General features: G+C 44.0%; 2 protein-coding genes across 2 annotated transcripts; one reads left to right on the top strand and one right to left on the bottom strand.

The window, feature by feature from the left end:
* Nucleotides 1-33,014: 33,014 nt before the first annotated feature.
* Nucleotides 33,015-62,461, bottom strand: LOC110523447 (dimethylglycine dehydrogenase, mitochondrial). The gene is made up of 17 exons (XM_021602137.3): nt 61,561-62,461; nt 60,850-61,018; nt 59,708-59,806; nt 58,020-58,184; nt 57,208-57,412; nt 43,096-43,190; nt 42,806-42,959; nt 42,514-42,712; nt 42,160-42,329; nt 40,765-40,918; nt 38,327-38,492; nt 37,739-37,869; nt 35,675-35,892; nt 35,434-35,591; nt 35,312-35,371; nt 34,950-35,084; nt 33,015-34,587 (listed from the first exon to the last, which is right to left on the bottom strand). The coding sequence occupies exons 1-17, from the start codon at nt 61,680-61,682 to the stop codon at nt 34,381-34,383; spliced, it is 2,607 nt and encodes an 868-aa protein (XP_021457812.3). The 5' UTR covers nt 61,683-62,461; the 3' UTR covers nt 33,015-34,380.
* Nucleotides 62,462-65,640: 3,179 nt separating this feature from the next.
* On the top strand, nt 65,641-70,899 carry LOC110523446 (betaine-homocysteine methyltransferase). Its single transcript, XM_021602136.3, has 8 exons — nt 65,641-66,239; nt 66,767-66,899; nt 68,033-68,145; nt 68,441-68,632; nt 68,792-68,939; nt 69,203-69,385; nt 69,512-69,740; nt 69,938-70,899. Exons 1-8 carry the CDS (start codon nt 66,216-66,218, stop codon nt 70,116-70,118), a joined length of 1,203 nt encoding a protein of 400 aa, XP_021457811.2. The 5' UTR covers nt 65,641-66,215; the 3' UTR covers nt 70,119-70,899.
* Nucleotides 70,900-72,089: the final 1,190 nt, after the last annotated feature.

Here is a 72,089-nt window from a genome sequence, read left to right as displayed (position 1 = left end):
TGGCAGCTATTAGTCTACTATAGCGGAAGTCAACTTGATTGCTGTCTCTTCTCTTTCCCTCCCCCCTCCCTACTCGTAATCACCATGTCACTAGCTCACAGTTCGTCCCCTCCCTGCCTGCTAGAGCGGCACCTCTCTCCCTCCTCTCGCACTTTATCAGCTTCTGGGTACAATCGGAATGGGGCTCTATATTAAAATAAAATAGTTATGCATATCGGGTCTGGTTGGGAAAGTCCCAGGTCAATTTTGGAACGGGTCCAACATTTTGAGTGAAGACCTACAATTTAGAGGTCATACTGAAATCTTAGTTAAACATAATTTACTTATATGAATGTTTGTATTGTCCCATTCTAGTACTTATTGTCTGGTGTGTTTCAGTTTGAATGGAGAGAGCTGGTGCCCATTCATAGCAGATATCTCAGTATAGAGTTGTGCATGTGTCCCATTGGAAAACAGGAATAGGGAGAAACAACAGCTTTTGTGTATACGTTGACATTGTGTTTAGGTTACACTGCAGGGGATCAGGCTGAATGGACTGCTGTGACTGAGGAAGGGGACAGCTGGTGCCAGGAACTCTCTGACTTATAATTGTGCTTCTTGGTAAATTGAATGAGATTTGAATGAAAATGAGAAACAGTTATTGGTACTTCCTAAGTGCATTCAACCAAGGAGGTTTGCAGAAAACTATCATTACCAGAGTGCAATGTTTGACAGGTTTTTATATATTTTTTTATAGCTTGGAGTAGTTTCTTTCGAAAAAACATATTTTGATGAAAAAAAGTAGTGCTTTTGATGTGACTTTTGATGCAGAACACACATACATCAAGGACATTCTTGACACAGTTCCCGTGACAGCAGAGAGATAAGGGAAGTGGGCTGTCTCTAGCTCTGTTTGTTTACCGTAGAGCAGAGCTTTGTGTCTTTATTATGACTATACACACACACACACACACACACACACACACACACACACACACACACACAAGCGCGCGCATGTGCACACACACACACACACACACCAGGAGGGCATGGGCGACCTAACACTAAGCACGTACCTCCTCCTAAAGGCTGACTGTGTGTGTGTGTGTGTGTGTGTGTGTGTGCGCGCGCGTGTGTGTGTGCGCGCGCGTGTGTGCGTGCGTGCGTGCATGCGTGCGTTTAAACTAGTTGATGGATCTGTAGGATAATGTTTTCTGAGGGTTGGGTGTGATGAGCACTTGTATTTCCACTGGCCTGCGAGCGAGCGAGGCTCAAGGTCCAACACATTCCTGACTGCATTGGTCAGTAAAGGATCTCTGATATGTTTTCATAGGCAGGCAGGCTGCACAGACACACACACACATAAAGACACAATCTTGTTTGGAGTTCCTCTACCAGACAGACTTCACTATGTGAGAGAGACAGAGAACTTCCCCAGGCCAGTGGATTCCATCCGTGTGGACATTCCAGAATGGAATCAAGGGGTTGCGGGAGAGGTCTGACACTGGCGAGGACGACAAGGGGCATCAGGGCTGAAGAGGGCCACTGTCATATCCATCTGTCTGTCTGTCTATCTATCTATCTATCTATCTATCTATCTATCTATCTATCTATCTATCTATCTATCTATCTATCTATCTATCTATCTATCTATCTATCTATCTATCTATCTATCTATCTATCTATCTATCAGGGCTGAAGAGGGCCACTGTCATATCCATCTGTCTGTCTGTCTGTCTGTCTGTCTGTCTATCTATCTATCTATCTATCTATCTATCTATCTATCTATCTATCTATCTATCTGGGCTGAGGAGGGCCACTGTCATATTCATCTATTTGGGCCTTCGAGGCTGAGGAGGGCCACTGTCATATCTATCTATCAGGACATCAGGGCTGAGGAGGGCCACTGTCATATCTATCAAGGGCATCAGGGCTGAGGAAGGCCACTGTCATATTTATCTATCAGGGGCATCAGGGCTGAGGAAGGCCACTGTCATATTTATCTATTTGGGGCATCGGGGCATCGGGCCACTGTCATATCTGTCTATCAGGACATCAGGGCTAAGGAGGGCCACTGTCATATCTATCAGGGGCATCAGGGCTGAGGAGGGCCACTGCCATATCTATCAGGGGCATCAGGGCTGAGGAGGGCCACTGTCATATTTATGTATTAGGGGCATAGTGGCTGAGGAGGGCCACTGTCATATTTATCTATCAGTGGCATTGGGCTGAGGAGGGCCACTGTCATATCTATCTATTTGATAAGTTATATGAATGAAAATAACAATGTTTCAAAATGTGACATTTTGGAGAGATTTTTGGACACTAAGGGACGCCTAGGCCTTGTTATGGATAAATGTCTATAAAGACAGATTGGTATAAGATATCTGCTCCATTTTTGTGGCACATGTTGACAAGATGTTGGGGAATCACTAGAATATTTATTTTATTTTATTTATTTTTTATTTCACCTTTATTTAACCAGGTAATCTAGTTGAGAACAAGTTCTCATTTGCAACTGCGACCTGGCCAAGATAAAGCATAGCAGTGTGAACAGACAACAACACAGAGAGTTACACATGGAGTAAACAATAAACAAGTCAATAACATAGTAGAAAAAAAATAATCTATATACATTGTGTGCAAAAGGCATGAGGAAGTAGGCAATAAATAGGCCATAGGAGTGAATAATTACAATTTAGCAGATTAACACTGGAGTGATAAATGATCAGATGAACAGTCCCTAGCTATTAGCTACAGCATGTCAACTCTGCAGTCCCTAGCTATTAGCTACAGTATGTCAACTCTGCAGTCCCTAGTTATTAGCTACAGTATGTCAACTCTGCAGTCCCTAGTTATTAGCTACAGTATGTCAACTCTGCAGTCCCTAGCTATTAGCTACAGCATGTCAACTCTGCAGTCCCTAGCTATTAGCTACAGTATGTCAACTCTGCATTCCCTAGTTATTAGCTACAGTATGTCAACTCTGCAGTCCCTAGCTATTAGCTACAGTATGTCAACTCTGCAGTCCCTAGCTATTAGCTACAGTATGTCAACTCTGCAGTCCCTAGCTATTAGCTACAGTATGTCAACTCTGCACTCCCTAGCTATTAGCTACAGTATGTCCACTCTGCACTACCTAGCTATTAGCTACAGTACGGTGGTTTGTATTTAGAGGAACCGTGAATATGACCTGTGACCTCTGTGAGAGCAGCAGACCGCTCCGCATGCAGTACATTTTTCACCCTCATTCTGCCAGTCGTTCTCAGTAATTAGTGTCGGTCATGAAAAGCAGGCACACACTTTGACACTCTACCCCTTCACACACACACACACACACACACACACACACACACACACACACACACACACACACACACACACACACACACACACACACACACACACACACACACACACACACACACACACACACACACACACACACAGGCACACCACCAAACCATAATTCCCCACAGGAAATGGCAGGAGAGAGCTACAGTTAAAAGGCTCTTAATAAATGAAGTGAGAAAGAGATGAATGGGAGAGAGGGGGGATGAAGGAGGGGAGGGAATAAGCCATGAGTAAACAGCACAGTTGTGAGTGAGAGATAGATGTATATTACTGACTGTGTGAGAGAAGGGGGTTGTTAGTGTTGTGGTTAGTGAGATCACAGGCCTGCTGCTGATGTGTCAAAGGTGACACCAGAGAGAGAGAGAGAGAGAGAGAGAGAGAGACCATATTGGAGGAATGGGAATGTGGAGGAGGGAAGCGGGAGGACTATATTCTAAACTAAGGCCTATATTCAATCAGTTCCCCTTTAACCGACATCCACATAACGTCTGTTTCAGTGTTGTAGGTGGTGGAACTGCATTAGAGCTGTCAGATCCACAAGCGGATCCTGGCATTATACCTAAAGAGAACATTGCCAGTGGCTGCACAGAGTATCACTCAGAGAAACCCATGCAGCCTTATTTACAAGTTCGAACACTGGAATGTGAGATGCAATCTACAATTTCTCGTTCTGAACTTCTAACGTGAGTGTGACAGGTGTGGCTTCATGACAATGATCAACAGCAGCTGCTCACCGGTTTGTCAGCTCTAACACAATTACAGTACTGTCATGCCCTGACCTTAGTTATCTTTGTTTTCTTTAATACTTTGTTTAGGTCAGGGTGTGACAAGGGTGGTTGGTTTAGTTTTTGTATTGTCTAGGTGTTTTTGTCCTGTCTAGGGTTTTTGTATATCTATGGGGATTCTTGTATGTCTAGGTATATGTAGGTCTATGGTGGCCTGAATTGGTTCCCAATCAGAGGCAGCTGTTTATCGTTGTCTCTGATTGGGGATCCTATTTAGGTTGCCATTTTCCATTTTGGTTTTGTGGGTTATTGTCTATGTGTAGTTGCATGTCAGCACTCGTGTTTATAGCGTCACGTTAGTTTATTTAAGTGTTCTTTGTGTAAATAATGAAGAATGTATTCTTATCACGCTGCGCCTTGGTCTCATAGTTATGAGGAACGTGACAAGTACACTCAATCAATGAATCAAATGTATTTATATAGCTCTTCTTACATCAGCTGATGTCACAAAGTGCTGTACAGAAACCCAGCCTAAAACCCCAAACAGCAAGCAATGCATGTTTAGAAGCACGGTAGCTAGGAGAAACTCCCTAGAAAGGCCAGAACCTAGGAAGAAACCTAGAGAGGAACCAAGCTATGAGGGGGTGGCCAGTCCCCAGGTGGAGGTTATAACAGAACATGGCCAAGATATTCAAATGTTCATAAATGACCAGCAGGGTCAAATGATAATAATCACAGTGGTTGTCGAGGGTGCAACAGGTCAGCACCTCAGGAGTAAATGTCAGTTGGCTTTTCAAAGCCGATCATTCAGAGTATCTCTACCGCTCCTGCTGTCTCTAGAGAGTTTATAACAGCAGGTCTGGGACAGGTAGCACGTCCAGTGAACAGGTCACTGGCAGAACAGTTGAAATTGGAGTAGCAGCACAGCCAAGTGGACTGGGGACAGCAAGGTGTCATCAGGGCAGGAAGTCCTGAGGCATGGTCCTAGGAAAGAAAGAAAGAGAGAAAAAGAGAGAAAAAGAGAGAGAGAATTAGAGAGAGCATACTTAAATTCACACAGGACACCGGATAAGAGGAGAAATACTCCAGATATAACAGACTGACCCTAGACCCCCGATACATAAACTACTGCAGCATAAATACTGGAGGCTGAGACAGGAGGGGTCAGGAGACACTGTGGCCCCATCCGACGATACCCCCAGACAGGGCCAAACAGGCAGGATATAACCCCACCCACTTTGCTAAAGCACAGCCCCCACACCACTAGAGGGATATCTTCAACCACCAACTTACCATCCTGAGACAAGGCCAAGTATAGCCCACAAAGATCTCCGCCACGGCAGAACCCAAGGGGGGGTGCCTTCCCAGACAGGAAGATCACTTCAGTGACTCAACCCACTCAAGTGACGCACCCCTCCTAGGGACGGCATGGAAGAGCACCAGTAAGCCAGTGACTCAGCCCCTGTAATAGGGTTAGAGGCAGAGAATCCCAGTGGAGAGAGGGGAACCGGCCAGGCAGAGACAGCAAGGGTGGTTTGTTGCTCCAGTGCCTTTCCGTTCACCTTCACACACCTGGGCCAGACTACACTCAATCATAGGACCTACTGAAGAGATGAGTCTTCAGTAAATACTTAAAGGTTGAGACGAGTCTGTTTCTCTCACATGGGTAGGCAGACCATTCCATAAAAATTGAGCTCTATAGGAGAAAGCCCTGCCTCCAGTTGTTTGCTTAGAAATTCTAGGGACAGTAAGGAGGCCTGTGTCTTGTGACCGTAACGTACGTGTAGGTATGTACGGCAGAACCAAATCGGAAATATAGGTAGGTTAGCAGTAAAACCTTGAAATCAGCCCTTGCCTTAACAGGAAGCCAGTGTAGGGAGGCTAGCACTGGAGTAATATAATCAAATTATTTTCTAGTCAGGATTCTAGCAGCTGTGTTTAGCACCAACTGAAGTTTATTTAGTGCTTTATCCGGGTAGCCGGAAAGTAGAGCATTGCAGTAGTCTAACCTAGAAGTGACAAAAGCATAGATTAATTTTTCTGCATAATTTTTGGACAGAAAGTTTCAGATTTTTGCAATGTTATGTAGATGGAAAAAAAGCTGTCCTTGAAACAGTCTTGATATGTTCGTCAAAAGAGAGATCAGGGTCCAGAGTAACGCCGAGGTCCTTCACAGTTTTATTTGAGATGACTGTAAACCATCATGATTAATTGTCCCATTCAACAGAAGATCTTTGTTTCTTGGGACCTAGAACAAGCATCTCTGTTTTGTCCGAGTTTAAAAGTAGAACATTTGCAGTCATCCCCTTCCTTATGTCTGAAACACAGGCTTCCAGGGAGGGCAATTTTGGGGCTTCACAATGTTTCATCAAAATATACAGCTGTGTGTCCTCCACATAGCAGTGAAAGTTAACATTATGTTTCCGAATGACATCACCAAGAGGTAAAATATAGTCCTAAAATGGAACCTTGAGGAACACCGAAATTTACAGTTGATTTGTCAGAGGACAAACCATACACAGAGACAAACTGATATCTTTCCGACAGATAAAACCTAAACCAGGACAGAACTTGTCCATGTAGACCAACTTGGGTTTCCAATCTCTCCAAAAGAATGTGGTGATCGATGGTATCAAAAGCAGCACTAAGGTCTAGGAGCACTTAGACAGATGCAGAGGCTCGGTCTGACGCCATTAAAAGGTAATCTACCACCTTCACAAGTGCAGTCTCAGTGCTATGATGGGGTCTAAAACCAGACTGAAGCGTTTCGTATACATTGTTTGTCTTCAGGAAGGCAGTGAGTTCCAGCGCAACAAACATTTTTGAGAGGAATGGGAGATTTGATATAGGCTGATAGTTTTTTATATTTTCTGGGTCAAGGTTTGGCTTTTTCAACAGAGGCTTTATTACTGCCACTTTTAGTGAGTTTGGTACACATTCGGTGGATAGAGAGCCGTTCACACCACCAACCTATGCGGTTGTCAGCTATCGTTGGTTAACGCTTGATCTGATCTAGGCTTAAATCATTTTTGGGCCACACAAAAGTACCTCTCACCCCTCTGACGCACATAATATATATTTGAGAATGTCTTTCTTCTAATAACTCTTTGACAAAGGATGTATTGACATGATTAAAATCGTTACCGTGTAACTAGTATTTTGTTATTTCTAAAAGTAACTAACGTTGCGGTTTGTTTTTCTCCTGCTGTCAGCCATCTCAAATGACTGGCCAAGGGTTAAAGTTCATGTGACCCACATTAGTGACCAGGTCATCATCCCTCTGCAGGGGGCATTTCCTGTAATTACCCAGCATGCTGCTTGCCGGAGGGGGGGTCAGAAAGCAGAAGTCATTTTAAGCATTATAAAGAGGAAATGTGTTTCTTAGAGATGGAAATGGTCACTGGGGGAATGTTTTTACTTCTGTTTGTTATTCTGCACTAACAAGTGTACTACATTAGTATGATATCATGTTTAGGGATTCAAATGTTCACATATCACTGGCTCGCTGAACCAAAAGGTCATGAGACCAATCTCTTAAGACACCTAAAAGCATACAGAGTTAGAACTTTAAGTGAATCCAAAAATCACATGCACGCATGCATGCAGACACATACTATACACGGCCTCTCTCTGATAATGAGATAGACAGTGTGTGCGATTGGGGTGTGGGTATTATGTCTCTGGCCATGATAACAGGGAGAGCAGCAGGGCCTGGGACATTCCTCATGTTTCTAACCTCTGACCACTAAAATACTCCTAACCCATTTAGCACCTATTCAGAAACTCTTAAAACAACCGCAGCAGGAGTAAGTGACCTTAATCACATAGGTGTTATAACATGGTAAGTAAAGTTATGAAACTAACTCTACTATACAGTATATTTACTGTATTCAAACCTACTTACAGGTAACACATATTCAAGAAGTAGCCGAAGTCAAACATTTAGAGATAAGTGGAAACCAAACCCACAACCCTGCTGTTTCTGCTACAATCCATGTGAGTCATGAAGCTGATCCTATGGGCTGCTCTTTCTGTTAACATCCCTGTTTGACACACACTCAGGAGGGGACTAGAGCTTCAGAATGCAGAATAAATTAAGTTTAACCTGATGCAGAAGGAGGAAATCAGCAACAGGTATAGCCAGCTCTGTTTACACAACTGCTCTAACTCAACTTACCTAACACAGTGGTTGAGGGATAATAAACAATGATGTCACAGTCATTCTGTAAACTAACGATGTGTTACAAACCATTTATTCACCCTTTTCATGTGTTTTATTGCATGCATAATGGCATAGTAGAAGCTTTCTTTCAACTGGCATAGAACAATATCACATAGAATCTACAATATTAAATAATGATCTGTTTGGGCTGCCCATGAAGTACCTGGAAAAAAGGCTGCAGGTAGTGGCCCAGTCTGCTGAGGAGGTTGTCTACTACGTGTTGGTCAGACACCTCACCCCTCTCCTCTGGGTCTGCCTCCACATCAAAAAGCATCACTAGCTTCAGAGGATTATCAGAACCAGCCTTAAAACTGTTGGTTCCAGAACTGTTCTCCAAGCCAGGATGGGGGAACCATCGGTCACAGCCTGGAGGGCAGAGAAATATGAAATGTAGCAGGGACATGTGTGTTTTTGTGTGCACATGGCTGTGAGCATACCCTCATGCTATAGCGCTTCATGCTGCAGATCCAAAGTAATAAAAACCCAGTCACACTTCACTTTCTCTACAGACTTAACAGACACAGCAGTTAGGATGTGTAACAACTGACAGAGACAGAGAAACTTAAGTTACCTGGGTAGCGAGCCAGCAGCTTTCACTGCATGGTGCAGAAGGCAGCGTGGATAGACATTGTCAAGCTTGAGTTAGACCAGGAACAGGGGCTGGAGCATCAGACACAAACCACCCCTGGAAACACCTGCCTTGAACTGGGAGGAGAGAGGAGGAAGGGGAGAGGAGGAAGGGGAGAGGAGGAAGGGGAGAGGAGGGAGGAGGGAGAAAGAAACAACATTAGAAGCGAAATAGGAGATAAATGATAATGGAGACCAATCAAAATTTACCAAATAAAATAGAGAAAGTGGAAATTGCTGATAAATGTAGTATTGGTCGACTGCTGGACACAAAACGTTCTCTGTAGAGAGACTAAAGTGAAGTAAAGAGTGCCAGACACTGAGCCCTGCAGCATACCTGAGAATCACAGACGAGGGCTAGGCAGCCAATACAGAGAGAGGTGTGAAAATAAACAGAGCAATGAGAAAGAGCTCTTTCTTCCCGCAGGCCAAATGATGAAGCAGCAGGAATGGAGAAGGGTTTTGTATTTGAACGTTGGTTAAAATGTGGAATTCAAGGTGTAGGATTTCTCTGGACTTGCACAATTTCTGGGGTCGGACTCGGAAGAATTCACCCTTCGATGCCAAGGTCAGCTACTGGTTAGAGCAGAGTGGAGCGACACGAAGTCTGACTGCCAGCTTTGCTCACTTAAACCAAAAGGACATCTTGTTTTAATTCAAATGACAAAAGACATGTTGTAATGTTTGCCTGTTAAGAGGATTCAGACCAGAGAGTATTTTTATGACACAGATAACGGATTTACTGCTACTCAAGTTAATGTCTAAAGGTTTTTACAGCCCTCTGACTTATCAGATTCACAACATCAGCGGTAGGCCTACTTCACCCACTGAGGCAAATCCACATTAGGCCAGTAGCTAGCTCTGTTGCTGCTTTAACCAGAGGCAGACGTTTCACTTCAGGGAAGGTCAAAGTAGCTCAGGCCAGTACTTCTTTACCTCTATAGGAAGATGTCTGCCTAAGGAAAAATACCCATTAGGCTGGTAGTCAGACCTTTAGCTGCTTCTGGGATGGTGTAGTAGCCTTGAGGGCATCCCAGGGTTCAGGCAGAGGTTGACCCCAGCAATGTGCTACTAATTAGACTTAGATTGAAAGTAATTACAGGTCGGTTTTAAGCTGCCGAAAACAACCCTTCCCACATTCATTGTGTAACTAACACAGGCCCTTGTTCTCCTCTCTTTGACATACATGGAGCACATAGACTAATGTCTTGTTTCGTGACTCTCTCTCTCTGCTGTAGCATGACAGAGACATTAAAACACTTCCCATTCCAGACCACATGACTAGCGTTGCAACATTAGACTCTATTGATCCGCTTATGAATGATGTGTGGGTTTTCCTCATAAGCTAATTGTTATCACATGCATTTGGTTATACAACTGCTGAATCCCCCACCCAGATTCTTAAGTGTGCTATATTGCAGATTTGATTGGATCCAGCCATGAGGAAGTTAAGTGAATGTGAAAGGGTTTGGGGTGAGTTTTATGCTTTTGTGCCAGACTGCCAGTGCTTCACAGGCAGACAGAGGCCCGTAATGCCCCAAATCAACCCCTATTCTATACCCTAAAGGATCGGATGGGTTTAAGCAATATCGTGGAAACTGCATCTAGCCTATCCTAGTCTATCACCATGTTAGAAGTGAAGGTTGGTGAGAAAGGGTCATAGGTAATGGGCTTGGGGTTGTATAAAAGAAGAGATGAAAATGCATGATTGGCCTGAATCATGTATAAGAGAACATCTAAAACACTGAGAACAGAGAAGCTTGTTCTAGACTTTTCTGTTCCCTCCTCCTCCTCTCCTCAAAGCTAGGTGCCTCAGCCGTCTTCCCCCCACTCTCTGTTCTCCCCTCACACTCTGTTCTCCCCTCACACTCTGTTCTCCCCTCACACTCTGTTCTCCCCTCACACTCTGTTCTCCCCTCACACACTGCTTCATTCTTATTTTCCCTTTCTCTGCAGGAACGACAGACGACAACTGCAGCTGACGGCCAGGGCCTCTACATCTGGATCCAACTGCACAGCGGGACCAGTACCAACTGGGACAGGGGGAAAGAGGGAGGAAAGGGGGAGTGGAGAGGAGGGAGGAGGAATAGGTAAAGAGATAAGGAGAGCAAGGGGAGAGGGAGAAGAGAGAGAAGGAGGGAAGAGAGTGGGAGGAGGAGAGGGGGTGAGGGAGAGAGATGGTGAGAGTAAGAGGGGAAGAGAAAATTGAGGTAGGGGTGAGATAGAAGGAGGCAGGGGAGAGAGAGAAGGAGGTAGGGGGAGAGAGGAGGGGTGAGAATGAGAGATGAGAGGGGAAAGAGGAGAGCAGTGGGAGAAAGAGGGCGTAAGGCAAGTGGGGGAGAGTGGTCGAGAAGGAGGCGGGGGAATCAAGGGGATTGAACTGCAAAGTCTCTCTCTCTCTCTCTGCCTAGATGTTTAGAGAACCCCCTCACTCTCTCTGCCCAACTTAAAGACGGACTATCTCTGTCAGATAGAGAGACAAAGGGGAGAGAGGGATTGAAAGAAGTAAGGGAGAGAGAAGGATTGAAAGAAAGACACAGGACTGAATCTTGCCAGATAAAGAAAGACTGGGAAAAGAAGTTTGGACAGAGGAAAAAGTGGGAGAAAGAGGAAGAAACTCTCTATCAGATAGAGAAAGAGAGAGGAAAGGTAGAGTAGAAGAAGTGAGGAGAGAGAGAAGGGGGGTGGGAGATTGACAGAGGTATGAGAGACTGAAAAAGGAAGACAAAATCCCTTGTCAGATAGAGAAAGAAAAGGGGAGAGGGGGATTGAAAGAGAAGTGGAATGAAAGATAATAAATAAATCCCTAGAATGTGATGAAGAAAGCAGAGTGGGGTCTCCTGCTAGAGACAACCCCGGAAGAATGGTGCTGGTCACTATGGTTACAGTTACAAGGGTTCCAACTTGATGAATGAATACATAAAGACATGAATGTATGGGACACAGGAGTTCTTATGGTATGAGAAGTTCACTCCTTCAAGAAGTTTTCCAGTGTTGAGGCCCACATGAAGCTGGCTCGCTCCGCTCACTCGAAAGCTCCTAGAGAATGAGAAGGAAAGATTCAACAACATGGAGAGAAACGAAGAGGACCAAGGCACTCTTGGTATAAATAAAATGCCTTTATTTTTTAATGGCATGTTCAATGGAACAAATATTTAAAAATTGACAAGTTTCTCCAGCATGGCCTTTGTCAGTGAGTAACAACATGGATAGGTTTGAATCTCTGATGAAGGACCAACCAGATCTCATGTTTATTTTGCCACATGAGTTTTGATCAACTGTTTCATGATGGCTACTAACTCTCACTAGTTACTTCACATCTACTACCTGTCTGCTGACTTGACTTCTCTGAACAAGTCACAGTCTGAAGTGTTGCAGCGTAAAGGCTTTCTTCTCTATCATAAACTCCATCATTTATTTTAGGGTCAGTCAGTGAGGAAGCCCAAACTCCACAAAGTCAACTAGCTTATGTTATGTCAGTATGGCTGCTCCCTCCCAGGAACATCAGTGCTGTAATTTTTAGACTCAAGATTGGTATAAACCAATCATGTACCAATTACATGAGGCCTTGCCTGGCTGGCTGGCTAGGACTCCCTGGGCCAAGGTAAGCAGTACTGGCTTTGAACCGGTTGCCTTTCAACAGATCTCTGTTCTGAAAACAATAAAAGCCTATTAATAACAATCAGGGGTTTGAAAGTTGGCTGGTTTCCTGTAGAACCACAAAGAACCAATGATCTGAGCCAATACATCTCCATGGAAACACCAGAAAAGGGTTCAACTCCAATGATGTCATACATACACATACGTCACAGTCATATTAGGATGTTTCTGGTTAACTCACACTCTCTTGCGAAGGCAAATTTCCTTAGTTGACCATTTGATAAAGTTGGCCCATCAGATCAAAAAGATGATGTACATGTGGCATTAAGCCAAGGCATCCCCCTTGTTGAGTAACTTAGTGGAGAAGAAGAGAGTATGATCTCTCACTCCACCTTTGTTCAACACACGGTCAGACACGCTGACCTCTGACCAGGGGCCCCCACACCCCTCTGAATGGGAAGTGGTTTGCTCCACCAAATATTAAGTGGTTTAGACGAGAATGAGAGGGCTCCACTGTGTCTCACAGCAGGGGGGGTCGGGGGGGGGGGGGGGGCTCTGGTAGTCACAAGACCCATTTCCTGGAATCGCCCCCCGAATTTCCTTCTCTTTGAGGTCTTATCGTCCTGGTAACAAAGAGCTTATTGAAAGACAGGAGACAGATCGCTCAGGGGGGAGGGAGGAAGGAGGAAAGGAGGAGAGGAAGGAGAGGATGAGGAAGGGGAGAGGAGGAGGGGGAAAGGAGAAAGGAGGGGGAGGCTGTCAAACACAAGGAAATATTTTCCCTCATCTGAGATGTGAGAAACTCCTGGGGTGTCTGTCCAGAGCAGAGTAGGACAGACACATAAACAACTCAGGAATGATGACATACATATCTGATAGCGTTCCACACGTTACAAGCCATCCAGCGGCTTTGTACAATTGGTCGACCCCTCTGCCAGGCCCAACCGTGTCAGAGATGTGTATGACCTGGCAGGTTGTTTTAACAGCAGGCTGGTCACAAAGCTGATGCCCCTAACCCCTCCCTCCCACAGTGACCACTTCCTGCCTCTCAGAGGCCAGTTAGAACCCCCCGACAGAGTCTAACCATCGTTATCTAGAGAGAAAGAGCGCACGAGAGAAAGGTACTGTAAAGTGTATTGAGGTGTTAACCTAAATGCATTTAAAATGAAGTTGGATTTGATTCTGATTCCATATCACTGATCAGAGGGTAAGAAAGAATCCCTCTCCCCTGATGAGAGCCAGGAAGCCATTTTGACACTGAAGACAGGTGAGGGGAACAGATTATGGATATGTCATTTCTAAAGAACTGGAGAGCCCAACCAAAGATACCTTCCAACTCCTCTACAAAAAAGCACTGTCTGTTCTTTCCCTTTCCACTGACTGGCACACAAATGATAAATACATTCAAATGATACATCAATTCAAATAATACAGCAATTCAAATTATACAGAATTTCTAATAATATATCAAATTCACCATGAGAGTACAGCATGATTGGCAAGCACTACTAACCAACATGACTGGATCTATGAGGTCTGAGGTGATTCATTCATCGAGGTGTAACAGTGACTCCAAGTGAATTGATCCCATTAACAATACAACGGTTAGACCTCTGAAGCACAGAAATAGAAGAACTCTCTCAGAAGAAGGGAAACAGTAGAGAGGTGGAGATGAAACAACACGCCTACTGTCTCTCAAAAAGAGGAAGGCTGGCCGTAAGCTTTTAGTTATGGTGGGTTGTTTGACCAATGGCTCTTGGGGTTAATGGAGTTGGTCCATTCACAAGAGGTTGGTTAAAACTCACCTGCAGTGGGTGGGTGGAAGAAGCAGAGTGAGGCGGGTGGAAAGGACAGGACAGGCAGAGCAGTGACCATATGGTAGAAGGATAGTCCATGTCTCTGATCATCTACGCTTATAGCGATATTGTGTTTCCATAAGTGGATGAATTGGTCTAATTTGGCATGCATGGTAAAGCCTCAACCCTTAGTTACCACATCCAATTCAAATGAGCTTGAAAAAAGTGAGTAACAACAACATTTATATTGCTTTGTGGGACTACAGCGCCAGTGATAAAATGCAAAAATAGAGAAACGTTCTAATTGACCGAGGCGTCAAAGCAGACAACCTGCCCTCCCGGCTGGGTCATTATAATTCAAAACAATGCATTCTGAAATAAATCACACACATCTCGCACGCTCGCCTTTGATGAGTTTAGGCCATAATTTCTAGCTTTGCAGAAACAGGACAAAGTGTACATTTTTGTCGCCTTCTTTGTCTTTTCATTTGTCTATGCTTCTCAAACAGACAGAAGGAGTCAGACAGTGACAGACAGAGACCCTACCCAGAGACTAGTCCAGTATAAACAGACCAGTCGTCCTGTGCTCCTTCTCAGCTAGGGAGACATGGAGAAGGAGAGGGGGAGGGAGGAGGAGAAGAAGAAGAAGAAAAGTGCCATGGGAGTTCAGGAAGTAGTCTATGCAGCTTCCAGGCTGTTCCTGAAAAGGCGCTCCTGTAAGCTCCTCTGCTCACTAATTCATTTTCAATCTGCTTTTGCTCCTTCTCTATGCCAGCTCTCTCTCTCTTTCTTTCTCTCTCCCCAGCTCTCACTCAGACACTCTCTCCTATCCTTTCTCTCTCTCTCTCTCTCCCCAGCTCTCTCCCCCATTTGGTCTCTCTCGCTTACAGTAAGGCCCCAGTGCGCTAATTAGCTAACAGAGGGTTTCATCGCTAAGGAATCTCAGAGTGCTCCTCCAAATCTTCTAAACTGTATTTGTTTGAACAGGGCTGGACTAAGACATACTGTGTGAAGCTGAAACTTACAATGAGAGAAAAAGGAAGATCCTTAAGGAAGATCCTTAAGATTTAGTTAAAAAACAAAATCCTTAAGATTCATTCATAGCTGGTGTGTATTCCAGACTAGAGAGAAAAAACATAAATGTAAGGCTTTATCACGTTGACTTTGTCATTGCATTTGAAAGCTTTGAGGGAACAGACAAAGACATAGTCACTCACAATCTGTTTAATGGTAAGGGTTAAGTTTAATGGTAATGAGTTTAATGGTAAGGGTTAAGATGAGAACCAGTGAAGCAGGCCACCTACCTCAGCCCACCACAAGCATAAACCTCTCCACTTTACTCTCACAGAATTGTTCCTGACTTGTAATTAGCCTGTAAAACCCTGCTAGTCCTAAAAATAACGTTATCCTCCTCAACCTTCAAAGCTGCTTTTACCTAGAAGCTTCGGATGCAAACCATTAACAGGCCCGGATGTCAAGGTTTAGAGGGAACCAACCACCATCTCTAGTGTACTGCACATTCAAATGGCAACATGTAATCAATGGGTGACATAAGCATCCATTGATTGTTATATATCAACCAAAACCTAGGGCTGGGAATAGTGGTATGTATTGACAACTGTTCCTCCTGCACCATTGAGAGCATCTTGACTGGCTGCATCACCGCCTGGTATGGCAACTGTTGGCATCCGACTGCAAGGCGCTACAGAAGGTAGTGTGTATGGCCCAGTACATCACCGGGGCTGAGCTCCCTGCCATCCAGGACCTCTAAAACAGACGGTGTCAGAGGAAGACCCTAAGAATTGTCAAGAATCCAGCCACCCAAATCATAGACTGTTATCTCTGCTATAACACGGCAAGTGTTACCGATGCCCCAAGCCTGGAAGCAGCAGGACTCTGAACAGCTTCTACCCCCAAGCCATAAGACTGCTAAATAGTTAATGAAATAGTTAAAGGAGAAATCAACCCAAAACCACTCATTCCTGTAATTTACAGTGTTAAATAAGACTAATATGTGAGAACCACATTATTTGTGAACAAATGTTTCATTTTGGTGATATAATAAGGTTGGTAGCTACATGGAAAATTGTTGTGGAAATCTGTTGCAGCTCAAGCTGACTACAAAATACACAATGCTAACCGAGGGGGGGGGGGGGGGGGGGGGGGGCGAGACCAAGTCAAGACCGAGACCAGAAAAATTTGAGTCCAATTCAAGACCATGATTGTAATTTTGTCAAATCACCACCATAAGAGTTCAAATTGTCCAGTATTTCTGTTGTGAAGGACCGTTTTATGTTTGTGATTTTCTAATAACCAATTTGTTTGAGTTCATTCAAGTGACTGATTGATTGTGCCAAGCAGGAATAAGCAATTTGGCAGTACGCCCAGAATATTGCTTTGAGAACCGAAAAGGGGTATCTCAGTTTCAAGGTCTCAGCTTAGGAAGGGAAAGCCTTGTTAGGTATTGGTCAGTCACATGCATGAACCAAACGTTAATGATGAATTCATGATGAATTAATGATGAATAATGAATAATGTAAATCATGCAAATATAACTTGTCTGTGTAAGCAGTATATAAGAGAACTAACGGGATTGCCCCGGTGACACATTTTATGAAGCGTGAGGGAAATTCCTTTCTGACCAAAAGATGACGAGACCAGACCCTTACTGCCCTGGATACACATCATCCGCAAACTATTGAGGGACACAGCAACTGGATTTCAGCAAGTGTATTTAAATTAAATTAAATTAATTTGTATAAAAATAAAATGTTTTAATAAAAGCAATGAAATGAAACATAAAAAGGTACCACTAGTCTTAAGTTATGTTATTCTATGTGTATGTGGCAAGACTATAGAGTCTATAGAGACTATAGCTTCTATGGCTACTACTGAGACTATTGACATTGAGGGAATATAGACACGTGAGACTATAGATACTGTAGATACTATAGAAGAACGGCAGAAAATACCTTAAATCAAATCAAATTTTATTTATCACATGTGCCAAATACAACAAGTGTAGACCTTACCATGAAATGCTTAAATAAACAAAAGTTTTGAAAAAATCTGTCAAATAGTATGTTTCTTTATTTCTATGTTTTGGCCGGATATGGTTCTCAATCAGGGACAGCTGTCTATCGTTGTCTCTGATTGGGAATCATACTTAGGTAGCCCTTTTTCCCTCCTTTCAGTGTGGGTAGTTATCTTTGTTAGTGGCACTATAGCCCTGTTAAGCTTCAAGGTTGTTTTGTTATTTCTTGTTTTGTTGGCGACATTTTATATAAATAAAAGAAAATGTACGCTCACCACGCTGCCCCTTGGTCTCTTTCCAACGACGGCCGTGACAGAACTACCCACCACCAAAGGACCAAACAGCATGGCCAGGAGGAGCAGGGATCCTGGGCCCGGGAGAAGAGAGAATGGAGACATCTTGGACATGGGAGGAGATTATGCCAGGGGACAAAACCCTGCCATGGAAACAGGCGGTGCATTCTTGGTGATTCTTGGACAAGGACCGCTCTCCTTGAAGGAGTGTGGGAGTATGGGAGTCTATTGGAGCTAGCTCAAAAACCCAACATTAGCACAAATTACATCAAGAAGAAGTGCAACATTACAAATATTTTCCAAGATGTGAGATAATTAACTTGTTATCTGTAGTATCGTATAGTTTTGGAATCGTGCCATTACTTACTTTAGAGGAAAATAGATACGTTTCTCGACATATACACTGACTTTGAGAAGGGATTGCTTGATGATCAGCTTAGCAACAGCGTACTGCAGCATGACAACGTGAACGCGATTGGTCGACAGTCGACGTTCCTTATTTCACTGGATTCCAATCTCCTTTCTATAATATCTTTGGCAACTGCACCATGCAATGCACCCTGGACTAAAGTGGCAGACAAATAGGAAAAATGTGCTAGACCATCCGTTAAATTAGACATTTCTCGAGGTAGGAATATTGCAAAATGATGAACAATGGCTCATTCGAGTTATGACATCAGCCAGTGTTGAAATCTGACATGTATGACAGATGTTTTCACAATTTAAATGTATTCCTATTAACTTCCAGTGTAGTGAGAGCGACTTTATCACGGTGCTACGTCATATTGGCCGGATTTCTGCCTGCGTGAACGGCAATAACTCAGATACACATGAAAACTGAAATTACCCGGGGAATCGATAGAACATCACTCAGAGATGCACAAGAACAATATAACTTTAAAAATGGGTGAACCTTTCCTTTAACCAAATAGCTACAAGACACGGACTAGCTGCACTGAACCTTTCTTGACTCATAACATCCTTACGCTGGTGCTACGGTTTATCTGTCGCTTTATTCTTAGTTATATTTACATATCTACCTCAATTACCTTGTACCCCTGCACATCGACTGTATATAGCTAAGTTATCATTACTCGTGGTGTATTTATTGTTTATTTTACTATTACATGTTTTACTTTTCTATTATTTCTCAATTTTTCCTTTCTGCATTGTTGGGAAGGGCCTGTAAGTAAGCATAATGTTGTTTACGAAGCATGTGACCAGTACAATTTGATTTCATTTGATTATTATGTTAAAGGAGACCTCCACACTGGTAAATTAGAACCATTTTGAATTTATAATGATCTGCCTTTAACAGTAGGCCTACACACCTTACAGACTTTTTCTTTAAATACATGTTCAGGAACTTTAGGGGCTACGAATTTGCCTCGCTTTGGGCTGGATGTGTCAATGTGTAGTTCATACATGCCAAATCTATGAGCAGAATTACTATTTTACCTCAATTAGCCACGAAATCCCTAGTTTGAAAGCGACTGTTTACTGGAAGCTGTGCAGCACCATTTCCCCTATATTTTCCCCAAAGTGGTCCAGTCCCTTAGCAATTTGAGTACCAGCCAATGAGCTTCAGCCCCTTGCCATTTGAGTGACAGCTAGCAAGATGCACACACAGCAGAGCGAGAGAGAGCAATGAGGTGGTGCACATACAGTATGTGACATAGTATGTCATGTTCGGGGACCACTTTTGGCTTGTGAGCGCTACATTCAGGACTACTGGCTTAAAGTATAGTCTTACGGACTATTCCTTTTATCGGTAAGCCTACTAGAGCACATCTTACAGACTGTTCCTTTAACGGTAAGCCTACCACAGCACATCTTACAGACTGTTCCTTTAACGGTAAGCCTACCACAGCACATCTTACAGACTGTTCCTTTAACGGTAAGCCTACCACAGCACATCTTACAGACTGTTCCTTTAACGGTAAGCCTACCACAGCACATCTTACAGACTGTTCCTTTAATGGTAAGCCTACCACAGCACATCTTACAGAGCGTTCCTTTAACGGTAAGCCTACCACAGCACATCTTACAGAGCGTTCCTTTAACAGTAAGCCTACCACAGCACATCTTACAGACCGTTCCTTTAACAGTAAGCGCACACAACTACAGTCAGCCTCACAGCACGTCTTAACTTCCCATGCCCACAATTGTCTGTGGCTGCTGAGAACCTTTCAACTCAGGTCTTTTTCCGTTTCCTAATAGCTCCCATCTGTGTGATAATGATCTCTATACCAACAGGTGTAAAACTCATTCCACAGAGGGCCAAGTGTTTGCAGGTTTTGGCTCCTCCATTGTCCTTGATTGATGAATTAAGGTTACTAACTAGTAAGGAACTCCCCACACCTGGTTGTCACTGGCTTAATTGAAAGGAAAAAACTAAAACCTGCAGACATTAGGCCCTCTATGAAATTAATTTGACACCACTACTCTATACAGAGAGGAGAGGTGTGGGGCTGACAGAGGACTAACTAGGGTCAGATACAAGGACCTGCTGACCTCTAGTGGATACTCTGTGTGTTACTGAAACTGTTTACAACTCTATTCCTTCAACTTGGTATGTATATCAACTTGGTTTGTATATCTTAATGAAACTGTGTTTCTGATGAGAATCTGATGTTACTCAGACTTGTAGCCAGGCATAGCCACATCCTGATGAATACACAACAGATGAGATGGTAGTGATGTAAACATTTCTGCAAGAATAATTTTCATCACTGATGATCAAGTGATGTTTCTTATTCCCAGCCACAAAGTCATAATTATGGCAAAACCTAGCCCAAAGGCCAGCAGATGGCGACATTGAGTCGTTTCATCTTACCGTCCAAACGCATTGAATTCAGCCAGCAATACATTTGTATCCCCCGTGGACCGGTTCGTACTTAAAACATTCTCCATTCAGGCTGCAAAGGCGACGATTTTCTCCTTAAATTGATTTAATGGTAAGAAGGCAGAGAAAATTGGGAAAATATGCATACTTTCTTTATGGAAGACCATTTTCCACCACCATGCTAGAGTTGCTAATACTGCTTCCTGATGTTGCGCCCTTCGTTCAGCCGGGGGTAGACTCTAAACATCCGACTGTTGAATGTGAGACACAATGTCCAAGACTAGTTTCCTCGGCGTTAACCACTCTAGCGTGTGGGTGGAAAATGGTGTTTCATAAAGAAAGTATTAATATTTTCACTGTTTTATATATCGATATATTATATATATTTAATAATAACGCCTTGTGTTCCTTTAACGGTAAGCCTACCACAACCCCCACATTACCAGGCAAATCGTTTTTTTCTATATTTACAATTTAGGTCAGCTATGCTAGCCTATGGAGGCCCTTGGGAAACCCAAGTACCAAACCATCCAATGATGGATGGAGACATGTTGACTGGGTGGGGTAGGGGGTATGGGATTAAAGGTTGGGGGTGGAGGCCCACTTCTTTTTTTGTTTCCTTTTCCTTTTATACTGAATTTATTATCACTTAAACTGTAAGAAAAACATCAAGTTTATCTTTTCAGTGGCAGCCTACATGGGTACACGTTTTATAAAATTATCATTTGAAATGGATATGCCTAAATCAGATCAAGAACAGATATTTATTGGTTTAACACACGTCAGTGTATTGTCTATAGTAAGGCTAATCAAACCTGGACCTCAATGTCTACTAAATACAACACTGCTTCAAGGCAAGCAACACTGAACCATGCATGAGAGCATAAGCTGTTCTGGACGACTGTGTGATCTCGCTCTCCGTGGCCGATGTGAGTAAGACCTTTTAAACAGGTTAACATTCACAAGGCCGCGGGGCCAGACGGATTACCAGGACACATACTCAGAGAAAGCACTGACCGGCGAGCAAATGTCTTTACTGACGTTTTCAACCTCATCCTGACCCAGTCTGTAATACCTACATGTTTCAAGCAGACCAGCATAGTCCCTGTGCCCAAGAATGCTGAGGTAACCTGTCTAAATGACTATTGCCCCGTAGCACTCACATCTGTATCCATGAAATGCTTAAAAGGCTGGTCATGCCTCACATCAACACCATCATCCCAGACACGCTGGACCCACTCACATACCGCCCCAACAGATCCACAGATGACACAATCTCTATTGCACTCCACACTGCCCTCTCCCACCTGGAGAAAAGGAACACCTACAGTGTATTCGGAAACTATTCAGACCCCTTCACTTTTTCCACATTTTGTTACGTTACAGCCTTATTCTAAAACAAATTAAACATTTTCCTCATCAATCTACACACAATTCCCCATAATGACAAAGCGAAACCAGCTTTTTTGAAAGTATTAAAAATAAAAAACAGAAATACATTATTTACATAAGTATTTAGACTCTTTGCTATGAGACTTGAAATTGAGCTCAGGTGCATCCTGTTTCCATTGATCATCCTTGAGATGTTTTTACAACTTTATTGGAGTCCCCCTGTGGTAAATTCAATTGATTGGACATAATTTTGGAAAGGCACACACCTATCTATATAAGGTCCCACAGTTGACAGTGCATGTCAGAGCAAAAACAAAGCCATGAGATCTAAGGAATTGTCCGTAGAGCTCAGAGACAGGATTGCATCGAGGCACTGATCTGGGGAAGGGTACCAAAAATTGTCTGGAGCATTGAAGGTCCCGAAGAACACAGTGGCCTCCATCATTCTAAAATAGAAGAAGTTTGGAAACACAAAGACTCTTCCTAGTGCTGGCCGCCCAGCCAAACTGAACAATCGAGGAGAAGGGCCTTGGTCAGGGAGATGACCAAGAACCCGATGAACTCCAGATTTCCTCTGTGGAGATGGGAGAACATTCCAGAAGGACAACCATCTCTGCAGCCCTTTATGGTAGAGTGACCAAACAAAGGCCCTTCCCCAGTAAAAGGCACATGACAGCCCACTGGGAGTTAGCCAAAAGACACCTAATGGACTCTCAGACCATGAGAAACAAGATTCTCTGGTCTGATGAAACCAAGATTGAATTATTTGGCCTGAATGCCAAGTGTCACGTCCGGAGAAAACCAGACACCGCTCATCACCTGGCAAATACCATCCCTAATGTGAAGCATGGTAGTGGCAGTTAAATGCTGTGGGGATGTTTTTCAGTTGCAGATTTTGGGAGACTGGTCAGTATCGAGGGAGAGATGATCGGAGCAAAGTACAGAGAGATCTTTGATGAAAACCTTCTCCAGAGCACTCAGATCCTCATACTGGTGTGAAGTGTGAGAGAACATGTAGGTATTTACCTGATTTGTTTGATATTAATAAACTCAGCAAAAGAAATAAACGTCTTCTCATTGTCAACTGCGTTTATTTTCAGCAAACTTAACGTGTAAATATTTGTATGAATATGATTCAACAACTGAGACATAAACTGAACAAGTTCCACAGACATGTGACTAACAGAAATTGAATAATATGTCCCTGAACAAAGGGGGGGGGGGGGGGTTCAAAATCAAAAGTAACAGTCAGTATCTGGTGTGGCCACCAGCTGCATTAAATACTGCAGTGCATCTCCTCCTCATGGACTGCACCAGATTTGCCAGTTCTTGCGATGAGATGTTTCCCCACTCAGAATGCTGTTCATTGACATACGCTTCTGCTACTGTTTATTATCTATCCTGATGCCTAGTAACTTTATCCCTACCTACAGTACCAGTCAAAAGTTTGGACACATCTACTCATTCCAGGGTTTTTCTTTATTTCTAATATTTTCTACATTGTGGAATAATAACAATGCATCAAAACTATGAAATAACACATATAGAATAATGTAGTAACCAAAAAACTGTTAAACAAATCCAAATATATTTTATCTTCGACATTTATCTTCGACACACAAGTTGCCACCCTTTGCCTTGAAGACAGCTTTGCACATTCTTGTCATTATTTCAACCAGCTTCATGAGGTAGTCACCTGTAATTCATTTCAATAAACAGGTGTGCCTTGTTAAAAGTTAATTGGTGGAATATCTTTCCTTCTTAATGCGTTTGAGCCAATCAGTTGTGTTGTGACAAGGTACGGGTGGTATACCGAAGATAGCCCTATTTGGTAAAAGACCAAGTCCATACTTTGCCAAGAACAGCTCAAATAAGCAAAGAGAAATGACAGTCCATCCTTACTTTAAGACATGAAGGTCAGTCAATGCAGAACATTTCAAGAACTTCAACATTTTCTTGAAAGGCAGTTGCAAAAACCATCAAGCGCTATGATTAAACTGGCTCTCATGAGGACCGCCAAAGGAAAGGAAGTCCCAGAGTTACCTCTGCTGCAGAGGATAAGTTCATTAGAGTTATAAGCCTCAGAAATTGCAGCCCATATAAATGCTTCACAGACTTCAAGTAACAGACACATCTCATCATCAACTGTTCAGAGGAGACTACGTGAATCAGGCAGTCATGGTAGAATTGCTGTAAAGAAACTACTACTATAGGACACCAATAATAAGAAGAGACTTGCTTGGGCCAAGTAACACTAGCAATGAACATGAGAAGTATAGAAATCTGTCCTTTGGTCTGATGAGTCCAAATTTGAGATTTTTGGTTCCAACCTCCGTGTCTTTGTGAGAAACAGAGTAGGTGAACAGATGATCTCCGCATGTGTGGTTTCCACCATGAAGCATGGAGGAGGTGTGATGGTGCTTTGCTGGTGACACTGTCAGTGATTCATTTAGACTTCAAGACACACTTAACCAGCATGGCTACCACAGCATTCTACAGCGATACGCCATCCCATCTGTTTTGCGCTTAGTGGGACTATCATTTGTTTTACAACATGACAATGACCCAACACACCTCCAGGCTGTGTAAGGGCTATTTGACCAAGAAGGAGAGTGATGGAGTGCTGCATCAGATGACCTGACGTACACAATCACCTGACCTAAACCAAATGGTGATGGATTGGGATGAGTTGGACTGCAGAGTGAAGTAAAAGCATCCAACAAGGGCTCAGCGTATGTGGGAACTCCTTCAAGACTGTTGGAAAAGCATTCCAGGTGAAGCAGGTTGAGAGAATGCCAAGCATGTGCAAAGCTGTCATCAAGGCAAAGGGTGGCTACTTTGAAGAATATAAAAGGTTTTTATTTGTTTAACACATTTTCTGTAACTACATGATTCCATATGTGTTATTTCATAATTTGTATGTCTTTATTATTCTACAATGTAGAAAATAGTGAAAATAAAGAAAAAACGATGAATGGGTAGGTGTGTCCAAACTTTTGACTGGTACTCTATATGTACATACCTTGTATGTACTTGGTACTAGTACCCTGTGTATATAGCTAAGTTATTGTTATTTTTCTATTATTTCTCTTTTTTTCTCTCTGCTTTGTTGGTAAGGGCCTGTAAGTAAGCGTTTACTGTTAGTCTACACCTGTTGTTTGCGAAACGTGACAAATAAAATTTGATTTGAAATGGTTTGTCTGGTTTTTATCTTTCCCCTTTAATCAGGGACTGATTCAGACCCTGTCAGTGGATTCTCTGGCCAATCAATACCCTGCTTGTTGTCACGTTCTGACCTTTATTTCCGTTGTTTTGTCATTATTTAGTATGGTCAGGGCGTGAGTTGGGGTGGGCAGTCTGTTTGTTTTTTTCTATAATTTGGGGATTTGTATGTTTCGGCCTAGTATGCTTCTCAATCAGAGGCAGGTGTCATTAGTTGTCTCTGATTGAGAATCATACTTAGGTAGCCTGGGTTGCACTGTTTGTTTGTGGGTGATTGTCTATGTTAGTTGCTTGTGTTCAGCACAGGTCTCATTTATAGCTTCACGGTCGTTATTTGTTTATTGTTTTTGTATAGTTTGTATTCAGTGTTCAGTGCTTTCTTTTATTAAATATTCATCATGAACACATACCACGCTGCATTTTGGTCCTCCGATCCTTCTCGCCTCTCCTCTTCAGATGAAGAGGAGGACGTCCGTAACACTTGTTCTTTCAGGGTCTAGACCTGGTTACTGTTAAGCACTTTGTGACGTTTTTGTAAAAATTCATTGGAAGGGAGTGACACCCATAGAAATAAAGTTATATTTCTATGCGGACACCTGCCCACAACAACCGGACAACAACAAGGTCACCAGAATGACACAGTCACCTTTGATCCAGATTAAAATGGCTGCAGCAGGGATGTAGTGGAGCGGAAGCACACCTAAACAAGGACTACACCACTGGTTTATTCAATGAAAAGTGTTAACACACCTGGCTGTTACACCAACTTAGCATTGTTACCCATAGTGTTTATGTTACTCTCTCTGTTATCTCAACCAGCTACAGTGTTTAGCCACCGTTATGTTTTTAGCTTGTAACCTTAACATTGAGTTTGTTCAAATGTATAAACACTGCCATCTTCTGGCTGTCTTGATAAATATCCCCAAGGTAAATCTTTGATATCCAGGAAGTAAGTAGCCTTGTCGTTTTTGAAAATTTGTAGGGTTTTTGAATGGTATTCAATGGGCAAAAATGTAGTGTAATAGTCTTCAGCAAAGACACTTTATAAAAGGCATCTGGCAGAAGTAAATTAATCCACAAACATTTGACATATCTTAAATGTCTGCATTTTCCCAAATGTTGTTATATCGTCAAGCCCATTCAAAAGATTATGGGACAGGACCCGGAAGCATGCCGTAGGACGACGTCACTTGCACATCGTGTTGGCTGGGACTGGGAATGGCTATGGACCTATCATTTGCATGACAAGACAACAGATTCATTCACATCACTTATTACAAACGGGCGTACAATAAACAAATACACTACTCTTCAATCCTTACTGTAGAAGGGTCATTCCAAGGAATTAGTATATTTGGAATCCCTTTGATATTTTAAGTAGAAATTAAAAGGCTGTTATATTAAAATGTTTTAATTGTGGCAGGATTTTATGTAATCAACCCGGGATATGGTGTATTTTGTTGGTCCCGGGGTCATCCTGATAACATTTTAAGCCGACAGCCGACCTCTCCTCTCAGGTGGGGATGAAGACCAGGACAAATTTCATTCCTTGACCGGAATGTAACAAACCTCAGCATGGCCCTCTTCCTCATCACTGGATTGTAACAACAACCTCAGCATGGCCCTCTTCCTCATCACTGGATTGTAACAACAACCTCAGCATGGCCCTCTTCCTCATCACTGGATTGTAACAACAACCTCAGCAGGGCCCTCTTCCTCATCACTGGATTGTAACAACAACCTCAGCATAGCCCTCTTCCTCATCACTGGATTGTAACAACAACCTCAGCATGGCCCTCTTCCTCATCACTGGATTGTAACAACAACCTCAGCATAGCCCTCTTCCTCATCACTGGATTGTTCCACATCGGTTGTCTCTTGGTCTGGATCATATTCTGTGTTGTCTTCAACTTCTGACACTTCCTCCTCTAATGCATCTTCACTGTCAGTTTCCTGGCCTCTCTCCTCCTCACCAGTGTCATGATCAAAGATATGATCAAGAGCCTCTCATACAGTATTTCATTTGGTCATTGTGCTGCCACAGAATGAATTGTGAGCAAGACCTCAAAAAAGCTTTATATACCAGAGATGCGAGAAAAGTTCTACGCATTAATAAAACAATGTTGCGTATGTTTGTGAGAAAGCCAACAGGTGTGATTCCCGTGGGGGAAATATTCAATTGGGGAAAGGTTCCCGTGGGGGTTGCCATGGAAGCCAAGAAGGGGATTGAGGTGTGTGTAACAGTTTAACTTTCGTCTGTTCCCTCAACCCGACCCGGGCTCGAACCAGGGATCCTCTGCACACACCGAAAACAGTCACCCACGAAGCATCATTACTCATCGTGCCACAAAAGCCACAGCTCTTGCAGAGCAAGGGGAACAACTACTTCAGGTCTCAGAGCAAGTGATGTCACCCAATTGAAACGCTATTAGCACGCACCACCGCTAGCCATTTCACATCGGTTACACTCACCCCCCTTTTGACCTCATCCTTTTCTGCAGCAACCAGTGATCCGGGTCAACAGCATCAATGTAACAGTTTAACTTTCGTCTGTCCCCTCAACCCGACCCGGGCTCGAACCAGGGACCCTCTGCAACCACCGACAACAGTCACCCACAAAACATCGTTACCCATCGCACCACAAAAGCCATGGCCCTTGCAGAGCAAGGGGAACAACTACTTCAGGTCTCAGAGTGAATGACCCGATTGAAACGCTATTAGCGCGCACCACCTCTAACTAGCTAACCATTTCACATCGGTTACATGTGCACGCTCAAACACACATGCATGTGGGGGTCTGGGAGAGGAAGTGTGTCCATCTGATGAATGGGCATGTGCCTCCAAAGATTTTCTATGGGGTTGAGATCTGGAAACTGGCTAGGCCACTCCAGGACCTTGAAATGCTTCTTACGAAGCCACTCCTTCATTGCCCGGGCGGTGTGTTTGGGATCATTGTCATGCTGAAAGACCCAACCACGTTTCATCTTCAATGCCCTTGCTGATGGAAGGAGGTTTTCACTCAAAATCTCACGATACATGGCCCCATTCATTCTTTCCTTTACACGGATCAGTCGTCCTGGTCCCTTTGCAGAAAAACAGCCCCAAAGCATGATGTTTCCACCCCCATGCTTCACAGTAGGTATGGTGTTCTTTGGATGCAACTCAGCATTCGTTGTCCTCCAAACACGACGAGTTGAGTTTTTACCAAAAAGTTATATTTTGGTTTCATCTGACCATATGACATTCTCCCAATCTTCTTCTGGATCATCCAAATGCTCTCTAGCAAACTTCAGACGGGCCTGGACATGTACTGGCTTAAGCAGGGGGACACGTCTGGCACTGCAGGATTTGAGTCCCTGGCGGCGTAGTGTGTTACTGATGGTAGGCTTTGTTACTTTGGTCCCAGCTCTCTGCAGGTCATTCACTAGGTCCCCCCGTGTGGTTCTGGGAATTTTGCTCACCGTTCTTGTGATAACTTTGACCCCACGGGGTGAGATCTTGCGTGGAGCCCCAGATCGAGGGAGATTATCAGTGGTCTTGTATGTCTTCCATTTCCTAATAATTTCTCCCACAATTGATTTCTTCAAACCAAGCTGCTTACCTATTGCAGATTCAGTCTTCCCAGCCTGGTGCAGGTCTACAATTTTGTTTCTGGTGTCCTTTGACAGCTCTTTGGTCTTGGCCATAGTGGAGTTTGGAGTGTGACTGTTTGAGGTTGTGGACAGGTGTCTTTTATACTGATAACAAGTTCAAACAGGTGCCATTAATACAGGTAACGAGTGGAGGACAGAGGAGCCTCTTAAAGAAGAAGTTACAGGTCTGTGAGAGCCAGAAATCTTGCTTGTTTGTAGGTGACCAAATACTTATTTTCCACCATAATTTGCAAATAAATTCATAAAAAATCCTACAATGTGATTTTCTGGATTTTTTTTTTCATTTTGTCTGTCATAGTTGAAGTGAACCTATGATGAAAATTACAGTCCTCTCTCATATTTTTAAGTGGGAGAACTTGCACAATTGGTGGCTGACTAAATACTTTTTTGCCCCACTGTATGTATGTATGTGTGTGTGTGTTTGTGTGTGTGTGTGTGTGTATGTATGTATGTACGTGTACATATGCAGTGTGTGTGTATGTACAGTGCCTTGCGAAAGTATTCGGCCCCCTTGAACTTTGCGACCTTTTGCCACATTTCAGGCTTCAAACATAAAGATATAAAACTGTATTTTCTTGTGAAGAATCAACAACAAGTGGGACACAATCATGAAGTGGAACGACATTTATTGGATATTTCAAACTTTTTTAACAATTCAAAAACTGAAAAATTGGGCGTGCAAAATTATTCAGCCCCTTTACTTTCAGTGCAGCAAACTCTCTCCAGAAGTTCAGTGAGGATCTCTGAATGATCCAATGTTGACCTAAATGACTAATGGTGATAAATACAATCCACCTGTGTGTAATCAAGTCTCCGTATAAATGCACCTGCACTGTGATAGTCTCAGAGGTCCGTTAAAAGCGCAGAGAGCATCATGAAGAACAAGGAACACACCAGGCAGGTCCGAGATACTGTTGTGAAGAAGTTTAAAGCCGGATTTGGATACAAAAAAAGATTTCCCAAGCTTTAAACATCCCAAGGAGCACTGTGCAAGCGATAATATTGAAATGGAAGGAGTATCAGACCACTGCAAATCTACCAAGCCCTGGCCGTCCCTCTAAACTTTCAGCTCATACAAGGAGAAGACTGATCAGAGATGCAGCCAAGAGGCCCATGATCACTCTGGATGAACTGCAGAGATCTACAGCTGAGGTGGGAGACTCTGTCCATAGGACAACAATCAGTCGTATATTGCACAAATCTGGCCTTTATGGAAGAGTGGCAAGAAGAAAGCCATTTCTTAAAGATATCCATAAAAAGTGTCGTTCAAAGTTTGCCACAAGCCACCTGGGAGACACACCAAACATGTGGAAGAAGGTGCTCTGGTCAGATGAAACCAAAATTGAACTTTTTGGCAACAATGCAAAACGTTATGTTTGGCGTAAAAGCAACACAGCTCATCACCCTGAACACGCCATACCCACTGTCAAACATGGTGGTGGCAGCATCATGGTTTGGGCCTGCTTTTCTTCAGCAGGGACAGGGAAGATGGTTACAATTGATGGGAAGATGGATGGAGCCAAATACAGGACCATTCTGGAAGAAAACCTGATGGAGTCTGCAAAAGACCTGAGACTGAGACGGAGATTTGTCTTCCAACAAGACAATGATCCAAAACATAAAGCAAAATCTACAATGGAATGGTTCAAAAATAAACATATCCAGGTGTTAGAATGGCCAAGTCAAAGTCCAGACCTGAATCCAATGGAGAATCTGTGGAAAGAACTGAAAACTGCTGTTCACAAATGCTCTCCATCCAACCTCACTGAGCTCGAGCTGTTTTGCAAGGAGGAATGGGAAAAAATGTCAGTCTCTCGATGTGCAAAACTGATAGAGACATACCCCAAGCGACTTAAAGCTGTAATCGCAGCAAAAGGTGGCGCTACAAAGTATTAACTTAAGGGGGCTGAATAATTTTGCACGCCCAATTTTTCAGTTTTTGATTTGTTAAAAAAGTTTGAAATATCCAATAAATGTCGTTCCACTTCATGATTGTGTCCCACTTGTTGTTGATTCTTCACAAAAAAATACAGTTTTATATCTTTATGTTTGAAGCCTGAAATATGGCAAAAGGTCGCAAAGTTGAAGGGGGCCGAATACTTTTGCAAGGCACTGTATGTACAGTTGAAGTCGGAAGTTTACATACATCTTAGCCAAATACATTTAAACTCAGTTTTTCACAATTCCTGACATTTAATCCTAGTAAAAATTCTCTGTCTTAGGTCAGTTAGGATCACCACTGTATTTTAAGAACGTGAAATATCAGAATAATAGTAGAGAGAATTATTTATTTCAGATTTTATTTATTTCATCACATTCCCTATGGGTCATAAGTTTACATACACTCAATTAGTATTTGGTAGCATTGCTTTTAACTTGTTTAACTTGGGTCAAACGTTTTGGGTAGCCTTCCACAAGCTTCCCACAATAAGTTGGGTGAATTTTGGCCCATTCCTCCTGACAGAGCTGGTGTAACTGAGTCAGGTTTGTAGGCCTCCTTGCTCGCACAAGCTTTTTCAGTTCTGACCACAGATTTTCTATGGGATTGAAGTCACGGCTTTGTGATGGCCACTCCAAAACCTTGACTTTGTTGTCCTTAAGTAATTTTTCCTCAACTTTGGAAGTATGCTTGGGGTCAATGTCCATTTGGAAGACCAAATTTGTGAAGTGCACCATTTTGTGAAGTGCACCCGTCCCTCCTGCAGCAAAGCACCCCAACAACATGATGCTGCCACCCCCCGGCTTCACGGTTGGGATTGTGTTCTTTGGCTTGCAAGCCTCCCCCTTTTTCCTCCAAACATAACAATGGTCATTATGGCCAAACAGTTCAATTTTTGTTTCATCAGAACAGAGGATTTCTCCAAAAAGTACCATCTTTGTCCCCTTGTGCAGTTGCAAACCGTAGTCAGGCTTTTTTATGGCGGTTTTGGAGCAGTGGCTTCTTCCTTGCTGAGCAGCCTTCAGGTTATGTCGATATAGGACTCATTCTACATTGGATATAGATACTTTTGTACCTGTTTCATCCAGCATCTTCACAAGGTCCTTTGCTGTTGTTCTGGGATTGATTTGTACTTTTCGCACCAAAGTACGTTCATCTCTAGGAGATAGAATGAGTCTCATTCCTGAGCGGTATGACGGCTGCGTGGTCCCAAGGTGTTGATACTTGCGTACTGTTGTTTGTACAGATGAATGTGGTACCTTCAGGATTTTGGAAATTGCTCCAAAGGATGAACCAGACTTGTGGAGGTCTACAATTTTATTCTGAGGTCTTGGCTGACTTCTTTATATTTTCCCATGATGTCAAGCAAAGAGACATTGAGTTTGAAGGTATGCCTTGAAATACATCCACAGGTACACCTCCAATTGACTCAAATTATGTCCTTTAGCCTATCAGAAGCTGGACAAAAGGAACACCTAACACAGGGGCCCGTGCTCAGTCCCCTCTTGTACTCCAGGCACAACTCCAACACCATCATCGAGTTTGCCAAATTACACAATAGTGGTAGGCCCGATCACCAACAACGACAAGACAGCCTATAGGGAGGAGTTCAGAGACCTGGCCGTTTGGTGCCAGGACAAAAACCTCTCCCTCGAAGTGATCAAGACAAATGAGATGATTGTGGACTACAGGAAAAGGAGGACCGAGCATGCCCCCATTCTCATCGACGGGGCTGTAGTGGAGCACGTTGAGAGCTTCAAGTTCCTTTGTCACCAACAAACTAACATAGTCCAAGCACACCAAGACAGTCGTGTAGCTACCTCATACCCCTGCACATTGACTCAGTACTGGTACTCCCTGTAGCCATGCTATTTTTACTTATTGTTATTCACTGTGAATTTATTCCTTGTCACTATTTCTATTTAGTTTTTTTATCTAACTGAATTGTTGGAAAAGTAAGCATTTCACTGTTAGTCTACACCTGTCATTTACAAAGCGTTTACAAAAATGTATTTATGTAGTAGTAACAGAGTTCTGTGTTGTGTTCCATACCAGGGTTCTGATCAAGAAAAACTTATTCATTACAAATTACCTTATTTTTGCTTTTTATAAAAAATAATTGTATGATGCAATACAATCATTCCATTCTTGTGAATCTTCTATTGTTGGTTGCTCCTTGATATTGTGTTGTTGTGTAGTGGTACAGTGGAGTGACACTTGTCATACTCAAAGTTCAAATAGCCAATATGATTGATGTTGCGCCATTCAGCGAGAGGGATTAATTCTAGTGTTTGAAATACCTAGAATCATTACAAAAACACACAACACAGGACCAAGCTTGGCATTGGATTTAATTAACCAATGTTTAAATGTACAGACAATGACAAAATAATTGAAAAGATAAAGACATTGTGCTCTAAAAAAAAACAGTTATCTTAGCTTGTCCTGCCTTGTGCATAATTGATTATTATCCGCAATTATACCCGCCCTGCTTTCAAGACTAAAGTTTGTGCAAAGCATTATCATAGTTAATTGTCTCTTCCACATAATGTAGAGACTACAGTAGGAAGTAAATCAGCATCTATTTGGCCCATTCTTCTTGTGATGGTAGAAGTGTTATTGTAGCTACACTAAGACTCTGCTTTTCAACCCCATAATAACCCTTAATATCTGGAATTTAAAAAGCCATTCAAACAGATAACACTGCAATACTGAGACATTAAATGCCATCTAAGAGTAATGATTGGCTCTGTTGCTAAGCAGTTAAGGTATAGGTACTTAATGACCACATTCTAAGGGTTGGATGGATTCAAGACTTAAGCCAAAGGTATCATGACTTTAAAGGCTCAGTATTTTATATACATTTCCACACTACGAGGTTAGAACAAAACTGTGAAAATGATAATGCCCTTTTAGCTGTTTGAAAAGACCACCTGAAATTTCAGCCTCTTTTGGTGGGATGGAGTTTTGGCCTGCCTGTTGAAATCACCAGGCAGTAAATTAGTTAATAGACCAATAAGAAAGAGTTCCAAACCTCTCTGCCAATAACAGTTAGTATAAGACCACTCCCATAGAGTCCTAACAAAATTCTTGCTTGAGAAATTGCACATTTTTCCCCTTCTTTTTCTTAGGGGTGATTTTTTTTAAAACAATCACAGTTGGATACTTAATTGTTACCAAGAAATGATTTGAATTCGAGATAAAAATGGCTGCATTGGACCTGTAATACTCTGAATACTGAGACTATACAAGTCTAGGTCTATGTTCCAATATGTCCATAGGTCCACATTGGAACCTAGAGTTAAGCTCTTATATGCACATTCTAGGTTGCTCTAGCTGATTCTTCCTCACCAGATGACCAAACAGGAAAGTCTTTTTTTATTTGACTTCACAGTCAGTCTGTCTCAAATGATACCCTATATAGTACACTACAAACAGTGCACAAAATAGGAAATAGGGTGTCATTTGAGTACCATTCATCACATTTCAGCCTTTTTCATAAGTAACTGTCAGCCAGCATAGTTCACTTCACAGTGTAGTTGCTTGGTTGGTGTCAGCTCTACCGTTTGCGGACCTTGGTCGAACCTGGGTTGAAAATAGCACCAGGAGCATACTGTAAATATTTGAAAGAAAACATCCTATTTTCGACCCAGGTCTGGTACCCTAGTTCTAAGCTGGTTCTCTGCCTGTCCCCAGTGTCTATGCCTTGCTCTTCTTCTGCAGCCGGGTCCTGGTTGGTTCTGTGAGGACCAGTGGCTCCTGGACCACCATGGCAGGGTACTTCCTCCCCAACATCTCCACTTCCACCTTCTGCCCTACAGAACACAGCTCCACTGGCAGGTAGGCAAACGCCAGGCTCTGCTGGGTGGTGTAGCTGTAGGCCCCAGATGTAGTGTTACCAACCACCTAGGAGAGATAGAGAAGGTTGCAGGAATACAAACGGTGGGTGGAAGTGTAAGCCTCTAATGTTGTGTTGCCTCTATACTCCCCCCCCCCCCCCCCCCCCACACACACACACACACACCTTAACCCCAAACCCTTAAGCCTAAAATAGCATTTTAACAAATTCATTTAACAAAAACACAGAACTCTGTTACTACTACAAAATCAAATAAATGTTATTTGTCAAATGCTTTGTAAACAACAAGTGTAGACTAACAGTTAAATTGTTTCTTACCTTGTCAGAACATTCTGGTGACTTGTCAGGACACTGTGGTCTTGATAAGGTAGGAAAACAATGTACACACACACACACACACACAGCTCACCTTGCCATTGAGCCAGATAGTCTCGTTGCCCTCGGGGTCAACATCATCCGTTTCCATGGTGATGTATGACAGCTTCCTCTTCAGACCTTTAGCTTTTATCTCCTGCAGCGCTGCCTTACCGATGAAGTCAGCATGCTGGAGACAGACAGGGAGAGATTTGAGAGTGTTGGTATGTGTCCTTTATTTATAAGTAGAATAAATAACCCCAAAAGGAATACAGGACTGTAGGAGAAAATGTTAAGTAGACGTAGTAGGCCACAATTTCATAACATCTAAAAATAAGCTACACGTTTGAATATGACACCAATATTTGAACACAGTGGTTGACTGGTGAAACAGCAGTAGCTAGTAACAATGTCTACCTTGTTGAGTTTGATGAAGTAGTCCAGACCAGCTTCCAGGGGGTTGGTGTCACAGTTCATCTGATGAGACAAAAACATCAGTCCAACAGCCACAAACAACTTAAAAAGGTGTGTGTACGTACCTCTGCACCCCAGCCTCTGAAGCCTTTCTCCAGTCGTAGTGATGACATGGCGTAGGTACCAAAGTTGTCGATGCCCTCGTCCTCTCCTGCTGCCATGATAGCCTGGTACACAGCTGCCATGTCCTTGTGAGGAATGTACAGCTCCCAGCCCAACTCACCTGAACCACAGTCCGTTAGTTGAGCTGTACATGCACTCACATGCCACACATACTCTTAAAAATGTTTAAGCCCACAAACACACCTGTGTAAGAGATCCTGATAGCTCTGAGGTTGATGCCACCCAGTTGAATGGGTTTGCAGTGGAGGAACTTAAAGCTTGCATCGCTCATGTCCTCCTGAGTGAGTTTCTGTAGAACATCTCTAGCCTTTGGTCCAGCCACACCCAACACCCCAATTTCCTCTGTCACGTTGGAAATATCTACATCATAAGCCCCCTCTGCTACCTCCTTCTCCATCCACCTGGGGTTAGGGAGGGATCCATGGGGTTATATTTACAACTTCAAGGAACTCAAAAGGAAACGAAACACTGGCACAATGTTGATTCAACTAATAAAAGTCTTCAATATGAACTTTGATTAGTTGAATCATGTATATTAGTGCAGGGCTGGAGCAAAACCCTGCACACACATGGCCCTTGGAGGTCACCACTAGGGGGTGATATACAACACCAGCAGACTGTGTTGTATAAGGCAAGGGCTGATTTCAAGGTTTTACTGCTAACCTACAAAGCATTACATGGGCTTGCTCCTACCCATCTCTCTGATTTGGTCCTGCCGTACATACCTACACGTACGCTACGGTCACAAGACGCAGGCCTCCTAATTGTCCCTAGAATTTCTAAGCAAACAGCTGGAGGCAGGGCTTTCTCCTATAGAGCTCCATTTTTATGGAATGGTCTGCCTACCCATGTGAGAGACGCAGACTCGGTCTCAACCTTTAAGTCTTTACTGAAGACTCATCTCTTCAGTGGGTCATATGATTGAGTGTAGTCTGGCCCAGGAGTGTGAAGGTGAACGGAAAGGCTCTGGAGCAACGAACCGCCCTTGCTGTCTTTGCCTGGCCGGTTCCCCTCTTTCCACTGGGATTCTCTGCCTCTAACCCTATTACAGGGGCTGAGTCACTGGCTTACTAGAGCTCTTTCATACTGTCCCTAGGAGAGGGTGCGTCACTTGAGTGGGTTGAGTCACTGATGTGATCTTCCTGTCTGGGTTGGCGCCCCCCCTTGGGTTGTGCCGTGGCGGAGCTCTTTGTGGGCTATACTCGGCCTTGTCTCAGGATGGTAAGTTGGTGGTTGAAGATATCCCTCTAGTGGTGTGGAGGCTGTGCTTTGGCAAAGTGGGTGGGGTTATATCCTTCCTGTTTGGCCCTGTCCGGGGGTGTCATCAGATGGGGCCACAGTGTCTCCTGACCCCTCCTGTCTCAGCCTCCAGTATTTATGCTGCAGTAGTTTATGTGTTGGGGGGCTAGGGTAAGTTTGTTATATCTGGAGTACTTCTCCTGTCCTATCCGGTGTCCTGTGTGAATTTAAGTATGCTCTCTCTAATTCTCTCTCTCTTTCTTTCTCTCTCTGAGGACCTTTTTTATTTTTTATTTCACCTTTATTTAACCAGGTAGGCTAGTTGAGAACAAGTTCTCATTTACAACTGCGACCTGGCCAAGAGCCCTAGGATCATGCCTCAGGACTACCTGACATGATGACTCCTTGCTGTCCCCAGTCCACCTGGCCGTGCTGCTGCTCCAGTTTCAACTGTTCTGCCTGTGATTATTATTATTATTATTATTTGACCATGCTGGTCATTTATGAACATTTTACCATCTTGGCCATGTTCTGTTATAATCTCCACCCGGCACAGCCAGAAGAGGACGGGCCACCCCACATAGCCTGGTTCCTCTCTAGGTTTCTTCCAAGGTTTAGGCCTTTCTAGGGAGTTTTTCCTAGCCACCGTGCTTCTACACCTGCATTGCTTGCTGTTTGAGGTTTTAGGCTGGGTTTCTGTACAGCACTTTGAGATATCAGCTGATGTACGAAGGGCTATATAAATACATTTGATTTGTCTCAGGGTGTATGAGAGACAGAGAGCTGAATGAATAGTTAGAATAGAGATTCATTTGTTTTTAATGTGCTGTTTGCCTATTGGAGTAAAGAGAGGGGTCGTTAAAGTAGCAGCTGCTGTAACTACCAGTGTTTCTAAGTGGGATAGAATAATGTTATATAATGGATTACTGAATCCTTTTATATGGGACGGCTAGACTCTACACCTTGTTAGCTGGCCTGGGATGCTTAGAGTCTGTCTGCCTGTGTTACCTGAGGTCATGCAGCTCTGATCCAGATCCTGTGATGAGGAGGAACTCTCCAGGTGTGAGCTGGGTAATGGTGACCTCAGCGTAGACTCTCCCAGTGGGGGTCAACATGTGGCTGATGTTAGTCAGGCCCACCTAACAGGGGAGAGAGTGAAACATAAATATAACCTAAACCTCTGCCTGAGCAGCAAACAGATCACTGCCACCTGTTGGCAATAGTGAGTTATATAGGGCTTTATACAGTGGTGCAATGAGCTGTCTATGAGAGTCAGTGAGTTTTGCCTGGTGTGATGCAATGATACATTTAGTCCCTCTCGTTTTGGGCCTAGCGTTGGTGAAATACAGTAACATGTAATATAAAAGCACAGTGAGTTGTGTACAGAATATTTGTAATACAGTGAGTTGTGTACAGAATAGTTGTAATACAGTGAGTTGTGTACAGAATAGTTGTAATACAGTGAGTTGTGTATAGAATAGTTGTAATACAGTGAGTTGTGTATAGAATAGTTGTAATACAGTGAGTTGTGTACAGAATAGTTGTAATACAGTGAGTTATAATACAGTGAGTAGTTGTGTGTAGTGTTATCCTTACCTTGGGCATAGTGTTGGCGAACAGTCTGTCCAGCAGTTTATGAGAATCTTTCCCTTTAACCATGAACTTGCCGAAGGGTGTCAGGTCAACGACCCCAACCTTCTCCATCACCAGCTTACACTCCCTCCCCACCGGACCGAACCAGTTGGTACGCCTGAAACTGGGCCTGGGGAGTAAAGACAGACACTTGTGGGTTAGTTACTTGGTTAATTTAAAATGTAATGGCAAAGTATTGGCTGAGACAGACCTGCACAGTTGTGAAGAGGGCATGGCAGTGCCTCTTTCCATTAAGGAGGTTGAAAAGATTTGGATCCTCAAAAAGTTAGAGCTGCACCACCGAGAGCATCTTGACTGGCTGCATCACCGCATGGTACAGCAAATGCCCCGCCCTCGACTGCAAAGCGCTACAGAGGATGGTGCGGACAACCCAGTACATCACTGGGGCCGAGCTCCCTGCCATTCGGGGCTATATCAGGCAGTCTCAGAGGAAGGCCCAAAAATGGAGAAAGTCTCCAGCCACCCAAGCCATAGACTGTGCGAAGCTGTCATTTTTTATTAACCTTTATTTAACTAGGCAAGTCAGTTAAGGACAAATTCTTATTTACAATGACGACCTAGGAACAGTGGGTTAACTGCCTTGTTCAGGGGCAGAACAACAGATTTTTACCTTGTCAGCTTAGGGATTCGATCTAGCAACCTTTTGGTTACTGGCTCAACGCTCTAACAAATGAGGACAGAATTTTACCACACTATGCGCTTCTGCACGCAGAGGTCCCGTTCTGTGAGCTTGTGTGGCCTACAAAGTTTTTACTCCTAGATGTTTCCAGTTCACAACAAAAGCACTTACAGTTGACCGGAGCAGATCTAGAAGGGCAGAAATTATACAAACTGATTTGTTGCAAAGGTGGCATCCTATGACGGTGCCAAATTGAAAGTTACTGAGCTTTTCAGTAAGGCCATTTGACTATGGAGATTGCATGGCTGTGTGCTTGATTTTATACACCTGTCAGCAACAGGTGTGGCTGAAATAGCCGAATCCACTAAGTTGAAGAGGTGTCCCCATACGTTTGTATATTTAGTGTATTTATTGGGTAGAGTTGGTTGCCAGACTTAACACTTTGTTATAAAATAAGTCATACAAAGACATGGTGTTAGGAAGGAGACTATTCACTGCCAGTACTTACATAATGTTGCATCACTGAGTCCTTATACAGTAGGTTTTATAGTTTTACATATGGAAAACTATTTTCATATACCATGGGCATAATTTCATAAAGAAATCCCACAGGTGGTGCTAAATTCTCTGAGTCAATAAATAGCCTAGTCAATCACTGGTGGGTGGCCAAGTGGAAGCTAACCCTGGGTTTGAGTTGGCCAACAATCTTAAACCGGCGTTTAAACGGGTCAACTGGAACCTAACCCTAAGTTTGATCTCCAAAACACCTCCAGCTCTTAAAACAAAAGTGGTTTCAGACCAACACCTGATGAGGATGAAGTCAGACTAATATTATCAGTCTATAAGGGTATTGAACAGTAGCTACACAGGATTTATTTCCCACGGCATTACCTGTAAATAAATGTGTTTTGATGTTCTCTAAATGGTTCTATTGTGCTGGCTAGAGTAACTGTTACATAATGCCATGTTACAGTCGGTGAGCTCACCTCTAAGACCCATTGGGGATGGCTGATATTTTTACAGGGGGTGGTCTCCACTCCTCCACTGGGAGCTGTCCAGCCTATCCTAACCTCCCCCCTTCCATCCCCCCCAAAAAAGAACACCAAGTCCTTGAACATTCTAACACACTCTCGGCTGCACCAGGACGAAACCACACTGCTGTCATGTGCCCAATTTTTGTTTCTTCTTTTAAGTCCATCAAAGCATATACCATATACAAAATGAATTTATATGAATGTAGGTACAGAAATTGTTTGCTCTGTGGGAAATGAATGTCCTACTAGTCAGTGACAATTACGTGGAGTTGAGTTTGTGACAGCAACTATGTGAGATAGGAAATCCCAGGACACGGTGTCTATAATACTATGATCTTCTATGTAATGGAACTCCTTACCTTCTAACGACTCTTGTGAGCGTCAGAGCAAAACATGTTACACGTGTGTTCGTGAGAGTCTCATAGATAACTTTTAATAGTTTGTATCTTAAACTATTCCGACTCCACAGATGTTTTTGTAATAAGACCCGGTCCTGGTCCATTTGGCATCCACCCATGTCTCACAAACAACTCAACCCCAGTTAATCACACAGACTAATGGTTGGTATCTGCAGATGCAGACAAAATAGACACATCCAATGGTATGACTCTGTAGCTCAAAGGGGTTTGAAGTCCTAATTCATGCCGGCGTTAAGGTGGGACTCATTGGGTTAACGCTCAGTGTATTGTCATATTTGTACTGATTGATTGACTGGTTTGGTATCTTACTTGTAACCGGCATTGTCTCCAGGCTTATAGAACCAGTGAGGCTGTTCCCAGCCGGCGTGGAACCCCATGGAAGCTTTTCCCTTTAGCAGCTCATACACACCACTCGTCCTGTTGGTCGGACGGCCAGCAAAACGCTCCTCTTTAGGGTAGCCCACTGAGAGAGGGGGGGAGGAGAGGGAGAGCAGAAGGGGGGGGATAAAGAGAGAGGGAAGAGTTTTGACAGCATGAGCGGTCGTGAGTAGATGCGCTTGTTTTGTGATCAAAGCGAGAGCTACAGGTGTACATCTGTTCATATCCTTTACTAGCTCAGTTATGATCATTTGCAGTCAGAAATGGGACAGTGATTGCTTCCTACAAGAGCTCAAAATCTTTGAAAAGTGCGTCAGGTAAAGAGCTTTTTTTGTCTTTAAGGGGCTGTGTTGTATTTTGAGACGGGTTTGCATAAGCTAAGTAGGTAGAATGTAGCATAATTTGTCTGATTCTCTGTAATAATGGTGTGGGAATAATGATGCATTGTATTTTGTAAAGTGGTTTCTTGCATCAAACACCACTATAACATGTTGAGTCACCTTGTCTGAAGGACAAGTGGATTAACAGGTTCATGTCAAGACCTGCAGGTTTTTTTCAAAAGTCTCATGGAATCTAGGCCTACATTAACTGCTACTGTAGACTGAATGATAGAACAGCTATGTCCATGTTAAAATATTATGGGATGCATTTTCTCCATTGCTTTTGATGGTAGACCACTCTTGTAGGCCTACATTATGATTAAATAGCCATAGTAGCCTACTTGACCACTTAACTTCAAATCAAATCAAATGTTATTTGTCACATACACATGGTTAGCAGATGTTAATGCGAGTGTAGCGAAATGCTTGTGCTTCTAGTTCCGACAATGCAGTAATAACCAACAAGTAATCTAGCTAACAATTCCAAAACTACTACCTTATAGACACAAATGTAAAGGGATAAAGAATATGTACATAAAGATATATGAATGAGTGATGGTACAGAACGGCATAGGCAAGATGCAGTAGATGGTATCGAGTACAGTATATACATATGAGATGAGTAATGTAGGGTATGTAAACATAAAAGTGGCATAGTTTAAAGTGGCTAGTGATACATGTAATACATAAAGATGGCAAGATGCAGTAGATGGTATAGAGTACAGTATATACATATGAGATGAGTAATGTAGGGTATGTAAACATTATATTAAGTGGCATTGTTTAAAGTGGCTATTGATACTTAAAGCGGGTACAGCCTCAGTGTTTACAATAAACACACAAAGTTGCACAGGATTTTCACAACTTTCAAGTTTGTGCATAGCAGACCTGAAAATATGCTCAGTGATGAAAAACATTTGAGGGAACATTGGTAGTGACTACTCACCCACGTTGTTGAATCCATAGGACTCTCTGGCTTTGGCACACAAGTAGGGTACAGTGGTCCATTTTCCATACCGGTTGGGGTCACACTCAATGAGGTCATAGGGGGGTTCCCCTGTCACGATCCAATCACTGAGGAACTTCCCAATGCCACCGGCATGGATCACTCCATACCTGGGACACAAACAGACCCTGAGGTATGCCTTTAAGCTACAACCTCCTACTCCCTGCCAATCAAATCAGGCTTTTATAGTTCCCACAATAGGGAAGATGCTTAGAACCTTCACACTACACCATCCAGTCATATTGATTTCAGCATCCACCCGACCCCATCACACACACAAACACTCCCGTTTACCCGAAGCCGATAGCGGTCCAGTAGTTACGTGCTCCCTGGTGTGGTCCGACCATAGGAAGGAGGTCAGGGGTGTAGGTGATTGGTCCAGATACAATGTTGATGATGTCAGCATTCTTCAGCACAGGCACCATCTCCATGGCCATCTCTATGTGGTGCATGATACGGTCCAGGTCTGACTCAAACAACTCCTTACCAAAACCTGTTCAACACACACACACACACAGAGAGTACAACTGAGGTAAAGGCATAGAGAGCGAGGGCGAGAGAGCGATAGAGTGATCAGCAGACAGACCTGGTGGTACTCCATCTCTAACCCAGGAGTCCTGCAGCACCATCTTCTCCTCTTTCTCATAGGGTCCAAACAGCAGTCCATCTCTCTCCTGTCTGAGGTAGTAGGAACCCTCCAGGTCCCTGATCACTGGCAGCTCTGCCTTTAGTGCCTTTACCTAGACACAACAAAACACTTTGTTAAACTTTATTAAACATCAAATCAAACGCTGTTAAACATCACATTTACTGTAAAAAATGCACAATGAAGGATAGTTAAGACAGTAAGACGTTAAGATGTAATTCAATTAGTACCTCAGGCACCGTTGCCGTGACAACATACTGGTGATGGACAGGGATAGTGGGGTGGTCAAAGCCAATCTGCTGGCCAACTTCCCGGGCCCAGAAACCTGTTAAACAATCAAAGATTAGTAATGAGTTCATGGTCTGCACAGGAAATTGATGAGTTTCGATGAGACCAGGAAGCAGTTAACACAGACAGTAGGGAGAAAGACACCACCAACGTGTAAACAGCCATTCCTGAACCGCTCCAGTCTCCACCATAAGGAAAGCAAAACAAGGTTAGGGATAGAGTCTCACACACACTTACACTCTCTGCCCTCTACCAACCAGCCTTCACTTCTTGAGACCAAAACACTGTAAAGTCAACTGAAAAGATATTGACATAAATGGAGGCGTGCGTGTGTCGAAGGGATGTCTTGAGCAGAAAATCGCCATAAAATTGTAGAATATTAGAATCCCATATACAGAGTGTATAAGCTGGCAGCTAAGAAGAGTGAGAGCATGACTTACTACAGTACTATGGTGTACTCTATGCCACTCATATGGGCTGTATTCGAAATTGTACCCTGTATAGTCCATTAGTTTAGGCAAGAACCATGGGTCACTGGCAAAAAGTAATGCACTATATAGAGATTAGGATGCCATTTCAGATTGAGACCTGCTATATTACACTAACAGAGTTAGCCGTCTGAATATGGCTCCAACACTATGGCTCCAACACTATGGCTCCAACATAGAGATCAATGTTGCAGTTTTAAAGCAAACATTCTATACGTTTTGCAATGTTTTTTTGCAAAAATTACAACAATGTCTTCGGGCGAATTGTTTTATTTAGAAAAACATTAGCTGACATGGGCTAGTTGATCTGGACAGTTCTGACAAGTTAGTCACTGCATACCTTAGAGATATTTCTAACATGACAAGAGGAACTGATGAGGCACTACCCAATTTCGAAATTGCACCTTATGCATTCTACTATTATAACTTTCAAGAGTAAGTTTAAAGTTTAAAGCAAACCCCTCACACCCCCACCCCACAGTTTGGGAACCACTGAGCTCCAAGACTCCCTGTTCTACCAGGTGATTCACTTTAGAGGGAATGTCAAGTAACACTCCGACTCTCTCCATAGAAGCTCATTTCTGTTTTAAACTTCATCAAAGGCTTCATTTTCAAAGAACAACATTTTCTAGGAGCTTTTTCAGTTGAACAATTATTCCAGTTTATTTTGAAGAGGTCAGCTGAGATTGCAACACCTGGCTGTTGGTGATATTACTGTGGTTGTAAAACAAGACAGCTCTTTCCCAAAGCCGTCACCTTCTTTTGAGGTTTAATGACCATGTGCAAACCAGCTTTTTAGAAGCATTACCGACATTCCTAAAGCCTTTCTTGGGAGCGTGTTACTGCCGCCCTGCTAATTAGCTTCCCCACAGAAATACTGGCACAAATATGAATGTTCCTACCCCATAATATTCTGAAGGTAAAAAAAAAACTGACCAGTCATAGCCACCAGATTCACAAGGTAATGGATACGCCCCTTCAATAAAAACACTCACTCACTACAGTACCTGTGTATGTCACAGAACCATTGCTTGACCACGACAAGCGCAAAACAGTCAATTCATAGTATTGTAGCGACCCGCACAGACAGCTGTGTGTTATGTGTTAGGCTAGTAGGTGGTTGTGTTGTACTTACCAGTAACCAGGGATTGCGGGGTCCGACATGCCAAATAACCTGCTATCTGCCAATCACGGGAATGCCTGGAATGTTCTGATGCTGGGCATCCTGGCGGTTGGCGTGGAGGGGGGTTGGAGCATTGGAAGTGAAAACCAGGTTTAGCCTGTTCTCTCTCTTATGTCTGGCCTTCACAAGTGAAGGTCACTGTTGGCGTGGGCTACGGCCAAACAGTAGCCTGTGTAAAGTTGGGTTAATAAATAAACCGTCAATTCGTAAACTCAATCCTCTGTCTGGACAATTGTTCCTTTATGATCAGGTCAGGTCATTACATTGGTGTCAGAAGTAAAAACATTGATAAAAGTTAGCCAGCTAGCTAGCTGACTTCTGTGGCTAGCTACCGTAGGTGAGAACGGGGTTGAAAATGCTTTGAGAGAATCCGAAAGTGAAGGTGGAGGTAAGGGACGATTATGGCCAAGAAGATGCGTGTGCATGGACGTCGGAGGATCTGGCTGAGGAGATCGCCAGGGCGTCGGAGCCCAGAGGCTGCTTGAGGGAGAACGTTAGAGTGATGGCGGCTGAAGCGGGCATGAGTGCCTCGTCGACTGTGCTTCGCGTTGATTCTGGTGGGCGGACCGAAGGGGTGACGTCGCCAAGGAATCTGGGGCTCAGGATGGAAACAAACATGGCGGCGCCCAGTTCCCGGCTGCGTCCGTATCTGTTAAGACCCTGAAGTATTCCGGTAAAGCGGATTGGGAAGCTTTTCATGCTCAGTTTGAACTGTTAGCTCCTTTTAGGGGGCGAATGAAGAAAGGGCACTGCAGTTGGCTTTATGCCTCACGGATGATGCTCTGGCCTGTTTGATATTGATTAGCCCCGAGGACAGACGTGATTATGGTGCTTTAGTGGGAGCACTGAGGAGGCGCTATGGACAGTGTGTACAGCCCGGGCTGCTGCGCTCCGAACTGAGTTATAGACGCAGGCAGCCTGGAGAGCCTCTACGGGTGCTAGTTAATGACATTGAGAGCCTCTCTCGGCGGGCATATGCTCACATGCCCCCCTGGTCCCGTGGTCTGCTGGGGTTGTAGCCAGCCAGGTCATCTGCGCCAGGATTGCCCCATGTCCCCCAGAGCTCAGGGAAACGGCTCGGGGTCCGCATAGACCGGGTAGTGCGGACCCCTGGTTTTCTATCCCAACCACCTTCTTCTTCAGGAGGAGCCCACCGGCACAGACGGGGAAGCAAGGCTCCACTTGCCCCAGAAGCAGACGAGGGCAAGCGGCTGGACCCTGTTGTTGTGGTGGGCCGGACCTGTGTTGGGGACTTTTGTCATGTCCCTGTCACTGTTGAGGGGGTGCCCTGCTCCGCCCTGATGGACACTGGGTTCACAGTAACCCTGGTGAGGCCAGAGATTGTGCCAGGTTCTACTCAGTGTGAGCCCACAACTGTGCAGCTCCGCACAGTCACAGGTGAGCTGGCACCCATGAAAGGGAAGGGAATAATGACTGACAGTAGGGGGCAGGTCTGTGCGTCATCCTGTGTGGGTGGCGGCTGTGCAGGACCCTTGTATCCTGGGGTTAGACTTTCTTAGGAGCACAGGCTGCCAGTTAGACCTAAATGGGGGCACACTGAGCTTCCAGGGAGGGCCAGCAGTCACCATGGTCCCCCTAATGTCACATTCAATCAACCCAACAAACCCTTTACTCCAACAGTTAAAGCAGCAGAGACTCATGGCTGCCCCCCCTCCCCCACATCTGTGTGTTACATTCCCCCAGCTACCTCCACGACACAGCCCTCTGTGAGCCCGGGCCGCGCCCCCCCAGCCCAGCTACCCCAGATGGGAGAGGAGAGGACACTGTCTGCAGTGAGGGAGATATGGGGGAGGAACTGTGTTGGTCTTGACCCCGAGCAGCAGGAACGGTTGTGGCAGTTTCTGTTTGAATTCAGAGACAGCTTTGCGCTGAGTGAGGAAGAAGTGGGTCAGACTCATCTGGTGCAGCATGAGATCGACACAGGTGATGCTGGACCCATCAAGATGCGTCCCCGCCGTATCCCGCTGGCACGCCAGGAGGCAGACAAGGCTGTTTTGGAGACTTCATCGAGCCCTCAGACAGCCCCTGGGCGGCGCCAGTCGTCATGGTTCCTAAGAAGTGGGGCAAGCTGAGGTTCTGTGCAGACTACAAGTAGCTGAATGAGGTAACCAGGAAGGACTCATACCCCATACCACGTATCGATGAGTCACTGGGCCTGGTTAGGGGGTCCTCCTGGTTCTCCTCACTAGACCTCCGCAGTGGCTACTGGCAGTTGCCCCTCTCCCAAGAGGCCAGAGCCAAAACCGTGTTCTCCACTAACAGAGGACACTGGCAGTTCAAGGTCCTGTGCAACGCTCCAGCTACTTTTGAGCGTTTGATGGACAGGGTGCTGGATGGCATCCCCCGACAGCAGTGTCTGGTATACCTCGATGACATCCTGGCCCATGGCAGCTCCTTCCAGTCAGCCCTGGGGGCGCTACGGCGTGTGCTGGAGAGGGTGGCTGCCGCAGGTCTGAAGCTCTAACCGAGAAGTGCCACTTCATGGAGGAGAGAGGTGTCCTTCTTGGGCCACTGAGTGGGGAAGGAGGGGCATCAGCACCATGGCGGACAAGTTGGGGGCTGTCCGAGACTGGCCCACCCCCACCGACCAGCGTCAGCTGAAGAGCTTCCTGGGCCTGGCCTTGTACTACAGGAGGTTTGTCATGCGTCGCTGCTCCCCTGAACCGCCTGCTGCCGAAGGACAAGGCTTTCACTTAGACAGTGGAGTGTGAGGAAGCGTTCAACACCCTCAAACGTGCACTGATCGAGGCCCCCGAGCTCGCCCCCCCTGACCTCACCTTGCCCTTTATCCTGGACACAGACGCGAGCAATGAGGGCATGGGTGGGGTACTGGCCCAGGTGGGGCCAGAGGGGGAGAGAGTGGTGGTGTACTTCAGCAAAACATTTGACAAACATGAGCGCCGCTACTGTGTCACCCGGCGGAAGCTCTTGGCTGTTGTGGCTTCCATCAAACACTTCAAGTACTACCTGGGTGGCATGCCCTTTACTGTAAGGACTGACCACTCTGCTCTCCAGTGGCTCATGTCGATCAGGCTCGCTGGTTGGAGGAGCTTCATCCGTATGACTTCACAGTGGTGCACAGGGCAGGGGCACGTCACTCCAACACCATGTCCCTGTACTGCAGATGGCTGCAGCAACTGAGCGGAGAGAGGAACGGGAGAGAGAGCTGAGTGCAGAGGAGAGGGTCTGTGCCACAGTGTGTCGGGCGAGCGGGCCTGTCTGCTGTGAGCTGCAGACTGTCGACGTGGCTGAATGGGGGCAGCAGCAGGGACGGGACTCAGACCTACAGCCAGTGCTACAGTGGGTAGAGGCGCAGGTGAGGCCACCATGGGAAGAGGTGACAGCGCTCTCACTCGCGACCAAAGGGTTGTGGTCAAAGTTTGAGAGACTGCGGCTGGCTGATGGTGTGTTACAGGGCGCATGGAAGGAGTCGGCTACGGGAGAGGAGAGGTGGCAGGTGGTGATCCCAAAAGCATTGCGGGAGGCTGTGCTTCAGAGTACTCATGAGGGGGTGGGGACAGGACACTTTGGGGTCACAAGATCACTGCGCCGCCTCAGTCAGGGCTTTTACTGGGGGCAGCACAAGAGGGATGTGGAGAACTTTTGTCGCCACTGTGACAACTGCACAGCGAGAAAGGGCCCCCCAGGCCGCTCTCATGCTCAGCTCCAACAGTTCCCAGTGGGGGCTCCCATGGAGAGGGTGGGAGTGGATGTAGTTGGGCCGTTCCCCACCACAGACAGTGGAAACCACTGGGTGCTCACGGCCATGGACTATTTCACAAAATGGCCCGAGGCCTATGCTCTGCCTGACCAGGAGGCAGAGACCATCGTCGACGCCCTGACAGCGGGGATGTTCAGCAGGTTTGTAGCTGCAGAGTCCATCCACAGCGACCAAGGCAGAAACTTTGAGTCCCGTGTGTTCGCCACCATGTGTGAGAGGCTGGGTATGCACAAGACCCGCACTACTCCTCTCCATCCTCAAAGTGATGGCCTTGTGGAGCGCTTCAACAAAACGCTTGGACAGCAGCTGGCCGTCGTCTCTTCCAAACACCAGCGTGACTGGGACAAGCACCTGCCTATGGTCCTCATGGCATGCCGCTCCGCTGTCCAAGACTCCACCTCCTGCACACCTGCTCTCCTCATGCTGGGGAGAGAGATCCTCACCCCTGCGGAGATGGTGTTTGGTCAGCCCCTGGATAGCCCTAATGTTCTCCTGGGGCCGGAGTATGCCCGGAGACTCCAGGACTGCCTGGAGACAGCCCACACCTTCGCCAGAGAGCAGCTGGTGAATGCAGGTGTGAGGCAGAAGAGGAACTATGACGTGCACACCCGGGGAAGGCACTTTGTGGCTGGGTTGCTGGTCTGGGTCTACAGCCCCCTAAGGAAAAAAGGCAGATGCCCTAAGTTGGAAAGTCACTGGGTGGGACCCTGCAGCGTCCTGGAGAGGGTAGGGGAGGTTGTTTACCGGGTGCAGCTTCCTCCCAGGGGGAGAAAGGTGACACTGCACCGGGACAGGTTAGCCCCATACAGAGGGGCCTCTTCTCCCCAAACCCCAGGGACCCCCACAATTCCCCTCTCTGGCAATGACATTCTCCATGCACCCACCCCCAGGTGCCGCAGACAAGGCTCCGGACAGCCCACTCCCCTTGTGTCACCGCGTGGTTCCCCAGAGCCACGGACTGTATTACCCATTCCCACGTCCTTGTCCCCCATATCCCTGCCTTCATCCCCTGGTTCCCAGAGGGGCACTCTGCGACCATCACGGCCACGCAAGCAAAGGAGACCTCCGAGTCACTTCAGAGACTTTGTTTGTTCCCAATTGGACGAGGGACTTTGGTGGGGGGGCTGTGTAGCGTCCCGCACAGACAGCTGTGTGTTAGGCTAGTAGGTGGTTGTGTTGTACCCAGTGTTTGCGGGGTCCGACATGCCAATCAACCTGCTAATCACGGGAATGCCTGGAATGTTCTGATGCCGGGCATCCTGGCGGTTGGCGGAGTGGCGTGGAGGGGGGTTGGGCAGGGGGATGGAGCATTGGAAGTGAAGACCAGGTTTAGCCTTTGTTCTCTCTCTTATGTCTGGCCTTCACAAGAGAAGGTCACGGTTGGCTTGTGGGTTATCCTTCATTTATTTGGCGTGGGCTACGGCCAAACAGTAGCCTGTGTGAAGTTGGGTTAATAAACCGTCAATTCGTAAACTCAAGCCTCAGTTTGGACAATTGTTCCTTTATGATCTAGTCAGGTCATTACAGTATTGCACAACTTTATATATATCCATACACTACACCACAGTTTTAATAAGAGACACCCATAAAACTGTACACATAAATTATGTTATGGCATAACCTCTGTTACAGCAAACTGACTACTAACAAGTATTCATGGGTTGCATGTTTAGTCACAATCTTGTTTTGAACGTTAGTTTTGGACTGATTCCCAACAGCATTCTACTCAAATGCATGTGTTGATAAAGTGTTGATAAAGAGTTTATCAAAAGTGCATTACAATCACAAATCAAAAAAGGAAGAAAGGAAAAGCATGTAATTTTGATGTCACGGGATTGACTTTAGCTAGCTAAAACTGAGGGGAGGTCACCGGATTTTAGCTAGCTAACATTAGCATTGCTAGCTATTTGACAAACTTTGCTACCTAATAACATTGCAATCTGTCTAAAGTCAATTTGATGATATGATAATGCTGGAAAAGTGGTTCCCTACTAAATATTTTAATACTTCAGCTAAGTCATTGTATTTCCAGGCACTATAGTTTAATTTAGACTAAACAGTAGTTAGCATTGGTCCAGAATGACTGTGCTTATCACAACTTTACCAAGGGCACCAACCACTATGTTGAGCCGATAAAGGGCGGCTAGAGAACGTTCATAATAATGTCATACTGCGACTGAGTGACGGAGGTGCAACCTATTGCTACTGGTCCCTAGCCAGACAAACAATGATTTGTGGGGCGAAAGTCCGACGTGTGTCAACTGCGCTCTCTCTCTCTCTCTCTCTATACACACAGACACACACCATGGCCCCTGCAGCCACCACAGCTGTTTGTCCCCACAGATCAGACTGGTAATGGCCTGCAGGAACTAGTTGTGACGGGGAACGGCAGAAGTCAACAACTGGGGTTATCTGCTGAGTTGCAACTGTTCCACACCAGACACTGGCTCAAATACAGTGCATTCAGAAAGAATTCAGACCCTTTGACTTACCACATTTTGTTATGTTACAGCCTTATTCTAAAATGGATTCAATTCCCCCCCCCCCCTCAATCTACACACAATACCCCATAATAATAATGACAAAGCAAAAACTGTTTTTTAGAAATATTTGCAAATGTATAAAAAAAATCTAACTGAAATAATAATTATTCAGAACCTTTACTCAGTACTTTGGCAGCGATTACTGCCTTGAGTCTTCTTGGGTATGACACTACAAGCCTGGCACACCTGTATTTGGGGAGTTTCTCCCATTCTTCTCTGCAGATCCTCTCAAACGCTATCAGGTTGGATGGGGAGCGTCACTGCACAGCCATTTTCAGGTCTCTCCAGAGATGTTAGCTCGGGTTCAAGTCCAGATTCTGGCTGGGCCACTCAAGGACATTGAGACTTGTCCCGAAGCCACTCCTGCATTGTCTTGGCTGTGTCCTTAGGGTTGTTGTCCTGTTGGAAGGTGAACATTCAACCCAATCGGAGGTCCTGAGAGATCTGGAGCAGATTTTTTATCAAGGACCTCTCTCCGTCCATCTTTCCCTTGATCCTGATTAGTCTCCCAATCCCTGCCGCTTAAAAACATCCCCACAGCATGATGCTGCCACCACAATGATTCATCGTAGGGATGGTATTGGCCAGGTGATAAGTGGTGCCTGGTTTCCTCCAAACGTGACGCTTGGCATTCAGGCCAAAGAGTTCAATGTTGGTTTCATCAGACCAGAGAATCTTGTTTCTCATGGTCTGAGAGTCTTTAGGTGCCTTTTGGCAAACTCCAAGCGGGCGGTCATGTGCCTTTTACTGAGGAGTGGCTTCCATCCGGCCACTCTACCATAAAGGCCTGATTGGTGGAGTGCTGCAGAGATGGTTGTCCTTCTGGAAGGTTCTCCCACCTCCAGAGGACCTCTGGAGCTCAGTCAGAGTGACCATCGGGTTCTTGGTCACCTCCCTGTCCATGGATCTTCTCCCACGATTGCTCAGTTTGACCAGGCGGCCAGATCTAGCAAGAGTCTTGGTGGTTACAAACTTCTTCCATTTAAGAATGATGGAGGCCACTGTGTTCTTGTGGACCTTCAATGCTGCATACATTTTTTTGGTACCCTTCCCTAGATCTGTGTCTCAACACAATCCTGTCTCTGAGCTCTACAGACAATTCCGTCGACCTCATGGCTTGGTTTTTGCTCTGACATGCACTGTCAACTGTGGGTATATAGACAGGTGTGTGCCTTTCCAAATCATATACAATCAATTGAATTTACCACAGGTGGAGTCCACGTTGTAGAAACATCTCAAGGGTGATCAAACAGGATGCACCGGAGCTCGATTTTGAGTCTCATAGCAAAGGGTCTGAATAATTATGCAAATAAGGTATTTGTTTTTATACATTTGCAAACATTTCTAAAAAGCTGTTTTTGCTTTGTCATTATGGGGTATTGTGTTTAGGTTGATGAGGATTTCATATATATTTTTTTTTACCCATTTAGAATAAGGCTGTAACGTAACAAAATGTGGAAAAAGTCAAGGGGTTTGAATACTTTTGGAATGCACTGTACATAAATACTTAAACTACATGTAGGGTCTGATATAATCGCTCATTTTAGATTCTGCTTTCTCGCTCTCAAATTGGGCAGTTTGGCTGATTTGAACATCAGCGTTGTTTACATTTTCCAGCTCAGAGGGATGTACGTACTCTACTTTTAAATGTTGCCTTGCACCAATTCTGTAGAATACAGCTAGTTGGGCCAGGGCAGAGCTTCTGAAGGAGTCAGAGTAGACAGCACACATGTTTACAAGCTCCCTGTAGGAGGACACACACAGGGCCATTCACAGACCCTCCCAGGAATAACCTCTTAGGAATTACCTCTAATGAATGGACTCATTGGAAGTGGGGCTTTGTCTGACACAGGCTCAGCCATGTCCAGAGTACAACCACCTCCACACCTCTAACTAACTAGTTAATTTCCCTCCCTCGCTTATATTTATGAGCACCAGTGATAACCTAAATAGTTTCTGAAGGCCAGAGACTCTGATAAACAAGGTTTCTCTCTTTCTCGTTGAGACACTGTCCTTTCACTGGGGGTCTCAGTGTCCTGTGCACCTTTAGTAGGTCACAGGGCCAACTTTTGAAACCGATCCTTCAGTGGGAGTCACATTCCAAGAACCACAACCCTTTACCTTACTCTGGGGGTTCTCATTGGTCAAGGTGCCAAACAGTGATGGGGTGTAGCATTAAGAAGGTAGGGTTGGAGAAGGGGAGGTAGAGATGGAATGGGTGAATGTAGGAGTGAAACAAGGAGGGAGGAAAGGGGCGAGTTTGAGACAGTGGAAGGAGAGAAGGAATAGGGTGAGTGTGGGACTATAATTTGTGTGTTAATTGTGTATTGTATTTGTGAGACATTCTACTGCACTGTTGGAGCTACTGCAGAAACATAAGCATTTCACTGCACCTGCTATAACGCCTGCAAATATGTGTACGCAACCAATAAACTGATTAGATTAGATTTTTTGTTTTTATTTTAGAAGGTGGGGGGGAAGGAATGGAATTAGTGTGGGAGTACAGGGAGGGAGCAAATGAGAGACTGGTGTTTGTGAGGAATGCTACAGCGGTACTTCAGGATCTGCTTTCACATGGAGTTATTTCTGCACACCATAGCACCAGCAAGCATAAATCACGTATCCTACCCTGCATGTCGAGGGGTGAACCCCCAAATCCCACCACACACACACACACAACTCACCCACCCACTAAAGGAGAGAGAGTAGTTTGACCTGAGGGTTAGAGAGTTGTATTGTAATGAAAGATATAAACTTCCCAATGATATGTATCGAGTGGGAGGCTTCCAGGAGTGCTCTTTATTGGAATTTGTTTTCTCTTCACAAAAGATCCTCCTCCTCCTCCTCCCAGGGTTATTCCCACAAATATGAACAAAGCTCACAAAATGTCCAAAACTCAACCACAAATCAGTGGGCCTATTCCAAAGTAGAATAATGAAGTTGAGAGATTTAGCTCCAAAGTAAAGGAGTGAGTTTAATGGGTGTAGTAGCTACCGTTTATGAGTACAACCAAGGATGTTCTGATAAAAAAAGAAGCCCACAAAACCAAAACTGGACACATAAGACTCTCAAACTGCAGGTTGTGTATGTGTTCGTGTCTGCAAAGTGCAAACACAGCAACTGACACAATCACCACAAACTCCCCCTACCCGGCCTGTGTGTGCTGTACGTGCACTGTTCTATTTTTACTGGACCATATGGAGACAATAGTCATTACTGCATTGGTCAAACACTATAAATCTACAGTGTCCAGTGGGGTTTCAAACAACAGTAGCTTCAACGACAAGGTTTTCGATTAAATCCCTCAGCTGCGCTATGGGACGTTTCCATTGTACCCCTGACAAAGTGGCTTTCATTTGTCCCCAGCAGCTTTATGTGCAGCTATACATTTCTCTCTCCATGTTGATTGTATGCAAAGTGTAATGTATAGGACAAGGCTGTGAGTCTCTCACCAGCCGTGACTTATGCAATAACACACATCGATGGGCAGTATATCTGCAGATCCCCTATAGGAAGTGTTATTTCTACCAAGCCCTCGTTATCCTCTGTAGCTCAGTTGGTAGAGCATGGTGTTTGCAGCACCAGGATAGTATGTTCGATTCCTGGGACTACCCGTACGCAAAATGTATGCACGCATGACTGTAAATGGCATTTGGTTAAAAGCATCTGCTAAATGGCATATATTATACATTATATTAATATTATAGCCTAATTCATCCTGTGTACCAAAACAATACATATCTGTTTTTTTGCCTGACTGGACAATGTTGTAACTGCTGTGAATCAACTACGTGTCAAGCACTAGACAACATTTTGGTAGTTACAGGCAGCAGGTAGCCTAGGGGTTAAGAGAGTTGGGCCAGTAACTGAAACGTTGCTGGGTTGAATCCCCAAGCAGACTAGGTGAGGCACTTTACCCTAATAGCTCTGGATAAGAGTGTCTAATAAATTACTTAAATGTAGTTACAGCTTGTTACATTACACCAACTGAGGAAATCAAGTTGAGTTGACAAAACATGAGTCAAATTCTAAGATAGCTGACTGTTATTCAAAGATGATGATTTTTTATTTTTATTGTAATAAAACAATTTCTACCCCTTTTTCTCCCCAATTGGTAGTTACAGTCTTGTCTCATCGCTGCAATTCCCATACGGACTCGGGAGAGGCGAAGGTCGAGAGCCGTGCATCCTCCGAAACACGACCCTGCCAAGCCGCACTGCTTCTTGACACACTGCTCGCTTAACCCGGAAACCACCCGCGACACAGTCCGGGATCGAACCCGGATCTGCAGTGCCTTAGGCCGCTGTGCCACTCGGAAAGCCCAGTCAGCAACGGTTTGACTGTTGTACATAGGTGATGTTAACACAAGGTTGTCACATGAGTGGACCCAAACTGCAAATTCATGAACTTAAAGAAAACAAGAGTTTGCAGAGAAAAAGCACATGGAAACCCAAGCATCACTAAGGAATCAGAAAATGTTTGTTCTTCAAGATTTAAAAAATCTGTCAGCAAAGTGTTAAAATGTCTGCTGAAGAGGTGTCCTTCAGCTGCTGCTCTGTGATTGGCTAAAAACCTGTTGGCCTGTTTGGATAAACTGATGAGGGAACGGAGGTCCAGGGGCCATAATATTAATGGGTTTAGCAAAGCTAGAACAAAGCAAAGTAAACCTACAACGTGCCCCTCTCCTCCTCCTCCAGCGACCCATAAAGGAGGGAGAGAGCAAACTTCAGGCAGCTGCAAAATTAATCAGTTATGCAAGGAGGTATGATAGTGGTGACAAAACCATTCCAACTAAATCCTCCCAGAACTGGTATGACCCAGTTCAAACCATGTGACCCAGTTTCTCCTGAACTCAGAATGTCGTGTATAGGGTCAAATGTCCCTAAGATAGCAGCCTTGGAATAAGAGCAGTTCAGACAAGAGTCAGAAAGACTGAAAGAGGCTCAGCACTGGGCCAAATCAAACAAGAACTACAACTGAACTCACCCCTAAAGTATTTAGTTTCCTCAACTGGGGTCCTAAGATCTAATTTGTCTGTGCCGAGTGTGCTCTTTACTGTAGACTATACCCAATTCTAATTTTACTACGGCCATCTCTTTTGTCTGTCTACAAGCAGTAAAAAAATACAAATAAGTCCGTGGCTGAACTGAAAATGAGTTAATTTTATTTTAATTTTACCTTTATTTAACTAGGCAAGTCAGTTAAGAACTAATTCTTATTTTCAATGACGGGAAGTGGGTTAACTGCTTTGTTCAGGGGCAGAAGGAGAGAGGAGAGACTGGTTTGATTGACTTGAGAGACATGGGGTCCTGCATTTTAAACTACCCAAACTGGTAAACCAGGTCTGTGGGTTTAGTTTCTGAATACCTAGAGAGGAGCTAGAGGTGTTAACTTCCCCAGCTCACCCACCCAGACTGTTCTGTGTTATACAGACAATCTGACTCACCCCAACTCGTTTAGAAGTTGTTGTTCAAGCCTTTTGGCCGGCTCTAATCATAGTTTCTCAATGTTTGCCAGTGAGATTTCAATCTGACCCAAAAGCTGTGAATAACAGGACTGTGTTGCCGAATGGACAAAATGCTTGAGTCAGTTTTAAACATTAGAAACTCATCTATAGCCCTAAATGACCTCTACATGCTGATATATCTACAAGATACTACAGTGCATGATGCAATGTATTGATACAATTTATCTAGAAGTCAACAGTCAATGCATTTTCTGTAGTATGGTCACTAATGTTAGTTTGGACATACAAACTTGTGCAAGGGCCAATCAATCATGATTTGCAGCACAAACACACAATAACATAGAGCCTGGACCCAACTACATCAACGCTCATCTGGCTCTCTGGCAGACCAAGTTCTAGCAGGAAGCTAAGCCTCCCAGTTTGCCAGATGTTCTTGTTTCTATTCTCCATGTATGCAGCAAGAAGTACATGTTGTGCATGTATTCCTGCATGCAATTGTATGTACCAGTGATGACCCATTCCATTCCAGCCATTACAATGAGCCTGTCGACATATTCTGCTCTCCTCTAGCCTCCATTGGGGTTTACATAGAGACAGATATTTTGCCACTGACAAATATTCGACCACTGACCTGTGGCGTTGACTATGCGGTTAGCTCTGATGGTCCCGTGTGGGGTCTGGACATCCCACTTCCCATCACTGGTGGGTGTGAGGCCAGAGACCAGGGCTGGGTTGTAGATCTGGGCTCCATACATACGGGCCCCTGCAGCCAGAGCCATGGTTAGGGAGTAGGGGTCAATATGGCCGTCTCCTGGGTTATATAGACCCGCTAGCACCTGGGGGAGGTGGATATAAAGTGTTACTGTCATGTCGTTGTCTACTGGTTCAAACAAACGTTCTTGGTCAATGACAACTTTAAAGATACATTATGGAAGTTTTGTTTCCCTCAAGAGCCCCCGCAGAGGGAAAAGTTGTGTAAAGCCTCTTTAAATCATTAGAGTATATCCACTAGGCTCTTAGGTCATGACATGAAACTGAGATCACAATGATGTCTATTAGCCTGGTCCCAGATCTGTTTGTGCCGTCTTGCCAACTCCTATGGGCATTGTCATACCAATGACCAATGGAGTTGGCAAGACAGTGCAAACATATCTGGGACCCAGGCTACATGTCTATGGCGCATGAGAATGCGTTCCCCCGGTCCAGACCAGAACAATAGATATAGAGCCATGGTTATAGATCAGTGGTGGCTGGTGGCACTTTAAATGGAGAGGACAGGTTCATAGTAATGGCTGGAATGGAATAAATGGAATGGTATCAAACACCTGGTTTTCCATGTGTATGGTACCATTCCATTAACTCCATTCCATCCATTATTATCAGCTGTCCTCCCCTCATTAGCCTCCTCTGACAGATATATATATTTTTGGTTCAGGTCCAGACCTTGTCCATGTTGAGCAGGGGGAAGAGCTCCTTGATCTTCTCAGGGGTGATGAGCCACTGAGGCGTGGGGTGCCAGTGGGTTCTTGCCATCTGGTACTTCAGCTCATCCACTCTGACTGGGGTGGAGGCAATACGGATACTGCCTGGCTGGTGGAAACCCACCGCCTATAGACGCATGGATAAAATGTGTGAAACATGCATACATAGTGGGTATCATAAGTATTCACCCCCCTTTTCCCCCACATTTTGTTGTGTGACAAAGTGATATACAAATTAATTGTATTGTGATTTGTTGTCATTGAGCTACACAAAGAACTAATTCAATTAATAAAAATGTAATAACTAAAATAGTTATTGCAAAAGTATTCACCCCATTTGTTTAGACAAGCCTAAAATAGTTCTAGAGTCAAATTTGGCTAAACAATTCTCATAATAAGTAGCATGTCAACCCCTGTTATTTCACACTAATAACAGGGGTTGGCATAATTCCTCTGTCCCCCATTCATACGACAACATATGTAAGGTCCCTCAGGCAAGTATTGAATTTCAAGTACAGATTCAACTAAAGACCTGTGAGATTTTCGAAAGACTCATAGTAAAAGGGCAGTGATTGGTAGATTGGTAACAAATAACAAAATAGACATTTAATTCATCTTTAAGCAGGTTCAAGTTAATAATTATGCTGTGGATTATGTATTAAACCCCCCCAGACACATCAAAGATGCAGTCATCCTTCTGAACTGAGCTGCAGGAGGGGAATGAAACTGCTCATGGATGTCACCATGATGCCATTGCTAATTTTAAAACAGCTCAATGGCTGTGAAGGAAAGAAAACTGAGGATGGATCAACATTGTATTTACGCCACAATAACGACCTCAAAAGTAGAATAAAAAAATATACAGAATACAAATATTGCAAAACATGCATTCTGTATGCAAAGCCTTATGTTTGGGGCAAGTCCAACACACACTGAGTTACTGCCTCCTTGTTTTCAAGGATGGTGGCAGCTGCATCATGGTATGGGTATGGTTGACATTGGCAAACAGAATGTTTCACAATAAAAATAAATGGGACAGAGCTAAGCACAGACAAGATCCTAGAGGAAAATCTGCTTCAGTCTGCTTTACACCAGACACTGGAAGAGGAATTCACCTTTCAGCAGGACAATAACCTACAACACAAGGTCAAATTGACACTGGAGTTGCTTACCAACAAGACAGTGAATGTTCCTGCGTGGCCAAGCTACAGATGACTTAAATCTGCTACAAAATCTATGCCAAGACTTGAAAATTACCGTCTAGCCAACATCTAGAATCATTTTTTAAAAACTAAATGGGCAAATATTGCACAATCCAGATGTGCAAAGCTCTTAGAGACTTACCCAAGAAGAATCACAGCTGTAACTGCTACAAAAGGAGTTAACATGTATTGACTCAGGGGAGTGAATTCGTGTCTAATCAAGGCATAGTAACGTTTATATTCTTCCAATTTCACAATACAGACTATTCTTTGTCATCAATGACAACAACAAAAAAAAAAATCACAATTATATTAATTTCAATCCCACTTTGTAACAAAAATTTTAAAATCCAAGGGGGGTGAATACTTTGATACCCACTGTACATCAATTCACTCATACAGACAGACATTATATAATCTGTTGTGCTGTGGTTGACATATAGTATACCTGTCCTGTCTCGGCCTCCAGACTCTCATACAGCTTGATGCTGTGGTAATGGACCTTCTTCAGGTTGATACCAGGGTGGTAGTACGTGGTCAAACCAGCCTGGAACAGACAATAAACATGGACACTTAGAAGAGGAGGCATGGTCATGTAAATGGAAACACTGACAACACTTGATCTACTGTATTGACCCTGCAGGTTTGCAAAGAAATGATTTGAAAGTGCATCTTATAAAATAATAGTAATACATATTTCAACAACATCATGTTATCTCCATTGACTTTAACTACATTACACAACCAGGGCATGCAGTTCACAAGTTCCTAACATAGATACATAGAATGAGAAGTTTGATAAGTCTACTAGGAAAGTTGGCCCCTTGACATTAAGGGCAGCATATTTACTATGTAGAGTAACCTATATGGGATAGGGTTGGTTGGAAGGGGGTCATAGAGAAGCAGTATTAGGTCATCAGATCCTTGGCAGACCCACATAGGCCTGGTTCTTTGACAGCAGCTGTCTGACAGCTACCATAACTTAGATCTTCTTACATGCCTCCATCTACTTCTTGGGAATCTCCCTCTGCTGAGTGGACTATCTGATATCTTGTAGTACCGTAGTATCTTCGGTCGGGTTTTTCCTGTTAACTGTAAGTCGCTCTGGATAAGATGACTCAATGACAAAATGTAAATATCTTCAGTGTGGTCTCAATGTATTATTTCCGTGTTGAATCTCTCTGACTTTTATCTTTTCCCCTGACAGTTCCTTCTAATAGTGGGTGTGTGTAATAACTCCTTAACTTATTCAAATGTTGGGGAACATAAACTCCCATGCCTTGCTAACTTATGTATTAGTAGAAGACCGTCTCAGGTCGAAACAGGTGTCAGACCATCAATAAATGGGCGAGTTCATTTGCATGCCCTGGGTGGGTGGAGATTTCACTTAAGGGGCACAGGGTCTTGCAAAACGAACTCGCCCAATACGTTTGTGTGCCCCCCTGACTGACAAACAAAACAAGACTCTATCCATGAGCCCCTTGAGCCAACTGTTGCGCCCAGACAGTTCTGTCTTCCCTCATACGGTTAAGATAAGGTTTTGGGACAGGTAAGCTGATCCTAGATCTGTTTTAGTTTTTGTTGACCTACAGCGTGCCAGGTGGATCCAGCGGTCAGTTCAGACTTCTCCAGCAGGACCACATCCTTCTGTCCAGCCTTGGCCAGGTGATAGGCCAGACTGACTCCAACACAGCCCCCTCCGATGATCACCGTCTCAGCCACGTCCTTCCACCTCTTCCCCAGGACCATAGTGCTGTCCCTAAGAGGGGGAAGAGAGGAGTGAGATGAAAGAAGGAGACAGTGAGATTGAAATGTGAAAAAAATGTATTAATTGATTTGAATGCATTTGAATCTATTTTAATACAGGTAAAGATGTGTAGAGTAGTCATGTGACTTCTATGAAGCAGAAGAGATTATTGTGAAGAAAATCAACCCTGACCAGTTCTGACCTGACATTACACCCCTGGAAGGAAATGCAACACATGCTGCCATGAGATCACTCAAACAGCCTGGCACATTATTAACGTCAATTGTAGATATTAGCGCGTCAGAATAATATCATGGTCTGTTCAGCAGGGAAGTCATGTGCATTATGCAAATTGAATTAAAACGGTTGGGTTGTGGGCAGACCCATAATAACATTACGCTATCAAAAAGCCCCTTAAAGCCTACCGGACACCTCTGTGGTCTCCTCCAACTGTCCCAAACGTGAAATCTGTAAACTTACTGTCGGATACAAGAAAGCTGAAAGGGTAACATGAGTTGTTTACTACAAGGCAAAAAGTGCACGAGGGGGCTTACCCATTTCCCACATGTTTCTGCGAAGTGTAGCTTATTGTACGCAGTGGAATACAGACAATAGCGCGATATGCGGCAAAATCTCTCCGGAGGTGAGTATTAATTGCGTTAAAAAACCTAGACATGGTTTAACTAATTAAAATATATATTAAAACACAAAGCACACCAGAACCACCTCTGCCTAATTCCCCACCGCAATTTACTGCAGGCCTTCTATACCAAAGCACTATTTTGTTGGCTGAACACGCCCTCGTTCGCGCAGAGCGCCAGTCAATTTAGGCACAGTGAAACTTGGTGCGTTCAAAACAACTGGGAACTCAGGTAAAAACGAGCTCAGAGTGGGAAAAATCGTGACATCAGTGATCTTCAGGTCGGAGAAATTGGAGCTCTAGGATCTGGCCTTATGACTATCTTGGTTGAAGATCGATCTGGCCTTAATCGCCATGTACTCGTATAATCTCCACCGGCACTCCACGGGACTGGCCACTCCGCAGAGCCTGGTTCCTGCCTCTTCCCAAGTTCCTGCCTCTTCCCAAGTTCCTGCCTCTTCCCAAGTTCCTGCCCTTTCCCAAGTTCCTGCCTCTTCTCAAGTTCCTGCCTTTTCTCAAATTCCTGCCTCTTCTCAAGTTCCTGCCTCTTCTCAAGTTCCTGCCTTTCTTGGGAGTTTTTCCTAGCCACTGCTTCTACATCTGCATCGCTTGTTCTTTGGGGTTTTAGGTTGGGTAAAAATGGCTTTATAAAATATATTGATTGATTGATTGACTTATTGATAGCATGATGCTCGAGTTTCCAACTTGTAATTCCGATTTGGATGCCCGTTTAAAACAATTTTTCCTAGTCGGAGTTTCTTTTCGAGTTCCAAGTTGTTTTGAACGCACCAACTGTGTCCAGACCCTCCCAGTCTAAAACTCGCTGAAAGGTTAACTCTTTAGATATCATAGGTCAGGCTGTGCCTCACGGAATCTAGGGAATAGAAGGGCCCCAGCGTATAACACAAAAGATAATATACAAATAAATTAATAATACACACAAAATGGATAAGCACTGTTGATATTGATGATATTTAGCCCAATAGACCCTTTACAAAATCTTGTTTTTGTGACAAGATCTATCTATGTCATTGTCATCTAATGGCAGTGTAGACAGACAATGCTTGCATAACTTGAGTCGACATCAACTGCCCATAGAGCATTGGCCAGGCACAATCTCACCTAGTGTAACCTATGTGAAATGGCTAGCTAGTTAGCGGTGGTGCGCGCTAATAGCGTTTCAATCGGTGACTTCTCTTGATCTGAGACCTTGAAGTAGTTGTTCCCCTTGATCTGCAAGGGCCACGTTCTTTTGTGGTGCGATGGGTAACGATGCTTCGTGGGTGTCAGTTGTCTATGTGTGCAGAGGGTCCCTGGTTCAAGCCCAAGTAGGGGCAAGGAGAGGGACAGAATCTATACTGTTACACTAGCCTACACAATACACATTAACCAGGGCCAGTGATGTGTAATGACACAATATGGGTAAAGCTACTCTGAGCAACACACTGGATAAGAAAACTATTAGGACAAGACTAGAATATTGAATTGCTTTGTGGGTGACATTCACAGTAGGCTATGGACATTTAAACAAAATCTCTATATATTTAACCAGGCAAGTCAGTTAAGAACAACTTCTTAGTTACAATGACAGCCTAACCCAGACAACGCTGGGCCAATTGTGTGCCGCCTTATGGGACTCCCAATAGAGCCTGGAATCGAACCAGGGTCTGTAGCACTGAGATGCAGTGCCTTGCGCCACTGCGCCACTCAGGAGTTAATACTCCCACTCAATTGGTGTAGCACATTTCACAAGGGCTCCTGGATTGACACAGGAGGTTATGTGCTGTTTTTATCAGTCCCTGCTGGTCTGATGTATTGGATCCAGTCTGAACAGGCCAACAGTCTGAACAGGCCACGGAGGGACATAGAGTTGCATCCCAAATTTGACGAGAGCTCAACAGGGAGCCATTTGGGACACACACAGACTTACAGTATCATCTAATATTATATAAGTACAACCCCTATAAACCCCCTGGAACAGCTGACCTGCATTCAGGTTGTATCTGTTGATGAATGTTATTGGATCTATTGTTTAACCATAACTTAACCATATGTTTCTAAAAGTGTGTGTGTGCACGTGCGTGTGTATGTGTGTATCCACACATGCATTTGTTTGTGCGACTGCACATGTGTGTGTGTCATAACCATTGTTGACAGACAGGGGAACAGGGGATTGGAGATTTGGTCAAGAAAATAAATGAGTGGACTTCTGTCAACACTGCGCAGCAGACCTGGGATAACTATAAGTTTACCTATGCTTTGTGGAAAGTAAAACACAAATTGGGGGGGTGGGAACTGACTGTTACTTTGGAGGTGCTTAACTATTTGAATATCTGCTGCTACTCTGTTCTATATTTTACTATTATTATTATCTATCCTGATGCGTAGTCACTTTAACCTGCATTCATGTACATAGAGTATCTACCTCAAATACCTTGTACCCCTGCACATTGATCTGGTACTGGTACTCACTGTACTGTATCTCCATTCCTGTGTATTTTATTTTATTGCTCTTGTGTTACTATTTCATTTTCATCTTTAAACTCTGCATTGTTGGGAAGAGCTCGTAAGCAAGCAATTCACGATAAAGTCTACACCAGTTGTATTTTGCGCTTTAGATTTGATTTAATTGAAGTTGATTTAACAAGTAACATCAATAAGGGATCATAGCTTTCACCTGGATCCACCTGGTTAGTCTAGTATGTCATGGAAGGAGCATGTTTTGTACACTCAGTGTATTTCCTTAAAGAAGCCTGTAGCATAAAGCATAAAACACACAACCAAATGCAATACAAGGGGAGTGTGTGCATACGTGCTTGTGTGCATGCAAGCATGTGCTTGCGTGTGTGTGCTTGTGTAAGCATACAACTGTAAGTGACAACATACAACACCCCCACTATGAAACCTGCCAGGCCACCACCTTGGGTTATAATGATTTGCCCAACGTACCACAAACCCCCAAACCCTAAACTATAAGTGCTTGTAAACTAACTATCTGTGCTTGTAAACTATAATCGTAAAGTACATATATGCTTCAAAACTATAACTATATGTAAAGTGCCTCTATAAAGAACAGCTTTGCCTGTAGGTTTTTTGCATCTTATATAACTGTGATGGGCTCCAGTGATTCGCTAAGGGGCTCTATATTGCTGTAGATCAGTTATGGTGTAGGCCTACTGTTGTGCTGAGTTCTTTTATTAGGCCCAAAATGTTCCTTGCCCATCCCCTCTGCTTCCCATGGACAAACACACACACACACATGCAGCTGCATGATGACCTAGTCTCTCATTCATCACTCCTGCCACAGACCCCTTGGCTAATGGTGATTTCAAGACAACTGGGAACTCTGAAAAAAAACGAGGTCAAATCATGATGTCAGCGACCTACAGGTCAGAAGTCAGAGCTCTAGAAAGATGCCAGAGTTGCATCCATAGCTCGGTCTATGAATTTGAGATTGGTTAAATTTCTCCAGCCCATCCCTCATACTTTTACCGAAACAGGGACGAGAAAACATTTTGTTATTGTTTTAAGTGCTGATTGCCACTTTAAATACTTATATACTGTATATATATATATAAAAAATCAAACTCTTTGTAGCCCCCGAACCTTACCTGCCATCTGATTTTGCAGTTATTTGTGTTTTTTTATCTTAAACTCATGGAATTCTGACAGGTCTAACCAGATTGGATGAGTTTAAGAATTATATTAATCAATCTAACAAAAACAGAGAAAGAAACACATTTCTGTACAAACACTGAACACATGTTAATCTTGGAAAAAGAGGCAGCCCCACTTTATATCTGAAGGCTCTGGAATAAAATGTATAAACAAGTGATCTTATTTTTTTGGTGGTCACACATGACCTAGAAAACTGTAATTCCAAGTCATAAGGGAAAGAGCTATTGCACATATTGATTGACCCATGCTAAATATCTGTGCTGTGGGCCTTCACTGAAGTTACAAACAACCATGATAAGCTATTGCACATTGCCCTGTCGACATCTTTCTTTTAAGTAAACATGCACAGGGTAAAATAACACGTGTTCTTTGTGCTACATTTGCATTTATAGAATTTATAGAAAAAAGAGATCTATGCTGTGTTCATAACAACTGGGAACTTATACATCTGCATTGCTTGCTATTTGGGTTTTAGGCTGGGTTTATGTATAGTAAGTTGTGACATCTGCTGATGTCTCCGAATTCCGACTTCAGTACGTTCAAAACAACTGGAAACTCGGAAAAAAACGAGCGACTTGAAAAATAGTTTTGGACTGTCATCCAACTCGGAATTCCAATTCATGAACTGGGGCCTCTTTCTAGAGCTCCGACTTTCCGACCTGGGGATCATTGACGTCATGATTTGACATCGTTTTTCCCTGAATTTCCAATTGTCATGAATGCACCATGTGTAAGAAGCAGGAGCAGGCGGATCTGTGTGTGACATCACTGCGCACCACACCTCTCTTTTGGCGTATAAAGGCAGACGTTTCACTGCTTCAAACACCAAATCTAGCCGAAGCGGTTGGTTGAGAAGGTGAATCTAAAATACAACTGCAATCACCAATAATCATGGCACCCGCTGGAGCTAAGAGGGTAAGTGGCGACTTAATATCAATTAACGTCATTATGGCTGTATACAATTGCATGCAGTCTTTTGCAGAACCTTTGCAGATGTGCTATGTATTGCTTCAACTATTGAGAAGTTATTTGTTATAATGCGTAAGTTTTTATAACTATAAAACATTCTCACAAAACGTGTTTGATGGAACTATTGTGACTTCTACTTTAACTATATTCTGTAACTTTGTTTTAGAGAAGCGTTTCCCAAACACGTTTCCTAAACAGTTTTGCTGGATGAGTTAATAGTCTGAATCAACTGTGTTGTACTGTACTAATTTGGGTAACACTGCTAAACTTTAAGTGTCCCTCACCCACTGAAGTTGAAATGTTAAAATGGATAAGGGTTGAGGTTTACGGTAAGGACGTCCCAAGGATTCCTGATGGCACAGACCCTAGTTTACGGCTAGCTTATTTCATCCAGGGAGCTGTTATGCGTGTTAATTAAGCGTGCGTATTTCATATTTGGAGAATGACCAACTAATTACGCAATGTTTGTGCAGAACATTCTGGAGCGCCTGGATGCAGGCGAAATTGTCATCGGGGATGGGGGCTTCGTATTCGCTCTGGAGAAGAGGGGATACGTGAAGGCGGGTCCCTGGACTCCTGAGGCCGCCGCAGAGCATCCTGAGGCTGGTAAAATGAGCGCGCGTATCTAATTGCTTGGCTACCTAGCCTGGACCATGCATCTGTCATAATACATAGCGGTTCGCGCAGCCTCTCGCCTACAACTTGTCCACCAGACGCACACTGTAAAGTAGTTAGTTCCGCTAACAACATTTTTGTGGAAATACTGTTATATTTTTAAGTTGTAAATAGTTTTGTCTTATGAACTTTATGTATTCTGAGCTATAACGATTGAAGTTACTTGAACATTAATATTTGTTGCAGTGAACATAGTGTCCCTAAAAAAGGTTAGTACTTTATGGAGATGTTTTTCTAGTGTAAGTAGTTCTGATTACTCATTTTCAGTGGTGTCTTAATGTTTAGCCTCACATTGTTTTATGCATTTGAAGACTTGCCACTTGAACCCCCCTTGCCAGTCCTTCTTGGGCACCGTGCTCATTTCTCGAACGGTAACTGGTGGTAGAGCTGTACGCATTACAAGATGCTGCATTAGCTTCTGTTATGACGAGTGGGGCACATTACCTTGTTGATGGTGAGAATGGGTTGTCTCATTATTTAATGTCAGTTTTCCCAACGGTTTTGATATTGTTCATGATCAATTACACATCATAGCACAACAAACTGCTTAATACTATTTTAGAAATGTGTTTCTTTATTAACACTCTTAAACAATGTATGCTTATTGAAATGTTGAATTACCCCAAATCCCCCCAAAACAGAGCCATGTGGCACTAAATATTCTTAACTTGCAAAAAAGTATAAATAGTATCAAATATCAATCTGACTACTTTATTTTAAGTAAAGACAAACATAATACAGTCAAGTAAGAACAACTTATTTTATGAATGTTGGCCTGACTGTAAAATATTGAATAATCATAACTTGTGAACTCTACGTTAGATTAGCAGAACACAAGTAAATTGTTATTTACTGTATTACCTAATTTGTTAACAGTACTCAAACATTAAGTGATAACTCTTATTGACATGAGTTGGTACGACTTTTATGCTTAGAGTTCTACTGACTGTTGGAGTAGACACTACTAGTTACTTTTTACAGTGCACGTTTCAACCAGATGAGGCTGAGGGCATTAAGTCGAAGTTGTAAATACTTATCCAAAAGCCGATTGCTCTTACTTCCAGTGCGACAACTGCACCGCGAGTTCCTGCGGGCGGGGTCAAATGTCATGCAGACCTTCACCTTCTACGCCAGCGACGATAAGCTGGAGAACAGGGGTAATGCTCAGCGCTTCACAGTGAGTATCTGTCTGCTCTGTTGGGAAAGCTCAGGGGGGAATGAATAAGCATGCCAGACCCATGCTACTGTAATGACCTTTTAGCCAAATTGACCAATGACTGAAAGAGCTTATATAAATTAATCTACCTGTAAATCAGTTTACTATACATTTCTCAACGCCTGTTCTGTTCAGCTCTATTTCCCAATGTGGTGTTTAGCCTACTTGGCAGGTTTAACAATAGTGATATAAAATACATTGTACTGTACCTGAAACTACATCAATAAGGTTGTACACTAATCAATGGCTGCACCAGGGTGCGCAAATCAACGAGGCTGCCTGTGACCTGGCCAGAGAGGTGGCCAATGAGGGTGACGTGATGGTGGCAGGTGGGGTCTCCCAGACCCCCTCATACCTGAGCTGCAAGAGCGAGGCTGAGGTCAAGGGTATCTTCAAGAGGCAGCTCAATGTCTTTGTCAAGAAGAATGTGGATTTCATGATTGCAGAGGTAGGAATGTGATGTTGTACATGCGTATAGCACATTTTCTTATACACAACATCTCATTTTGACCTGACCGTTTCTATGTTCAATGGATCCTCACTTGGACAATGCTGGTTTCTGTGTTTTGGGTCTTCACTTATTCACCCCATCTGTGTGTTTGTGCAGTACTTTGAACATGTGGAGGAGGCAGAGTGGGCCGTGCAGGTGCTGAAAACCTCCGGGAAGCCAGTATGTGCCTCCCTGTGCATCGGCCCTGATGGAGACCTCAACGGTGTCAGCCCTGGGGATTGTGCTGTCAGGCTGGTCAAAGCTGGTATGGGACTTAATTTAACCATTAGATGTGCACACACACATTTGTTTTACTATCCTTGTGGGGACCAAAAAATTGGAGCTTGAACTCTATTTCCTTAACCCTAATTGTAAGCCTAAAATAGCCTTTTCCTTGTGGGGACCGGCGGCATGTCCCTCGTTTTACTATCCTTGTGAGGACTTCTGGTCCCCCACAAGGATAGTAAAAACAAAAACCGTGTCAATAGTGATATTGTCAAACTGTCATCTCACTCTATCTGCTAATAGGAGCCAATATTGTTGGCATCAACTGCCACTTTGACCCCATGATCTGTGTGAAGACTGTGAAGATGATGAAAGAGGGAGTGGAGAGGGCAGGGCTGAAGGCCCACTACATGGTGCAGCCTCTGGCCTACCACACGCCTGACTGCAACTGCCAGGGATTCATCGATCTGCCAGAATTCCCCTTCGGTACACACACGATAACATCTCCATCGCAATCTCTCTCCTGCCCTGTAGTTGTGTTATTTTTCTCTTTCTTCCTTTCTTGCCCCCCCCCCCCAACTCCCTCTTTCTGACTACATTTCTCTCCCCCAGGTCTGGAGCCCAGGATTCTGACCAGGTGGGACATGCACAAGTACGCCAGAGAGGCCTTCAACGTTGGCATCCGTTTCATCGGTGGCTGCTGCGGCTTCGAGCCCTACCACATCAGGGCTGTGGCTGAGGAGCTGGCCACAGAGAGAGGCTACCTGCCCGCTGCCTCCGTCAAGCACGGCAACTGGGGTGCTGGCTTGGAGATGCACACCAAGCCCTGGGTCCGCGCCAGGTAACGAGACCGTATACACCACAAGGATACAAATTAATAAGATACCAGGAACCACAAAGGGGTCCAGTCCAAAATTACAAGAGTTAAATTATTTAACTCTAATTGGTACTATAAAACATATGAGGTTACGTACTACTGTAACATTTTAGTACCAGCTTATTTGGCGTATACATATGACCATCCTTCTCTTCCCCCAGGGCCCGCCGTGACTACTGGGAGAAGCTGAAGCCAGCATCCGGCCGTCCCAAGTGTCCCGCCATGTCCACCCCTGACAGCTGGGGTGTCACCAAAGGCCATGCTGACCTGATGCAGCACAAGGAGGCCACTAGCCTGGACGAGCTCAAGCCCCTGTTTGAGAAGGCAAAGGCCAGCCACTGAGCATTCCTCCTGGGCTAGGAGGGAGGTAAACCAGCCAGGAGGATGCTGTTCTCTACTCGTAGGTGGTGTGTTGTGGTATTGTGTGAGAAAGGCAGAGGGAAGAGCTCCCACATATTCCAAGTTTACATACCAAAACTTATCAGATAAAGTCTTATTCTCCTGATTTCCATGACCATCTTTTTGTCAACCAAAAGTTATTTTTCTTGTCATTTAGATTTGCACCACCTGTACATAGTGTAGCACCATCATATACTCTTCTGTAATAATTATAGTAACATGTTATAGATTTCTCATTTCAAACTTGATATGTGCTTTACTTGGACAGAATGTTACAGGAGTCATCAAGCCAGTGATGCGTGGTGTTAGTGAAACAAACTAAAAAGTTGCTGTTGTGTCTACATGTCTCCAGAGTGTGCTGTTGATCTGTGGTGTAGTCATTACGCAGAGTCTGTTGCAAAACATTTAGCAACAACTGTTTACGCCAAACAACATTTGGCATCAAAACAAGTTTCTATTGGACAAATTCAGTTAGGTTTTGTTCTGCTTGCTTCATCATTTTTTATTTTTTTTAAACAGTTTCCGTTGCAAGAGATAATGACTACATCCCTGGTGCAATCGAAACCTAAGCTTATAAAGTGTTAACAAAACTACTGTGAACACAATGTTAGCTCTGAAGAATGTAGCCTAGTTCTGAACACAATCTAGTGCCAAACATTGTCTTACCAAATGGAAGTATTGACTTCAATACTGTTTTATTTAATAAACTTCCACGTGACCTTAATGTTTGACTTTTTATTGTATTTCTTATCAAAACATTAGACATGCAAATGTTTTCTGAAATAACCAAGTGTTAACAATTACAGTAAATTGTGACATCAAAATAGAAATGATTACATACAAGCAGTCATTCTACCCTTACAAAAAATGTCCTGCAGAAATATTCAATCATCTGAACAGTTTCTTTCACCGGCTGGGGCCCTCACCAACCAGCCATCTCGTTCATATAGACTTATGTAATATGTCATTAAACAATCTCTGAACTGCACATAAAACAACTACATTTGCACTCCGTTCATCTCTATGCGTTGTGATACTGTAAATGTGTACATCCTCTGTAAATATTAGTATATCGACTGCTCATTCCCTTGCGGCTCTGTTCCTACATATTTTGTATGTAAATTCCTGTCTGTATTTTAGTTAATGTCAAGTACAGTGACATTCCTTTCTTGCTAGTGCTAACCCCAACAATGCAGTAATAACTATTTAACAATATAAATAAGGTAGAACCAACACATGATCTAGACATATCAAAGTACACTATATACAGGGTCAGTTCCCGTACCATATTTACAGTGTGCAGGGATTGATAGATATGTACAGGGGTAAGGTGACAAGGCATCAGGATATATGATAAACAGTAGCAGCAGTGTTTATGATTGTGTGTAGAGTCAGTATAAATGCATGTGTGTGAGCAAATGATGGATGGAGTGAATGTGTGGAGTATCAGTGTACGTAGTGTGTAGGGCCCTGTGAGTGTGCAGAGACTTGACGCACAGGTACCGCTTGCTGTGTGGAAGCAGAGAACTGTCTATGGCTTAGGTGGTTGGAGTCTAACGATTTTCCGGGCCTTCCTTTCACACCGCCTGTTGGAGGTCCTGGATGGCAGGCATCTCGGCCCCAGTGATGTGCTGTCCACCCCACTCTCTGCAGCGCCATGCGATCGAGGGCAGTACTATTGCCATACTTAAGCAGTGAACAGGGAGTACAGGAGGGCACTAAGTACGCACCCCTGTGGGGCCCACGTGTTGAGGGTCAGCGTGGCAGAGGTGATGTTGCCTACTAGCACTTGGGGCAGACCATCAGAAAGTCCAGGATCCAGTTGCAGAGGAAGGTGTTCAGTCCCAGGGTCCTAAGCTTTATGTCGAGCTTGGAGGGGACACTGGTGTTGAACAGTATTCCTCTTATTTAGGT

Source organism: Oncorhynchus mykiss, chromosome 5 (genome assembly GCF_057628025.1).
Source record: "Oncorhynchus mykiss isolate SJ-2025 chromosome 5, ASM5762802v1, whole genome shotgun sequence".
NCBI lineage: Eukaryota > Metazoa > Chordata > Actinopteri > Salmoniformes > Salmonidae > Oncorhynchus > Oncorhynchus mykiss.
Note: the sequence above shows the minus strand (reverse complement) of the source record. Positions and strands in the feature narration are given on the sequence as shown.

Bases quoted from the DNA above. Each gene is read 5' to 3' on its own strand.
- LOC110523446 (XM_021602136.3), top strand. From the start codon at position 66,216: ATGGCACCCGCTGGAGCTAAGAGG. The intron at 66,240-66,766 runs GTAAGTGGCGAC...ATGTTTGTGCAG, and splicing joins CACCCGCTGGAGCTAAGAGG to AACATTCTGGAGCGCCTGGA. The intron at 68,633-68,791 runs GTAGGAATGTGA...GTGTTTGTGCAG, and splicing joins TGGATTTCATGATTGCAGAG to TACTTTGAACATGTGGAGGA.
- LOC110523447 (XM_021602137.3), bottom strand. From the start codon at position 61,682: ATGTCTAGGTTTTTTAACGCAATTAATACTCACCTCCGGAGAGATTTT. The intron at 61,019-61,560 runs GTAAGCCCCCTC...TCCCCCTCTTAG, and splicing joins CAGAAACATGTGGGAAATGG to GGACAGCACTATGGTCCTGG. The intron at 57,413-58,019 runs GTCTGGACCTGA...CACCTCCCCCAG, and splicing joins CCCTGCTCAACATGGACAAG to GTGCTAGCGGGTCTATATAA.